The sequence below is a fragment of the Phragmites australis genome, chromosome 1 (assembly GCF_958298935.1).
Source record: "Phragmites australis chromosome 1, lpPhrAust1.1, whole genome shotgun sequence".
In the NCBI taxonomy this organism is placed as follows: Eukaryota; Viridiplantae; Streptophyta; class Magnoliopsida; order Poales; family Poaceae; genus Phragmites; species Phragmites australis.
In genome coordinates this window covers 4,150,147-4,215,359 of record NC_084921.1, presented here as the reverse complement: position 1 = coordinate 4,215,359, position 65,213 = coordinate 4,150,147, and the positions used below count along the sequence as shown (strand labels likewise).

The 65,213-nt window shown below is 43.6% G+C and overlaps 3 protein-coding genes across 3 annotated transcripts; 1 reads left to right on the top strand and 2 right to left on the bottom strand.

Annotated features, from left to right (window-relative positions):
- Positions 1 to 7,498: 7,498 nt before the first annotated feature.
- On the bottom strand, positions 7,499 to 12,105 carry LOC133924666 (mitochondrial carrier protein MTM1-like). The gene is made up of 10 exons (XM_062370348.1): positions 11,791 to 12,105; positions 11,433 to 11,474; positions 10,671 to 10,799; positions 10,526 to 10,585; positions 9,587 to 9,757; positions 9,231 to 9,330; positions 8,937 to 9,028; positions 8,676 to 8,825; positions 8,430 to 8,488; positions 7,499 to 7,921 (listed from the first exon to the last, which is right to left on the bottom strand). The coding sequence occupies exons 1-10, from the start codon at positions 12,076 to 12,078 to the stop codon at positions 7,789 to 7,791; spliced, it is 1,224 nt and encodes a 407-aa protein (XP_062226332.1). The 5' UTR covers positions 12,079 to 12,105; the 3' UTR covers positions 7,499 to 7,788.
- A 4,280-nt stretch (positions 12,106 to 16,385) lies between these two features.
- LOC133887008 (plastid division protein PDV1-like) lies at positions 16,386 to 20,831 on the top strand. Its single transcript, XM_062326920.1, has 2 exons — positions 16,386 to 16,772; positions 20,093 to 20,831. Exons 1-2 carry the CDS (start codon positions 16,482 to 16,484, stop codon positions 20,591 to 20,593), a joined length of 792 nt encoding a protein of 263 aa, XP_062182904.1. The 5' UTR covers positions 16,386 to 16,481; the 3' UTR covers positions 20,594 to 20,831.
- An 11,234-nt stretch (positions 20,832 to 32,065) lies between these two features.
- On the bottom strand, positions 32,066 to 33,588 carry LOC133924590 (ethylene-responsive transcription factor CRF1-like). Its single transcript, XM_062370232.1, has one exon. The coding sequence runs from the start codon at positions 33,321 to 33,323 to the stop codon at positions 32,292 to 32,294; it is 1,032 nt and encodes a 343-aa protein (XP_062226216.1). The 5' UTR covers positions 33,324 to 33,588; the 3' UTR covers positions 32,066 to 32,291.
- Between the last annotated feature and the right edge of the window lie 31,625 nt (positions 33,589 to 65,213).

The window sequence follows — 65,213 nt, the reverse complement described above, 5'->3', positions numbered from 1 at the left end:
CCAGAGGACGACGTCAGCACACTTGGGGAGGTCGTCCACTCCTTTATCCAGTGGCCAAAGAAGTTCATAACACTGGTTGCCCCTCCACCACCTCCGCAGCCTCTATCTCCAGGACAGTAACGACTTCTCTTTTCATCATGCTCCACTGAAGGTCAAATCTCCTTCTGCAACACATGAGCAATAAAAATTGTCTAGCAAATCTGGCCAATAATCCATCAAAATGGCACCTCTCGGAAAGCGCAGAGCCTGCAAACAGAAGGACAAGAAGGCGATAGAAGAAGAACCTCTATCAAACACCTACGTGGCAGGCCAGCTGTTACTGTGCAAGAAAGCGTTAGAGCAATTGAGCTGTGCAAGTATGATTCTGCACAACCTATACATGAAGAGGTTCCATGAGGAGAAACATCTTTCTCCTTGTTTCGGCACCAAGTACCAGCAACAACATTTCCTGCAACCAGCTGGAACCTTCCTCGTGACCTTCGAGGATTTATTCCTCCTCTACCGTCTTGACAAGCTGGATGTCGGTCTACTGAGATTTATTCCTTCCTCGTGACGTATATATTTCCTACAGGTAATCTCATGAATGGCAGTCTAATGTTGTCGGTGAATCAGGAACCGGGGGTCCCCAAGTTCCGAGGTCAGATCAGCAGATTGCCACGTGACGACCTCCTGCAGGGACGACATTCCCGAAGCGTGAGGAGACTAAGTCCCGAGAGAGGGCGCTCGGGGCCACGAGCGGTTGTCCCCGGGCGCCCAGGTTCCCCGATGATCCGCGAAGACCAAGTGTCGGGAAGGGAGTGCTCGGGGTCATGAACAGTGGCCCCCGAGCACCAAAGTCCCCCGACGACCAGAAGAGCCGAGTACCGGGAAGGGTGTGCTCGGGGCTGCGAGCAGTGGCCCCCGAGCACCGAAGTACCCCGAGGACCCAAGGAAGGTAGTTCCGGGAGAGAGTGCTCGGGGCTGCAAACAGTGGCCCATGAGCACTCGGCTCCCCGAGAATCTGAACAGCCAATTCCGGGAGAGAGTGCTCGGGGCCGTGAACAGTGGCCCCTGAGCACTCGGTCCCCCGAGGACCAAGAGAGGGCGTTTCCGGGAGAGAGTTCTCGTGGATGTGAACAGTGACCCCCGAGCACTCGGTTCCCCGACGGCCCAAGAAGTCCTTCGTCGGTGGCCCCCACAGAGGTCCAACGACGAGGTGTCAGCCAGTGAGAGGTCTGATGCCGCATTTAAGTGGGCGCGTGGCCTGTCACCTCCAACTGCTCCAGCCACGCTCGGTGTCAGTCCCTGCCACGGCTTGGCAGAGAAGGCGTGGGGACATTTAATGCATGGGTCCCATCCCGCATCATCCGACGCGCCTCGGGATAACATCGCAAGGCCCGAGGCGCTCCGCCTGCCGCCCTACCGTGTCAGACGAACAAGATCGGGCGGGCACGCCGGGCTGCTCTGCGGCTGCCCGGTGGGCCCTCTCCACAGCGCCCGTCGCCAGCGCCATCATGACGACCAAAGACCAGGCGGGGGCGCGTTTTCAACCCCCCGTCACTTCGCGCAGAGGCCATGATGACTATCTTTCCATTTATGACGTCTTGGAACTCGTGCCCTCCCTTTCGGGGCACGCTACCGCCGGCAAGTATTTAAGGGAGCCGGCGGGCACGGACAAAGACAGGTTATTCAGAGGTTCGGAGAAAGCACAGACGCCAAGACTCGAAGAACACCTTCGTACAGGCATAGAAGCTGAGACCACCGAAGAACAAGGAGCTCGGAGCTCTAGGATAGACAAACATTCTTGTAACCAGCAGCATTCCTGAGAGACATTCTCAGGGCATTTATAGCATCCATACAGGAGTAGGGTATTACGCTTAGTGCGGCCTGAACCTGTCTAAAAATCCCTCCAGCGCATTTACTCTTTTCTGCATTAGATCATTCCACCACACCTGTCATCGCATTTACATCCATTTATTTTTCCCGTAAACATATTCAGAATCATCCCCCGGCCGAATCTCAAAAAGGGGTCCCTCAGGATCCCTACGATAGGAGTTAACCCTTCGACAAATGTATATTAAAAAACGACTCATCCATTTCATACTTGCAAAGATCATAAAGGAGACTGGCGAATTTTATGATCCCGAAATGTTGTGACTTTGTAATGTTGCGAGGCTCTGTAATATTGACTTTGTGATATTGAATGAAGATGTTCGATTTACAAAATGTATAGAGTTTGAATGCAAATGATCTGTTGTGTGAATAACATACTGTTGTGTGTATTTTGTTATTGATATGTTAGTTACATTCAGTAATATATGGATTCTATATTGTATATACGACAATACAGACGATTTTAGGAATACAACCGTCTGTACAAATACTTTTTATAACAACATCTGTTATATAGTATAGACGGCTCAAAATTGGAATCGTTTGTACTGTCCCATAGTACAGACGGCTACAATAACGAGTTGTCTGTACTGTTACTATATCACAGACGGCTCAGAACTTTAAACCGTTTGTGATATTACATAGTATAGACGGCTCTTATTTGGAGCTGTTTGTATTATTACTATATCACAGGTGGCTCATGACTCCAAGCCGTCTGTGATATTCTATAGTACAGACAACTAATGATTGGGGTCGTATGTACAAAAGATTTATACTGACGGTTCAAAACCCATATATACAAATCTAATTTGTACAGACTCTTTTCCACAGATGGTTTAAAAAACTGTTTTGCATGGGGTTTCCGAACCGTCTGTAAAAATGAATTTTCCAGTAGTGATAAGAACTTCTAATTATATTGTACTTAAGAATATCATCTGCAGGTTATATTCTTTGCTTCTTTCACAAGTACCCTGAGATGCAATGAAAAGAATGCGGCGGCCACCATACGTACAATTAACCTTGTATTATCTTGTGTTAAAATAAGCTGGGAAAAAGGAACTTCAAATCCTTAATGAGTGAGTTAGGTATAGGAGCATGCATATGCATGGCCCCAACCTTCTGATACCTATCAAACAATGACGCATCTGCAATTCAGCATGGCCAAGATGAATGGAAACGTTTATATATTTATGTTCCTAATCATATCGATCGACAATGTAGATTGTGTATGATATTGCTCTGAAATTATTGCTGATATCACTACAGGGATTAGCTAGGGAGCACTTGCTAGTCCGTACAGCATAAGATACATGCAAAAGAGAAATATGGACCCTTACTGCCTTGATTCATGGCAGCAATCCGACATGATCACTATACTGCATAGTGCTGAGTGCTGACAAAAAGTAACCAAGGGCAAGCGCCCGTTCCACACTTCTCCGGCAGGCCGCTAGTGTAACTCGCCACATGCAGTTATTCAGAGTAGATGAAAAAAAAAGTGACTGAAAACAATAATTCGGATCTGCAAGGGCCTGAACATGCAGTAAATTTATATATACATGCTGAATATATGCAACCTGATCAGAGGCAACGCTACACATAACTGCAGTACCTAAAAAATTATGGTTTAGATATGTGTGTATCTTGGTACATATCAAATAATAAATTAAACCTGTATGGCTGTATCTATCAGACAGTTGACGCTTCTCCTTTGCGAATACAGATATGAAGCTTCCATCATACTGATAGCGAAGCAAATGCCGGAAAGTTTTGCTAACCATACCTTCTAAGATCACAAAAAAATGCGCAGGATATGATCCCGCGCATCATTTAGCCCACTTCCATACACATACATCACTGAACTTTACGTGTGTGTGTGTGTGATCGAGTTGAGCATGGTGAGGCCTTCATATAATATATGGTGCTCCTGCACCATTTCCGTGGTGCGGAGTTTGGCGAAAAGACTGCAGTACAATCATGGAAACAATATTCTGAAGTACTACAAGTACTTGTTTGTGTGCACTTAACATGTCAAAAGCACATTGAACTGTTCATGTACTCCTATAGATATACAAGTGCCATTATTTGTAAGTAGGCAGTCAAGTAACTGGGAGTAGAGGCATAGGCAGGATAAAAATTCCAGTTCTGAAGAATCAAATGGCACAAAGATGGTGGAAGCTGGAGTTGCATGCATGCATATATGTCATCTTTAAGTACATGTTAAACCCCACTACAGCTGAAGGATATAAAAGGTTAAGACTTTGTACTTGTTTTAGTGTGTAAGTACTTATCTAATTACACTATAAGTGGCCTAGAGGCTGGAACCCTAAATAGCTAGCTACCTAGTTAGGTCCTATATATTTTTATCTATGATGGCACTATATTTTTTTTTGACACGAGAATAACTCGGCTTCTATTGAAAGCCAATAAAAGTACGAACAAACAGCAGCATACACAACCAAAACAAAAAAGAAGAAAAAAGAAAGGAGCTGGGGACACCAGTGTACAGGATAACAGCCAAGACAGATAACAGGAAGCTAGGCCAGCAGCAAATAAAGAAACTAAGAGCAGCCAACATACAAGCCTCAGCTAAAGACAGAGTAGCTAAACTGCTAAACATAACAGAGAAGAAGAAGTCTCCAGACTTCACCATAACATCTAAACTGCTAGAGAGGAAGACGAGAGTCAGCAGCTCCACCAAAACAGCCAAACAGCATGGACGAATGAAGTTAGGGAACCACTGCAAACCAAAATCAGCTCTCCAAAGCCTTTCGGCCTTCTTCTCCCAGTCAGTGCCCCAAGGCAAAAAAAAAAAAAAGCATCCTGACCTTGTTCTGAATCTTTAGATTTGATGAGAGTTACACTGATGCTGAGTCCATATGAGATCTTTCTGTTGGGCTAGGTGAAGAACACCCCACAAGCAACAGAATAAGATTACAGAAGCAAATCAACCCAGCTAGGCACTCTACCACCACACAAAGGCACCATGCCATTACAAATTCAAGAGCCCAGCACTCTACCAACTTCTGAAGCTGCAGCGAGCTCAGAAATAAGGACACCAGAAGCATAGATCGAGCACAAAAGCTAGCACAGGCTGACATAGCACAAGCTGACCTAGCCATAAGGACCACATATACACAAAAGCAGACCAAGCCGAGACCCACACTTTACAACTCCACCACGTCCGACTGGGTGATAGAGTTTGGTTGGAAGTCATAGCACCACGCCGTGAGATGGTCCAATGCCGGCAGAAGCAGCTCCTTGTCGCTCTCCTTGAGCAAGATTCTCCAACACTGCAAGCAAGAAATACTTTTGAGAAGAGTATCAATCGGCTTGCTGGGGAAGACCCTTTTTATCGCCATCTTGTTTCTAGTGCACCACAGCGACCAACTCAGACCTGCAAAAAAGAAGAGACACACAGTTGCGGGCAAATTCAGATTCTTTATCAAATGTCCAGAAGCAAGGTCATCAAGGGTCCTAGGTTGGTCCACCCACCCAAAACACTCTCTTATCACACTCCATGTGAAGTTGGCAAGGACACACTGCAAAAAGATGTGATCCAGCGTTTCCTTTCTCCCGCATAGGTAACATAACTCACTCCCTTTCCAGCCTCTTAGTTTTAGTGCAGATGCAGTTTGGAGTCTACCATTGGACACCTGCCAAAGGAAAATCTTGATCTTCTGAGGAACTTTGCATCCCCATATCACCCCACTAATCTTGTTTCTAACCCCTCCATCAAGAATGAAGCGGTACAAGGATTTAGTGGAGAAATTCCTCGATTTCTCCAGCGCCTAGTGGACTTCATCGTCCAAACTATCCAGATGAACTGAGGACATCAGATACTTTAACTCCTCATAGCTCCATAGCTTTGAGGGTGATAAGGCTCTTCTAAAGGTGATGTCGAACGTGTCAGCCTCGAAGCAGTCAACCACCTTAGCCGAAGAGTCAGTTACCATTCTGAAAAGCTCCGGGAACTGAATATTAAGGGGGTATCCTGTATCCAAGTGTCAGTTCAAAACCTAATCTTCGTGCCGTTGTACACCTTATAAACACCCCCCAATGATGGCACTATATAACATGACATGAGAGCTATAGTTAGCTGCGTTGGCACTAGGGAAAATAATTTCTAAAAGCAGTAAATAAAGAAGCCAGTTTGCAATTGATTTAGGGCTTTGGCCCTACCAAATTGAGATAGTGCAAGAGAAAAGAAGTGTGGATTTGTAGCTAGGATAAATTAAAGCAAATCGTAATGCCATCTCACCTTTCACCCTCAGTCCTCAGAGGAATCAGAAACGAGAATGGTGGGAGTTAAGCTGGGTGCATACACAGCCAACAAAGCTGAGCTCCCTTCAACTGATTATTTGGAAACCAATGGGAAGCTTTTGGATTGAAATGGACCTTCTTTTGTTAAATATCGCGCAAAGAATTATCGCGGAAAGAAAATAATGTGCTGCTAGAAATGGCAACCGTAAACACTTGTCAATCGCCATCCATCGAGCGCGGTATAACTCAACTCTTTCTACAGAAAAAATGTATTATTGAACATTCAGTAGTTGGCTACTGAAAAGTACTCGATCTTCCATCTTCAGAATCACGAGCATGGGATGTGAATGCGAGGGCCAAGAGAGTGGCGCCGGCGGAGAGATGGAGACGAGTTGCTCTTCTGCCGGGCCGTTGGGATTGGGCCTTCGAGAACAGAGTTCTGTGCGTGACGGGCCGGCAGATGTGAGCGTCATACAAACAGGCTTCCAGCCCAACTCCCCAACCGGCCGATGTGCACAAGAGAAAAGGCCTATCTACAACCCAAGTGGCCAACCCGAAAGGAGCCCATCAGCCCGACTCGCCACCGCAGCCTAGGGATGGTAATGGGTTTGGATCCCACGGGTAGTGACAACCCGTATCCGACGTGAAGCATCTCCTGGCACCACCAAAACCATCGGGCAGGGATGCGCCGGAGCCGAAGATGAGAAAGGGCAAGAACAAGGGTAAGGGAGAACAGAAGGGAGGCAAAAGGAAGAGACGTTAAGGAAAACGCCTTGCAATTCGGTTTTGTATTGAGGTAGATGCATGAGGAAGAGACATTAAGGTGACACCTTGTAATCGGTTCTGTATTTAGATATGCTCTTGTTCTGATGGTATCTTCGAAGTAATTCTTCAGACGAGGTGATCCTCGAAGTTGCAATTCTGAAAAGGCGTATTTGTTTCAGTGTTTACCCTTTTGTGCCCCCTCAATTACACGCGCTTGTTTCTTGGGGGGCAGTTTGGCTTCTACAATATGTTTTCTTATCGCTGATGAGTACCCGGTACTGAATTTGACATTGTTTGGATATGATCCAGAAATATGAAAGCGAAAACCATGGGAAAAATCTCAAGATTTGCCGGAGCTAATGGATTCGGTATTTTCTGAGTTTGGATTACAAACGCTGGGGAAAGCTACTCCACTGGCTATGCACGTGGTTTCAGACCAGTTTGTCAAGCCTGTCAAATTTAGTTCTCTGTTATGAACAACGAACTCAGCTGACGAGCTATGAACTTTCTCCCGCAAGGTTGATCCGTACAAAGACCTGAACATATCCTTCGCATAATGATTTCCTTTTCTTTAATTACTACTCCCAAGTAACTTCTGGGAAGAAGAAAAAAAAACAACAGTTTGGTTTATTTCAATTTTCCATCTAACTAGTTGCATGGAAGAGCATTACAGAAAACACCGATGAATAACTCCTGGTCTTCTGGTAGCCAGAAATGACAACATTTTAGGCATTCTGCCCCTTTATTCCAACCTCAACTTCCCGACAAGGCAGGCAATGACAAGCTCGATTTTGACAACGTGAAATCTCATTCGTGTAGGTAACGGAGAAAAAAAAAGTGTTTGCGGAAGGCTCTGTTGGAGTCGAAAACTACGTAAGAGGAGCTTAACAGTCATAACTCTGCATGTTTTCTGTGCATGATGTGCTTGACAACTTCATAAGAGGAGACAACAATGCCAACTGAAGGACCCGCACGTCCCATTCGGGGGCCTGCGCCTCTGAACAGACCGTTGATACCTTCCTTCCTGCAACAAATGTCACATTGCAAGTGTTACAAGCATTGCATTGTACAGAAATCTTGCAAGGGACTGAAGATTCTTGATGTTGACAGTGTTAAGCGTGCTTGATATGCCTAACAAGATATGTCCATTGCTGCATGAATACGGTCTTCAGGGGTACCGATTTACACCATAACTAGGACTCCAGAATTTGCATTAACACAACTCAAGGCAGATCTTTATTCCTCCAAAAAAAAAAAATCCTTGACAACCACAAAATTAATAGTCAATGTTCCATTTTAAACAGAGCATTTTTCTTGACAAGGCAGATCTTTCTTTGGCTCTTTGCCTATGTAACACCGGCATGTAAGGTTTTCCTTTGATTAAGAAGTAGCACAGATGCATCTTTGCTTATATACCACAATCACAGCCAGCCAATATGTGGCCAAATGTCTATTGCAACTTTGCAAACAAAAGAAAAAAAGAAAAAAAAGCAACTGAATGTGTCACTGATAGAAAAAGGTTAGACAGATACCTCCAAACCTCAAGCAATATGCGCCGTGTGTTCATGCTTAATACCCTTTCAGGATCCTTCTGTCAGGAGAAGGCAAGATTGAGCGCATGTAAATGTAGAATAAACTAATAAAAAAATAAGCCATTAAGTTAGTGTCATTAGCCGATTCCAAGTTCTTTTATTGCAAGGACATACATAAGTGATACCAAAAGTTTAAGAAACTAAAGTTCAGTTCAAAAAGGTATTAGCCTAGAGTCCCACGCTTGCCTCTATTTGTCTGCGTGTTTTGGCAACATCAAGAGGGCAGGTAGCACCGGCAGAGATAACCCCAGCAATGAAGCCTGCAGTAAAGTTTGTCCCCAATAAAATTGCTGCGTTGCTTTTGTCACCAACTAATCCTGTCAAGTGTCTTCTAGTCTGTACAGGAAGCATTTGGAAGATGAAAACAAAGTTATCACAAAAAGTTTAATTGAATCCAAACTGTAAAAAGATTTAAGCCAAATAGAAAACTTCAGTAGAGTAGCTCACTGGTTCAAGAACGGTCCAGCATATAGCCGAGAACGGGACATCACGTGCGACTTGTGCTCCCAGACCAGTCCATAGGAGGTGGTATCCCCGAACTATTTTCATTTTCCAAAATATATAGCTTACATTCATAACAAATGAGAACATAATGCTGCCACTAAAGTTTTGTTTGCATGTGTTTGTGCAAACAGTGTAACTAATATGGTTCAGAAGTTGTGATGAACTGTAGATGTATTGAAATATTGTTGCAGTATAAATTTTAGAAGCTAAGAAACAGTGAAGTCGCACAGTACATACAGTTTTCAGGGCTACTGATGTTCTGTCTCGATGAAAGCACACCAAGCAAAGTCTTCCACATTCCAGGGGGTTTCCCTCCAACATTTGATTCTTTAAAGGCCTAAATAATAACACAAGCAAACATTTGTCTACAGAATGGTACATAGCAATATCTTGCACCCAGAATAAGTTTTCTGTTATTTTTTAACAAAGAAATGTTCAAAAGTCTAAGCATTGAAATCAAGTTGTCACATTATTAGAGGAGTTGCTCCTATGGCCAACTCAAGTTTTGAGTTCCTTTCTTGCTATTGAAAAGAGAATTGAAGTGTTAACTTTAAACAACTAGACAACCTTGCATAGAAATTCAAGATGCTGACCTGCATACGTGTCCTTGCTAACTCAATGGGGGAACAAATTATGCATGCCAATGATCGTGCAATAGAGCCAGCAATAAGAGGAGCATATGGTCTAAGTTTGGGAAAATTATGATCTGAATATTCTTCAATCCAATTGCGCAACAAATCATAAGAAGGCAGATATATCCCAACCTGAAGAAACACACAGAAAAGAAGAAGAAAATATTATGGTAATGTATACTGAAAGCACATATGAATACTAGCAAACATGAAATTCTACAAGTCTATGATATTTACATAAGCAGAGCATAAGTCCAATAGGACGTGGAAAATTTACATAAAATTCAAGATCAGTGAAAGTGTGGTTACATGAAATGTTTCAGCTGCAATATGTGTGCAGACGCTGTATGACTAATACGTAGCAAATATCTGTAAGCCTTTCGAGAAAAAGAACCTCACAGAGGAAAAAATGTTTCACCAGGCCTCCAATAGGCCTTATCAGGCCTTGATAACTCCTTCCCTCCCTATTAAGTATAAACATCTATATACAATAGCACATCAGGCATTATGACGGGCTATTTGATACTACAAGCATGCTCGAAAGCTTTTGGCAAGAGTGCTTCATATTTGCTCGAGTAAAGATTAAACATCAATCTCAGTGCAGATCCATATCATTTATAGTTGAAAAGGAGTTCTAACCGTTGACCTTTTTTCCTTGCTTGTAACACAGAATGGTAATTGACACGTGATTTTAGCATCGACACGATACTGTTTCTGATGTAGTGAGAAACAAAATTATTGCAAGACGGACTTAACAACACATAATAGCAGTGGGAAGAGAGAGAGAAAAAACTTATACAGCAGATAGTGAAGAAAGGAAAATTCCATGATATTAGAAGGAATACAAGAATACATTGATATATAACAGGGTACAAACAATCATCAGCTGAAAGGATTTACCGTTGGCATGGCCAATGCTAGGCTTGCACCAGTACCTCTCCAAAGTCTAAAAATTCCTTCCTGCAGAGGCTTATCAATCATTACAGCAGGTGATGAAATCCGGAAGAAAATGCACACTGAAGAGAGATGCTCAATAAGCATTTACCTGTCTAGTGACCTTAGAAAACACATCCATTGTTCCTCTGTACTGGAAGCATTCAGGACTACAGGATGGCCCTAAAGCACTGACACCACCTGGGTTGCATGATGGATAGCACCTAAAATCTGGCCATATCTGAGAAATGTATTTTAGAGAAAATAAATAAACATATAAGGAATATTTGCACGAACACAATTCACCCAACAAATGATTTCTGGAAACCACTTGACAGAAATATCTTGAACTTTTAGAATCTGGTAAAAAAATGGAGAACCAATTTATACACTTCTGGAACAAGAAACAAGAGGCTTGATCTGAGAACACTTCAAGTATTATGAATACCCTCAATAAATTGGGAGTCATATATGCTCTATCCACTCTCATAATTGTTTCCAAACATTTTTTTTTTTTTTTGAATTTGAATTGGGACCCAGAACCTGAGTCCTCACAATTTTCCTTGAAGAAGCGTAACCAGTTTTTCCTTATCATGATTTCTCCATATTGTTCCAATTTTATTGAATTGCTCCAAAGAGACTCCTTATCATGATTTCTGTTAGGCACAGTTATCATATCATAGTGTAGCTCAAAAAGTGAGAGCCTGAGAGGCAGGCACACAGGCTAGTCGAATGATCAATAAGTACAAGCTATATATTTTTCTTTTCTTTCATTTTTTATGTTTTTTAGGAAAGGCACTAGAAATATTGGCATTGCGGTTTCATCCACTGAATTGTGAGTCCACTCTACGTGGAAGAGAAGCGTCACGCTTACCGTATTATAAACTACTCCAGCAGCTTGCGCTTGCAACCTCGTCTGCAATATGAAATGAGGACCGAATCAAAACAATAATCGCACAAATATCCGTACATGTTCCAATTAAGCTCGTAAAGTAAAACAAGAGCGGCGTGAAGATCTCTCCGCAACACGTCCCAATCCAATTCACCATGCCATAAATTCAATTCAGCGATCATCTCAACACAGCTCATTAACCTGCCGCTCCAGAGTCCAGTGGTATAATTTCCACGTGAAATGCTCTGCTCACCGAATCCTCACAACCAGGGGCCAGGGCGCGCCGCGCAACGCGGGGAGAGGGGGGTTCGGCGCTCCGTGGCACCACCAGGGTGCGTACCTTGGCGACGTCGAGGGGGTTGACGAGGACGGCGGACATGAAGGCGGCGCCGGCCGCCGCTACGGCGCGCTCGGCGAAGCCCATGTCTCTCTCGGCAGCGGGCGGCGGCGGAGGGGACTCCGCGGGCGCGGCATGCTCCATGGCCACGGAGAGCAGAGGCGGTGAATGGGGCGGACGCGGAGGAGGAGGAGGAGGCAGGCGAAGGAAGGGCCGAGGAGGAAGAGGAGGTGGACGTCGCTCGCATCGACACGGCTCCTGTTCTCTCCTCGCGTGCTCTGCGGTTTCCATTCCATTCCATTCCACAGGGAAGAGGAAGGAAGCGAAGCGACTAGTGTCCTGGTGGGACACGTGGCGCGCTCGCAGCGACGTGTTTGCTTTCCTGCGTCTGCTGGCGTTGCTGCTGCGGGAAACAGCAATTTGATTATTAACAAGCTAAGCGTGCGTGCTTTGCAATAAAAATATAAGTATTGAATATTATAACGTGAAGCACACAAGTTTAAATTATAAAATGTGGATGTGCTATAAAAGCGTCACGGAACAAATACGTCAAGAGCGTAGTTTGATTTCAGATGTAATATAAAAATAAAGAATGAGATTATCCGCTAATTTCTCCTCTAATTTTTTATTTAATTTATTTTTATTTTAAAATGAATTCAATATCTATAGCTGGTAATGAAACGAGAAGATGAAGGTTAATAATAAAAGTGAATAAATTATTCAAATTTTATGAGTTTTATTATATGAGAAGAGAAAAAAAAAGAGGTGACGTCGTGAACTCATGTTTTATATAGTAGAGAAGTATATCTGTTATTTGCACTGCACGGACCAAGTCAAGAGACAAGCAATCACAAGAAGCCTGGTTTCTGAATCTCTTGGAACCAGAACTGAGGGAAATATACCTGCCAGATTGCTAGGCCAAGAACAACGAGCAATCACACACACAATGCTCATCAAGAATCGACTTACAACTCCGCTGATCACATTTGCTATGCATGTAGTTAGACCAAAAGCACAACATCAGAGGGAATGCGGATGATGCATTGGATCATCATTCATCAGACAAGCAACACAGCAGAAAAATGTCAAGACAGATCGGCCTTTTCAGCGGATGTTCCAGACACCAGTTAAAATGAATGTTCGGCAACTCGGGATGGTGCCTTCTCTTCTTATTGAAACGGCACAAGGGCCATTCAGGTGCATTACATTCATCCTAGTTTGGTCAAACCACATCGATTCAAGTACATAACATTTCCGCTCAACAGATTGGCAAATCTGTCAGAACAAGTCACCTCGAATGATCTAAAACTACATTAGCATTCGTAATCTTATCAAGCACGTCCATGCAGAACCCTCCTAAGTGCTGACAAAAGATTTGATACCATAGAAAATGGGTCCTAGACTAATATTCAGGGCTTCAAATCGCTCTTTGGAGCTTCAGCAGGGGCGGTGGAGCTTGGTTCAGCCAGTGAAAATTTCTTTACTCTCTGCATTTTCACAGAAGAGCAAAGGTTATAGACAGTCTCATCAGCACTTCTTATGCGTAATAGCAACAACAATCACCTTACGAAGTAAAGAAAAATTAAAATAACAGCAAAAAAAGCTTATAATCTAAAACCTGCTTCCTCCCTCAAAAGTCAAAACTTCTTAATGAAATAATCAGACCGTAATGGCATTACAATTTCATATGTTTCTAAGAACAAATATATCTGGAGGGTCTAGCTACAGTGTGTGTCAGTGGCCTCCTGATGATCATCAGAGAAAATAACCAGAAAGCAGACATGAAGAAGACATCAGTACATCAGCACCTCTATAGGAATAACCTTAGCAAATTTCACACAATCATCAAAGGAGTTTAGTTCTGAGAAAACTTTGGACCTTATTCTACAGTATTTAAGAAGGGAAATACATCAAGTACTAAACTCTGATACAAATTAGTGATTTCAGCTCGTGTAACTTCCCACGCTTAATATAACTTTTATCTACAATAATCTATTTCTATCTCCACTTTCCAACGAAAGGTTGTGCAGATCTAATATGATTTTTTTTTTTTTGTAAATATGGCACACGAGAATGTTAAAACCACTTTGATAGTTTGATTGGGTAAGGGATGATGATCATCCAAAGCTTGAATTGGCCTTGATGCTGTTCATTTTGCTTGGAATGGCATTGGAAGCACACACTGTCAGATTTCTATCAACAAATTTGACTTGCAATGGGCAGAAAAAAAAATAAATTCTCCTTACATTTTTTGCCAGGGAGAACTATTCAGAAAAGTCTGGAAAAGCCGAAAAGGTTAACTGATTGCTTACTGCAGCCAGGAAACAGTGTAGCACGCTTGCAGATAACACATTACGACAGCTCTGTAAAATGAAGCCCTTTCTAAACTCTAAGATGGCAGTTTCAATCGTTGAATTAGTTATTTGGGATTTCAATGTCTGAGTATGTACCCTTATTTTTTAGAACACGCAAAAGGCTTGCGTATCTTTGTATTAAAGAAGAGTATGTACCCTTTAGTCTTTAGCATTGCCTATATGCTTGTGCAGTCTCTAAACTAACATTACCATACCATGATGGTGCAAAGATATGCAGAAGAGAATGTAAGTTGTAAGCATATCATCGAATACAAGTGGTTGTCCCTCTCTCACAATTCTTGAGCACATCATCAGGTATAAGGCAGCAAATAGTCTTAAAAAAGTTAGGAAAGATGAAATAGTTTATGGATGGTTAATATAGTCAGTTGGCTTTTAGTTAGAGTTGATGAGGACAATTACTTGGGAATGGGGGAAGGAAAGGAAGAGAGGCAAGCAGCACCTTCTGGACGATGCAGTCGCGGAGGGAGTCGAGGAGGGTGAGGCACCTGTCGCGGTCGTAGGGGGCCGCGGCAGCGCAGTTGAGTAGCGCCAGCGCCTCCTGCGAGCAGACCGGCCGCGGCGTCGTCGTCTCCATGCCGATCCACCCAGCCAACCAATCACCGACGGGGCGCAGAGTAGAGTTAGTGAGGGTTCACCTTTCCTAGAGAGCGCGCCGCAGCTGCCTCTTGAGGCGGCCGCTTGGGCGAGAAGAAAGAAAACCAGCGGCGGCCGGCTTGTGCGATTGGTTGCCCGTAGGCCGGTTCATGGGCAACGTGGCCCGATAAACCCAACCTGGCCCGACCCAACAAGTGCATGGGTTGGACTCGAGCTAAAACATAGACTCGCAGTTTCAGCCTGGTTGGGCTTGAGCTTAAAAAAAAACCAAAAAATCGATGCGATGAAAAAACCCAAAATAATCGAAGCTAGATAAAAAATAAAATATCGGGTCGAGCTTGGGCTTAGCAACCCAGTCCGAGCTTGTGGTTGCCTGACCTGACCAGATGTTTGAATAGGCCTAGTTGCCCGCATGGTTCTTCTTGTATGGATAATATATGGTTCTTGTCCATCTGAAATCGGAGTTATATTTACTCAGAAGTATATTTGATTGGTTATATTTGTGCGTATAGATTCAGTTAATTTTATTTTTTTATTAAATCTAAGATTATATAAGTGAATATAAGAGTTAAAATTGTAACTGGTTGTTTGTATGAAAATAAATTTATGACAATGATAAATGAGTCTATCGTGAGACCAAGTTATATATGAACAATTTCATTCATCAAATCAGACTAAAACAATACATATAAACAACAAAACACGTTTCTTTATCAGATTATATGTACCAGTTGTATCAAAATCCTTAACCAATCAGCGCGTCCTCATTGCGGTACTTTTCCAAATTTCTCCTTGGGCCGGGCCGGGCTAGGCCAGGTTTCCAAGATAAGATTTGATGCACTGGGCCGGTGTTGGGCTGTGGGCCGAGCATTTCACGGGCTGGTCTGGATTCATCAGGCTAAGTCATCCTATTGAACCGGACCCTTTGATGTTTTTACAATGAACAGTTGCCCTACCATTTGGTTTTAATTTCAGTTTTTCACGGTAAAAATAGTCAGAGATCCTAGTACGGTGGCACGCTAGTTCTATAGGGTACTCAGCACGGGTTTGAATGCTCCTTTCAATTCAAATTTCCACAGAAATTTAAACGGCGTGACCCGCGAACTCAGAACGTGCTCTTTGCGATGGCATTTTCGCATAGCCAGTTCTTTACAACAGTATCTTCAGTTAGTATGTTATATTTTTTAATACGGATGCAAATTATATATTTTTAATAACTAACTCTTAGCTTACATGATTAAGCAGAAGTGGTGGTACCTCTATTCAATAGAAATTAAACTCTAACCTTGCTCTTTGTGTGTATCACTACGATATAATTTTATTTTAATAATAAATAATATACTTGTCGACAACGAGACACGTTTCGTTAATCTACAAACTCCGTATCTTTGGTCTTCAGTAAACGTGGTATAAACATACTTAGTGTGAGTATGTGAATACATCTATAAGTTGTACTGGTATTTTTATTTTTTAACATATGATTAATATGTATTTTGCAAAACATAAGTTGCATTGCAGGATTACTAGCATGGTTATTTTTCAGTTCTAGTAACAGTGCTTGGCGTAAGATGCCTTTATTATTCAGCTAAAAGCAAGGCGGGCCTTGATTTCGTACAAAAGCAGCAGCAGAGCCGCAAATTTTGCTCTCCCTCCAAGCCATTCCGAAACCTCGCGGCGGCCACCCCCTCCCGAATATTCTAGAACCTTCTAGACCTAGGGTTCCGGATGGAGCCCGAAGAGGTGGAGGCCGTGCTGGAGACCATCTGGGACCTCCACGACAAGGTCAGCGATGTCATCCACGCCCTCTCTCGCGCCCACTTCCTGCGCGCCGTCCGCCGGCGTGCCACCGCTGCGGGGGACAAGCCCACCGGCCTCGTGTACGTCAAGGTCGGGGGCCTCGCCGCGGGCTACGGCGACGAGGCGGCCGCCCTGGCAGCCTTTGCCGAGGAGGCAAGGAGCCTCCACGCCATCCGCGCCGCGCTGGAGGACCTCGAGGACCAGTTCGAGTGTTTTCTCGTGAGCATCCTGACCCCCCCCCCTCGCCCCCTCCTAGGCCACCGCTCTTGTTCGTGCGATTTGCCGGTGTGATCTGTGTTCGATGCAAGTCGTTCTGTGCGTCGAACTCGCGCTGCGAATTTTTTTCAAATGAATATTGTCTTGGTGGTAATTGGTTGGTACGATGTTCAAGTGCATTGGGTAGGGACTCAGTACGGCCAGAAATCCAGTGGAGACAACTGATTCTTTGTTGAAACTTGAAACCATGGAAGGATATAGGTAGGGTTACAGTGTGAATTTTTGGAAGAGGGAAATCACCTTGGATAAAATGCAAATAGACAGATCTGCAAGTAGTTCGATAATTGGTGTGTACTGTGGATTGTGATGATATACCAGCTCATTGTTTCATTAATAGTCCAATTTTAGCCAGACCTTGTTTACACCTGCGCAAATAAGTGATCTGAGTTCATGGGAATGTTCGGTGGGTAAGAACACAGGGTTGAGACCAATGGGCAGCCTTATGGTTGGGTGTATAAGCTCATCTGGTTGAGTTATCACAAAGCAGCATTACGGCCAAATATCTTTATTCTTTCAAAGTAGGGAACCATGTGTGTTTTTTAACTCATTTTAAGATGGCTTCACATTCTCAGAAGCAGAACGCATATTAATCAAAGTTAGACCTTGTGGTTTCTGCCTGCTATTAATTAAACTCAAAAGGGAAAAGGGCATCGTGCATTGAAATGTGTAGGACCGAGACGGCGATTAGAGGAGGGGTAAATATGCGTCTCATCAATTTCTTTCGAAACGGATGGTCTTCTCCTATTTTATCACCCAACGCACCTCAAAAACTAAGAGCGGAAGCAAAATCGGAGAGAATCAAGTTGCTATGAAAATCTTCGAAAAAGTTGCTATGAAAATCTTCGAAAAAACACATGGTTCTCGTTGATGTATATGAACCCTAAGTTTCATTGAAACTCATCTCATGGGTCATCGCCACAAAAAATAGCAACTTGAAGAAAGAAATCTTCGAATTAACGAAAAGATCATCGGAAGAAGAGATTCTCCAAGTTGATAATTTAGAGGTAAGTGGATTCAAGACCCACTTATATACATTAGTATGTGCATTTTACACTTCTAGCCACAAGAAGAATAACTTCTTAAGGTGGGAAATTTTCAGCTTAACAATTATAACGAAAAACGCAACCAGAAAGGGAATAACTCGAAACAAAACAAATGAGCCAATAAAAAAAACTAGAAGTAAATGAGCATAAGCACAAGGGGGAACAAATACTTCATTTCATTCAGGGGACAACCTATTTTCGACAGAATTACAAGGTAGTTTTCTCACAAAAAGCTCTCATCTATTATAAAAGCTAAGCTCTCATCTCTTATATCCTCTAAAATCTAGCACTCAAAACTCAAATGCCTGGCTCACCTCTCTCACACAGCCCTATTCCTCTATTTATAGGTCTATGAAGGTAACTTAGCTTTTAAGTTTTTTTGTTTCTAAAATACTTCTCTCTTCCAATAGTCTCTTACCTACCACCGGGGTATTTTGATCCATTTTTCGCTTCGTCTATCGAACGGCCGTGGTTTTTTCATGACTTAGTTTCGCCTTGGCACAAGTTTCGTGATGATGCCACGTGCATTCCATTCGTCTATGGTTTTGAGGCCAAACTATAAAAATATCTTACACGCTTCTCAAAACGTGACTCGTTGTGACTTACTTAAGCCTTAAGCAAGCATCCTGATGTCGACACGTGTACTCCATCTTGCAATCTTGACTGCCGGCAAGTTTCTCCCGCTCCTGACCCCTTCGGTCATCTTGTCACTTGCATTGGTATACTCTTTGCTTGATTTTGTCAACACGTTATCTTCATCCACCTTCACACACATTGCTTGACTTCCAAGTGCACAGCTAAGATCACTCTCGACTCTACGCGACCTCCTCGATCGCCTGGCACCAAGCATCCTACTTTGCCCCGATCATTCCGCCGTTGACCGTCAAGTTTTATTCATCACTTGCACAATATAGGACAAGCACACATGCATCTCCAACATAATTATAGATTAGCCAAAATCAAAATCCTTAATTGAAAGCACAACACAGAAAAATTGTGTACGTCGATGTTCATACCTCTAAGTGTTAGATCATCCGGCGTGTTCAACCCATCAGACCAGGCATTTTGCATCTTCTCTGAAAATATTAGTCTGGTGTGCATTACTTTCCATCGCCGGACCATCCGGTGAGTTTAATTTCACCAGAGTCGATTTGCAAACTCTCTACAAGAAATGCTCCAGCGTAACAGTTGGTGTGTACTCCTTGGGCGCCGTCGGACCATCCGGTGAGTGTAAGTCCACCAGAGCCGATTTGCAACATCTCTGCAAGAAAAACTCTAGCGTGTATTGCTGCTCAGCGTCAGACTATCCGATGTGCACTTCAACTTTTACTTCTGAGTTGAAAAGCTCCGACGTAAACCTCATATGAACACCGGACCATCTAACGCACTCAATTTCTAGAGCGCTCGATTTGCAACCTCTCTGCAAGAAAAACTCTAGCATGTATTGCTGTAAAACTTTGGCAACCTCATGCAGACATGTACCAAGCCGCTTTATAGATCAATTTATTTCATTAATTTTGTGGGTACGCTTACAAGGTATGACGATGATCATAGGATGTGTAGAGGTTGCGTAACTATATTAGAAAGGTAACCGGTTAGTCAACCATGAATGTTGGAAGTTACATAAGATGGTTGAACTTGAACTTCAATTCTCTAGATCTTTTCATGTTGAAGGATGCCACATACAGCCGCTCCTAAGGAGTTAGTGGGCAAAATCTATCTACTAATCTAGTTGAAACTCTTGAAAGGTTGTGATGTTTATTTAATGCATCTATCAAATAATATAACTTGCTTTACCACATAGGAATGAATGAATGATGACACTTTTTACTGGTGTTGCCATTATTTAACGTTGTCTGTCATCATGTGAAGTCGCTCCTTATTATGTATGGATGTCAATAATTTTTGCTAGAGTTGCCATTGTTTACTGTTATCTATCACTGTTTGAAATCACTCTATCATTATGTGAAGTTGTTCTTTATATTTGTTCTCATCAACATTTATGGTTCCTTAGACAATTTGAGCTGCACAGATTTCCAGTTCCGTGAACCAACTTTCCTGCATGGCATTGTAGAATACACTTGGTTGTTTGTGCAAAGGAGTTATCATCCAGCCCTAGCTGTCCTTATTAGTTCGTGAGCTATCGCAATGAATTGTCATGATTAATGCTTTAATTTCATTATGTGCGCAGTCTAAGCATGCATTTTTACTCTTTCACAGGCTGTGCAGTCACAGCACCAAGAAGAACGAGATATTGCATTAACAAGGTTGGATCAAAGTCGCATCATGCTTGCAATAAGATTGAAAGAGCATCATGGGAACAATCACGGAGTCATAGACGAGGCATCCGACTTTGTCCATAATGTCTACCAGGATGTTTGGCCTTCTATATCAGTAAACAAACCTGAGAAGTGTGCTGACAGTTCCAATAACATGGTGAAGGGTTCAAATTTCTTGGGGCGGATGGTAGCTTCTAGTCTTGCTTTAGCTGGGAACAGTTTCAGCTTCAAAAACTTTGGTGGTTTATTAGGGAATAGTGCAGTGTTAGCTATGGGCATGCTTACGCTGCTGCAGCTGCATTGGATGGGTTCTGGAGAACAAAGTCCGTCAGTTAGTAACTACAGCTACAGGAGGGTCAATCGGGATAATTCGTCACGGTTGGGGACGTTTCCACGAAGTATTACAGAGAGTCATCTTGATGTGTCATTAGCCAAAGGTTGAGGGGTCCTTTCGCATTGTCTTATTTATTGCTTGTACATGGTTTGCTAGGATGTTTTGGAATAGAAAGTTATTCTCACTTGTTCTCTGGGTAGTAAACGAATTGTCAGTCTAGGTGCAGATCAGCTTAGGTGAGTTGACCTCTCTTGTTTTTTCTATGGATTGTAATTGTGCACTGTATCCTTGTAGGCAGTAACACTTATTGATGTTGGTATGTTTGCTCTTGGTTTGCTTGACTATATGTGCAAATTTGAGGGAGCTCTTGTTTATTCCATTGCACTGTTATCTTGTTTCTTCATTCTTGCTTGTGATGGACTAATGGCTCTTTGTGTATTGCTAGCTGATTATGTCATGCCCGTGTGCGTTGTCACCGCCTGTTGTCTGATTTCTTTTCGGGAGAAAAAAAAAAGGAACACTTGTTGTCTGCTTCAGAGTGCTGCTGATCTTCAACCTATTCCCAACTTTGAAGATACTTTTGCTGAACTAAGATTCCTTGAACATAGTATCTCCCTATAAGAAGTGCATAATTTTAACCAGTAGTTTATCATGGAATGCGCCTGATCGATGCTTGGAATCGCTTGGATCAGGCCGGGATTCTTCTACTTGGGATGGTGGAAATGTCCCTGATGAAATCACACGCATGGGTTGGGCCCATCTAAATGAGACCTCAGGTAAAGAATGATGATCAAACTTTCAACCTCCAAATGTCTGTATGCATATGAAACTCTGACCTCATTTCCTGAAATTTCTAGTGAGAGCATTGAGCGTTTATTTATGGTTGTCCTTGAGGGCACTCCCACTATCAATCAAATCACTATTACCCTCTGGAACGGGCCCAAACTAGCAGCAAGTCCCAACAACAGTGGCAGGAGCAACCATGCCTGCCCGAATATGGATCTCGCGGTTGCACTGGGCGGCTCCCTTGACCATTCCAAAAAGGGCCAACTGAGCCAAAGATAGCAAGCAGCATTGCACTCACGGACATGAAGAGAAGAGATGGTAGCATAGCATTAGCGCACAAGGAGACACTGCACTTTGCTTTTCTCTTCGCCCCCAGGCCCCAGCTGTGTGTGCTCACGGTCCTCTCGCTGTGCCGACAGGGCGGTCCTCTCCTGTGCATGCTCCATGCGGTGGTGGTGGTGGTTTGTGTACTACTGTAGCACCTAGCAGGGGCTGCTCATGCCGTTGCCACCCATGGCTAGGAAGGATATATCCATCATCCTGTCTTCTCTATCGCTTCTCAGACTGAGACCACCACCACCAACGAAGATGACTCGGATACTCTGCATGAGTGCCTGGCTTCATCATTTCACCTAGGGTCTTGTAGGATCGAGAATAATGATTCGAGATGGTGAATATACGGCTTACTAATTTCTTTCAAAATGGATGACCTCCTTTTATCACCTCACGTATCTCAAAAACCAACAACGAAAGTAAAATCGAAGATAATCAAGTTGCTAAGAAAATATCCAGAAAAACACATGGCTCTCGTGGATGTATATGAACACTAGTTTCTATTGAAACCCATCTTATAGGTCATCACCATAAAAGATAGCAATTTGAGAAAAAAAAAACCTTCAAAACAAAGAAAAGATCACCGGTAGAAGAATTCTCCAAATTGATAATCTAAAGGGAATAGAATTCAATACCCACTTGTACACATATGTATGTGAATTTTATGCCTCTAGCAACAAGAAGAACAACTTTACAAGGTGAAAAAAAAAATTAGCTCAACAATCAGAACGAAAACACAACGGAAAAAAGAAAAACTTGCAAAGGAACCAATAGAGAGAAACTAGGAGGTGAATACAAGCACAAGAGTAAATATAAATTTTATTGCTTGCAGAGGTCAGTCCTATTTTAGATGGATTACAAAGATTTTTTTTCTCACACAGCTCTCACCAAATAAATAGTCTAAGCACTCTTCTTTCTCTCCTCTAAAATCCTAACACAAGCTCTCATATGAATGACTCAAGGTGCTCAAGTGACTGGTTCCTCCCTCATAACAGTCATATCCCTCTATTTATAGGTCTTATGAGCTTTCTTAGATGTTCAGTTTCCTTCTTTCCAAAATACTTCTCGCTTACAATGGCCTCTTAACTACTACCGTGACATTTTGATCTATTTTTCGCTCCGTTCATCGAATGGCTATGACGCCTTCACGACTTAGCTTCGCGATGATGCCACGTGAACCACATCTTACGATCTTGACAGCTGGCAAGTCTCTTTCGCTCCTGATTCCTCGGACCGCCTTATCACTTGCACCGATATCCCTTTCGTTTAACTTCTTCAACACGTCAACTTCATCCGTCTCTTATAATTTGCTTGACCTTCACGTGTACTGCTAGGATCACCCTTGACTTCGTCCAGCCTCCTTGATCGTCCGACACCAAGCATCTCGCTTAGCCTCGATCTCGTCGTTGACTGTCAAGCCAACTTAAGAATCTTTAGTTGTCAATACAACCCGAAAAAATCGTGAACACCAGATGTTTCTGTCTGCACACCGGAACGTGCAGTGTATGTAACATCCTCTTCTATCTGGGCTCTTCACCAGAACATCCGGTGTAACTTTCAAAGTACTTACCAGAACTTTCAGTGTCAACACCAGAACTTCCGATGTTCAGTACAACACATAACCCTCCGAAAAAATCTTCTCTACAAGAAATTATCTGGCGTCATCATCAGAACGTCCGATATCAACTCCGGAACTTTCGATGTTCAGTACAACACGTAACCCTCCAAAAAATTCTTCTCTGCAAGAAATGATCCGGTGTCATCATCGGAACTTCCGGTATCAACACCGGAACTTCCGATGTTTAGTACAACACATAACCCTCCGAAAAATTCTTCTCTATAAGAAATGACCCGGCGTCATCATCGAAACTTCCGGTATCAACATCGGAACTTCCAATGTTCAATACAGCACAGAACCATTCCAAAAAAAATTCTCTGCAAGAAATGATCCGATGTGCACAAAATCCCAGCACCGGACCTTCTGGTTAGGACCAAAAACTTTCGATATGTACAATTTTTCTAAAATCAGAGATAAAAATTTTCAACATAATTTTCTCTCTAATTTTGGTTAGATATGATCACAATTTCAATATATAGATATTTTTATACAAACACAAAATTATCAAACCAAAATAATAACTTTATCGATCACTCATAGTAAATAAATTAATTCACATTTTAACTTAGTTTGTCAGCCTCTTCCAATAGCACTAGGCGAAATGATCATTTGAAAGCATAGCGAATTTCAAAGGCCTGGCTTTGCTTGAGCGAATTTCAAACAGTCGCAACATGAATTTTCTACTAGTTTCGAGCGAATATCGGCCGTTGCAAAAGTACCACGAGTAGCCTAGAGTAGCCTAGGTAGTCAGGTATGCAAGGCTGAGGCCGAAACCTAGGTACCGAAATCCGAAGGGATCCTCCTTGCCCCTCATTGCGCCTGTGCCGTCGCTATCGCTGCCTGGAAGGCGACAGCATACGGCGTCATACCCACATCGATCCCCGCGAGATACGGTGGGCTCCAGCGCCGGCGTCCGGCCAACGGACATCATCCCCTGTCGCCGTCGAGAGCCACCGCGCCGCCCGTCCCGTGGCCCCCTTCCTCCTGCCGATCTGCCGGGCGCCAGCGACGGTGACGTGTTGCTCTGTTGCTACTCGTCCCTTTTTCAGCTAAACGAACATGCAAATATGTCTGGCAGGAGATAATCCACGGCTCAGCAACTCTCTTACACGCTAATCAAGAAGAACACTTCGCAAATTCCGAGATGATGCAGCCACAATGACATCTGCACCTGCCACAACTCTCTCCAAGGTCCCTCGCCAGCTCTCCAATAGGAGGATTGGAGTACATCTGGTTCAGCTGCAAGTACCTGTGCGACTCACCACGCGCAGAGAGCCAAAGCTGCTAGTGCTAGCTCTACATGGGCATGTGCAGTGCATTTGGGGTTCATTGCACGCCTGCTTCGCGCAGAACGAAAGCCGCGAAATCCTCTTTCCAGCTGAAGCTGCTCGCATGCACAGCTCTCTGCGCGCTGCTGCTCACAGGCCCAGGCTCAGAGCTAGTGGGCTGAAGGACAGAGCTCAAAGGCTCAAAGCGAAGGAAAAGTAGGACGAAGCACTGTAAAATTCGGAAATTTCTCCACGAATCTCCTGCTCATCTTGAGTTGACACTATTGTAGGGTTGGGTTCAGTCAAACAGCACCTATGGAGATGGAGTGCTGCCATCTCATTCTCCACTCGACTAGGTTTAGGTTGTCACTCACACCAGGGATATAATCCAATGAAGACTACTGTACAGTGCAGCGCTCTTGAGTCCTAGTAGCTGCCAAAGGGTGCAAGCCTGCTGTACCCCAGCTGCTAGAGAGAGAGAGAGAGACAGTATCTCTCAGTATGGTATAATGAATCCATGTAACCAGAAAGGACGAGCCCTGTTTGCTCACATGGTGAAAAGGTACCAAAAAAAAAAGAAATCCTGCTGAGCTAATAACTTGTTTCTGCAATTGCCAATTGCATTGAATTGCCTGGCCAGAGTGGTAGAAAACTGCACCATCCCTCACATGAGAGAAGTCAGACACGCATGACAGTCTGCATATGCAATGCAAGCGGCCAATTGAAGCAGACACGCCTTCCCAGCCAACCCCCCACAGCAAGAGCATAGCAAGGAAACGTGAAGAAAATTGGAACAAGAAAGCCAAGAATGCATCACCAATGCATGCTCATCTCCCTGCTTCGTGTGCTGTTGCTCCTTTGGGGATGGGGATGCCAAATAGAAGAGCCATTCATTCATGTGAAAGAAGCCTAGGTGAGAGTGCCTACTCCCCTCAAAAGGGCCTTGCTGCTTGCACTGTGAAAGAGACCGACACCCAAGAAACCTTTACAAGAGGAGAGGAGGGTAGAGGAGAGAATTCAAAAGATTGAAGTGAGCTTCATATGCTTGGCTTCTTCTGTTCTCGCTTGCTTGTCTGGTTTTGGAGCTCTTCTCATCTCACAAAAAATCTTACCTGATTTCTTCTTAACAATTACTTACAGGATTTGCACGCCATCTCTAGGATTTTACTCTTGAATATGACTTCAAAATGTATCAGTGAAAGTAGCATGGCATTATATGCAATTTTTGTCAAAAAAAGTCAGAAAGTAACATAGAGTAAAGTGCAGTTTTCTCCAAGAAAAAATGTGCCATAAAGGTCCCAGTTTGAATCACAGAGGACCACAACCCGGCGAGCTATAAGGCTGGTACCAAACCTATTTTTAACCTGAAAAAACGGTGTTTGTAACATTCCAATTCCAAAGCTTTCAACTTTGAAGATGCCGTAGGGCTGGTCAAACAGACTCTTATGTCTTGGTGAGCTAAGCCGTGTGAGGAAGCTGGATAAAGGTAGCATGGCCTTCTTAGTCCGTTCTTGTTTGGACCCTTGTGGTTTGTTTTGCAAGAGATTAGCATCAGGCTGTGTACTTGCATTCTCTAAAGTACCATGGTCCATGATACACATTCCCTGGACAAGCTGAAAAAAGTTTTTGTTCAGAGTTCAGTATTTAGCTTCAGTTACTTTTTTGAACTATAATTATTTAGCTTCAGTTACAGGTTACAGAGAGGTAATAGCATCAGTTCAATTATTTCTTGCTGACAGAACAAAATCAAGAAAAGAGAACATTTATTTGTCAAAGATCTAGTTCTGAGTATTGACCGAAAACTGAAAATCTATCTACCAGATTTTATTTTAGGGAAATTATTGACCCATATATAGCTGGTGAAGATGTCTATGCACACTTGATTATACTTTATCCAACAATAACTGTAGTCTAGCCTTTATGTACATAGCATGTATAGCTCCTTTGCTGAAGTTAGTTAGATGCGATGAAGGTACTGAGATTTTTCCTGAAAAGCCACAAAGATAAGCCTCTTTGGGCATCTCCTAGCAGCAGCTGGTAATTTTCAGGCTGATACAAGGCAGATTTGCTAATATCATATCTCATGATATGTTCATCTCTTTTGGGGGCAAGAACTTTAGCTGACCTTTTTCTAGCAACTTACATGTGGAAAAAAGCTCAACTGTTTTTTCTCCTCCCATCACCATCACCAGATACTAGCTTGTTTCTAGCTATTCTGAAAAAAATAATCAGCACCATAGCCTAAGGAGTGTCACTTTGAGTGTTTTTAGGAGGGTTACAAGGACCACCACCAAATTGCCGCAATTACGTGGTCCATGTCCTACATACCAACCAACGCATGGATGCTGTAGTTGTTGTTCCTCTTTTCAAGATATTTCGGCACCTGATTTATTTCGGCACCTGATTAGTACATTGTCCCCAGGCTTTTCACTTTTCAGACTATTGAAACGATGTTACTGCTTCATTATATCGGCAGCTCACAATTGATCACGCGTTCTGTAAAAGAAGATATGTGTGCTTTACTCAACGCACACAGGACCAACAACTCTTATTGTACGTAGCGGTACGATGGAATTTTGTCTAGTCATGAAAATCTCTTAAAAACCGTTATATAGTAACTTGTAGATTATGTGCTAATTGTAACTAACGAGTGATGATAAACTGAGCACAAATACAAGTATCAGTTGAGAACTTGAGATTGGAAAGAAGGAAAAGGTGAGACCAGAGGGCCACACATAGGTCAAATAAGATAGATAGCTCCTGGAGATTATGATTCGGAATTATGGAGTCTCTTGGTATTTGATGTTATCTCTGCAAAGGTTCGAAAGAAAAGTGAGAGATATTAGATATATAAAAGAAGTTTCCTTTCAAGTGCATGCTAGATCTGAGCGACTCGCCTTTGCAGGAATTCAGAGCTAGTAGCTTTTCTTTTGGCAGACATGATTGATTTTCAAGTGCTGTAACAAAAATTCTAGAGGACTTTTACAGTACACCTAAATGAGTGCATGCCGTCTATTTTTTTCATCCGGTGGTTTAGATTAGCCCAATGATACTCTATCACCCATCAGTATCATGAGGATCATTAAAGAATATCATGGGTATCATAATGGTAGGATTGGAAAAAAAACTATGATAACTTGTAAATTATATGTTTAATTAGGGAAGGTCAAAATGTTAGTTTATTTTTCAGATAAGTTTTCACTTATTCTGTTCATTTTATTTATTAGGGTTTCCACCCTCCGTCAATCGGTCGATGATGGGTGGCGAAGGTCCAAAATCCGGTCAGTCAATGACGTAATTACCCTTAAGGGTATCAAGATAATTACAATAATACTTACTAAAATGAACGGTTGGATCACAACAATAATACTTTTCACCATTTAGTATCATGGTGTACTGTAAAGGTTCTCAAATTCTATTATGCCATTGACAGATGCTTACATGTTTCGAAAATAAATTGCTGAATTAATCCGGTAATTGCTGGACAAGCAACCATCTGGTCATCTATAGAGAACAAAAACAGTGATAAATCTTAAAAATACAGGACCAAGAATCCAAGATAGCTTAAATTCAAATTCAAACGCGATCTGGAATCTGCAGATATGGCACTTTTTTTTTGAAGTACCGCACGGTCTGCAGCGGTACGAATCACCGATCCCAGACAGGCCAGACCGTTAACGAAATGCACAGCATCGTCGACACATGGGGAAGGGACGTCGCAGGCAGAGAGAGCTCGGAACCTGCTCCATCAATTGCCTTGAGTTCTGGTTCACGAAATCAGGGGCAGCGCGATCCGAGTGTCGTCTGTTGTGTGACCGGCGTCGGTCGGCGTGGCTCCACTCCACGGCACGCCGGCATGGCCGAAAAAGCCAAGCACGGCCACACGTGCACCGTGCACGACCGCGGGCAGCTCGGTTCCGTGAAGTAGACGCCGCGGCTGGTTCGAATAAAAACGCACGTTCGGCTGAGCACGGCGTCTCGTATTTTAATCTCATCGACGGCCGGCCCGCCGGCGGTGTGGCTTTGTGTGCAGAGGCATCACCGGCTCATCATCGAAGGAAAAGAAGAAGAAAAACCCCCAACAAACCGACTCTGCTGCAGTGACCCACTTTGAAACATATCATGCATGCTGAGGCTGTGATCTGATGCAACACCCATCCTCGTTCTGAAACCTTTGAAAGTTTGAGTGTTGGATTGGGTCGTGGTCACATTGGTTCAGTTTGACATTTAGACTTTGACAAGTGCGTCGGGGATACAGTCTAGTTAGGCGACAGGCGCGGGAGAGCAGAGCAACGTGCCGAGGGGCGCGACAAAACTACTGCCCCGAGCCAAGGCAGCGCTGTCCCTTTCCCGTCCCTCTTGTTTAACCGCGGCCGGCCGGCCGGGCGGCTGCCTGCGTCGTCTTTGCTTGTTCGTGCCGCATCCGGCAACCACATCACCGGCCGGGCACAGGCACATCTGATGCGCCGTACCACGCACATGCATGCTGCTGACCATTTGCAATCTTCAAAGGTCTGCACTGCAGAGCTCGCTCGCATGACAGGCCAAGGAGTGCATGTATTCCTACAGCCCAGCTGCCGGCACAAACTCTGTGCCTGTTTTCTCCTCCTTTTTCAGTTTGGAGTACTAGTAAATCGAGGTAGGGTTGCGGTAGTGATGGGGCAGTAGGCTGAATCATAGCCGCGACCTTTCGAGGCCTTTCTTTGTTTCTTTGGAGGGGTTATCATCCAATGGGGATAGCTTCTGACTAGGACTAGCATGCTTAGGTTAGATGCCTGCCTCTCTCATCACACCCAAATGCGGCGTTGTCTGTCTGACCAGCGGCGTTGAGGCGAGACACATTGGCAGGTTATCTGGTAGCTTAGCGTGCGTTGGATTACCTAAAGCGAGACATGGAAACCAAGATGAATGGGCGCAACAGTATGGGTAAGGGAATCCTCATCATAGCTTAACTACTCTACACGATCCCCTTCCGCTCACTGATGGAACATGTCCTATATCTGCTCTAGTAGCTTGGACGAGAAATATCTTGAGATGTTCATGAGCACTTCATCGCTCGTGCACTAAAAAGCTTGTGGATCACCCACGACGCGGCGACTACTCACAGAAACATTCCAGAGGCAAAAGCCAGCCTTTTTGGCAACATCCGCGTCACGCTTCTCTCCAGCAGATATAAATTCGTACTGAAACCTTTTATTTCCTGGTAACATCAAGTTTCACCAACAAATCTGAACCGCAAGCACAAAAAAGGAGAGAGTAGCTTTTCCAGAGCGTGCAAGTAAGAATCTGATTGGCAGGGCACTAGCTCCCAGTTTTATTTTAAATTTAGTGTTTATAAAGTTAATATAAAATTATTTAAACATTTATTTTTAGTAAAAAAATGTAAATAAGATGACTTACTTATAAACCTCCGATATATCGTCATCTTCAGCTTTATAAATTTTTAGAGCCAGCAGTAACCTATTCCCTCCGATATATCGTCATCTTCAGCTTTATAAATTTTTAGAGCCAGCAGTAACCTATTCTAAAAAAATTCTTGCAATTAAAACTCTACCGAAGAAACCCTAAAATGCTGGAAATACGTGGGGCAGGGAGGCGCTTTGTTTTTCTCGCCGGATCCAGGCAGAGATCAATAACACTAACACACATGGCTCGTGGCCGGTGCTGGACCCCGAAATTTTGACTCGGCAAAGAAATGAAGCCGCCGCTGCTGCAGTGGTAGGAATCAACCAACACGAGGCCATGTAATAGTTGGACCGTGCGCAGCAGACGAAGCTAACTTGATCCGCACTCAAACACAGACAGCCTCGGAGCGTACGTGTGTGCGCCCGCCTAAGCAACAGTGCCGACCGAAACACCTGGCCGACGCGACGGCGACACGGATTGACCTCGCTCCGGCCGCCGTCGCCGCCACGATGTCTCGGTCGAGTTCCAAGGCTGGCAGGCGGCAGGCGGTCGCTCGGCTCGAACATTCCGCGTCGCCCGTTTAATCGTGCCGCCTTCACTTGCCTGGCACGCAACCTCCCTGCGTCTGCGTCTGCGACTGCTCCTCTCGTTGAACTTTGGACAAGATCACAAGACAAACTGAGGCGGCCTGTGCTGTTGCTGGGGAGAAGAGAGAAATTCCGGCCGTTGGGTGGCACACCTTAGCTTGCTTGCAAAGGACAGGGGCACAGACAGCCAGACAGGCAGGCCAATAGGCCATAGAGAGGGTCAGAGACTCACACGAGACTGACGACGACCAAGGAGAGAGAGAGAGGACGTGACAGACAGGTCCTCCAGGAACCAAATCTAAACGCTGCTGGATGGAGGACCGAGGACACTAGTAGCCATCGTACACTGGCATACGATACGGCTCCAAACAGTGAGGTAAGTAGTACACTGTTCTGCTGTATTTTCTGCTGCTATCCGAAACTGAAGTCAAAAGTTAGAATAAACCGAGTTTCGAAGAAATAATTTCTGAGAAGACGAAAGACTGATTTAAAAAAAATAACTAAAATTGAAAAACTCGCTAAGAGACGTTTTTAAAAAACTATATGCTGAGAAATCAAAATTTATTATAAAAACTAATAACCTATTTTAAAAACAGCTTTTCAAACAAATAAAAAACACAGATTTTCTAATAAACCTAAAATCAGAAGCCTAAACCAACTAGCCTCATCCCAATTTGATGAAAATTCTCTGGGGCCAACCCGTCAGCGGCGGAGCAGAGGGGTTCTGGTATTTAGAGGCACCACGGGCACGCATCGGCACGTCCAAGCCGCTAAAAACATCTTTGGACGCGCGGCCTTGTCGGCCCTGACGTCCCGATCAATTCGAGCTCCTCCCTCGCCAGACAAACAAGCAGATTGTCAGCTGCAGGTGAGCAAGATGCTCGCCGGTGCAGCCCTCCGGCCAAAAGAGGCGGTGTTGGAAAGAGAAAGAAAAGACAAAGGAAAGGAGCCCCTCAGTCTCTTCCCCTCCAAAAGAATAGACACGAAGAAAGGGAACACGCCTGTTTTCATGTATCCTTCCTGCTTCGTGCGCAACACTGGTATTATACCTTTGCTCGCTCATTTTCCTTGCCCCTTTTTCTCGCCTATTTTTCTAGGTTTGTCTCGTTACATATGCTTCACCGGAACGCTCCGCTCCATATACTAGGTAGCGATCGATCGATCAAGGTTCGAATTCAAAAGCTAGATTTTTTTTCCCCTTCAAGATTGAAATGAAATGGAAGGTGTTTGTTTGTGTAGTCAAAAGAGTCTAAGAGAAAGGCGAGGGATTTGCAGGCGAGGCCGCCCACGCACGCTGACGCTGAGCTCTTGCTCTCCCCACGAGAAAAGAGGGCAGCTTTTCCTTATCCCAAACCCCTTTTGTCAGGCGCTCCTCTTGACTGACCACCAGGGCCTTCCCTCCCCATCTGCTTGCACTGCAAAACGCAACCAAAATACTAGTATAATCTTGCCGGCGCATCGGAACGGAGGTGAGCAAATCGGGGACCGCATCGGGAACCGACGCCGCCGGCCGGACGCGTCGCGACGTTACGTTACGTTACAACCCAACAGCAAGCAGAGAATTTTAAGGAAACGAATCGCTAATTACTCATAGCTTGATTGCGGTAACAGGACCATAACCGAACAAAGAGCCCAGCATCAAAGGTTTCTTCTTCCTTGACGGGGGGTGGCACCTACACCGGTGCACGGCTTCTTCTTCCTTGACAGGGGTGGCACCTACTCTAAAAGATAGTAGAAGAGAAGGAGACGAAATGCAAACAAAATTGGCCGAATTAGACGACGCTAGTTCGGTGATTACAGTTGGTGCGCTAGACGACGGGCAGCGGGTCGATTTGGAACAGGTCGGTGATGTCTTGGAAGAAGTCGTCCACCTGCTGCCACTTCACCGGCGACGGCTGCCGGTCCGATGAGCACTCGCCGCCGGCGGAGAAGGCGGGCAGGGAGAAGGGCTCCTCGGGGAGGTCGGAGAGGAAGTCCAGCGGGGGCTCCGGGAAGTCGGCCAGCAGGTCGAAGTCGGTGTAGAGTGGTGGGAACTCGCCGGCGAAGCCGTCGCCGGAGAAGGGGCAGCCGAAGACGCCACTGGACTCGTCGGTCTCCGGGACCGAGGCGCGGGAAGGCGGTGACGGCTTCTTGCAGGTGTCCTCGGTGGCGGCAGCGACGGACGGAGGGAATGAGCGGAGGACGGAGGTGGGGGACGCCGCCGCCACGTGGGACTCCTCGCCGGAGTCGTAGGAGGTGGCGGAGGAAGAAGCGTTCTTGGACGCCGCCGGAGGTTGGGGGAGGCGATCGGCGGGGACGGCGACGTCGTCGTCGCCGACCTGCTCGAAGTTGGTGGTGGCGTCAGGGCCGCGCAGCTGGATGGCCGCCGAGTCGTACACCTTGGCGGCCTCCTCGGCCGTGTCGAAGGTGCCGAGCCAGACCCGCACCCGCCGCCACGGGTCGCGGATCTCCGCCGCGTACTTGCCCCACGGCCGCCGCCGCACGCCGCGGAACCGCGGCTCGCCGTCGGCCTTCCTCTTCCTGCCAGGGACCACCACCCTCGGCTTCGCCGAGATTGTCGCCGCCGCCGCGACGACTCTCACGGCAGCCACCTCCTTCACCGCCGGCTCCAGACGGATCTCCTGCACGTAGCGCTTCACCCTCCGGCGCGCGGCGGCCTCCTCCTCCTCATCACCGGACGAGTCAGTCGCGTCGTAGTCGTCACAAAACACCCTGACCGTCCTCGGCCCGGCACCGCCATCCGTCTCCTTCCCCTTGGCCACCTCCACCGCCCGGGAGGTGACCTGGACGTGCTCCGTCCGCCTCACCGCCATGAACACCCCATCCTCCATGGCCCGCATCACTCCACTCGCATTTGACTGGGCTCCAAACTCCGCCTAAAACCCCTCAAGAAACCTGCTAAACCTCAAAGGGCACCAAGAAAACACTCCTCCCCCAAAACCCAGAGGCGAACGGCAGCAAGGGGAAAAGCGAGCAACTTTTGGGCCGGGAGCGGTGGTGGAGGCGAAGCGGTGAGGTGGTGCGGGAGGAGGAAGGCTGGGGTGGGGTGGGGGGGGGGTGATCCGTGTGTCCTGCCGTGGCTGCGTGCTCGCTGTGCTTGCTGTTTGTTGCTGCAGGCTGGCTGAGAACACACCGAGGCCGCCCCACTTTTATAGGATCTCCAAGCCCATTTCAGGAAACCAGAATTTTTGTTTATTCCCTCCCAATTTCCCCCCTTGCCGATTTTCCTCCAGCCTTTTTCTGCCCGTTCCCTATTTCTTTCTAAAAAAGAAATGCGTTTCGAATTTTGTAAAGGGATTCTGGTAAATCTGGAGGGTAAATGCTCCTCCTGGTTTACAGCAGCGAACAGCTCTAACTACCTGGACCCGTACGTACATTTTTCCAAGGCAGTAATTCTCTTGGACCCACTTGTAAACGACAGCTAGCGAACGGGCAGAGGTTTCCAACGGCACCGGTCGGGCCCACCTGTAAGCGACGTAGAGGGATCGGAGATTCCCGCGGGCGGCGCCACAGGCCGCCGCATCCGCTGGACGGCCACTGGCTGCGCGGCGTGTGTACTGGGCCCGCCTGTCAGAGGAGGTCACGTGAGAGCCGGAGTGGTGGGGGTGGTTTAACTATGGTAAAATCTTTGGGGGTGGGGAAAGGCAAAGGCGGCGGCGTGCAGGACTCGTGGTTTCACCGCGGTCACTCCAGTCCAGTCAGGGCCGTAATTTCGGGATTAACGACGGTGTGATGTCACACGTAATTTTGATTGGAGATATTTCTGCCTCGTTTTTTTTTTCTTTTTCAGTTAGCTGATCGTATCATTGAGCTCTGTCCCTCGTTTTGAACGATCAACTGGCTGCTTTCGTGCCAAGGCAAATGGACCTCCGGTCCGGCCTGTGTTTTTTCAACCCCTTCATTTTGAATTCAAATAGTGATTTTTTTAACGTTTTAGATCGATCGTATTGATACATCGTGGCTAGGGATGCAAGCAAGCCGGGTTTGTGGGCTTTGAGGCTCATTTAGCTGTAATTGTAGTTATATTTTTACGTCTATTTTTTATTAGTAGATAGAAAATAAAGTAGCATGCAGACTCTTATGTGAGCTAATGGACGGTTTACTTGTAAAGTGTGACAAATATGGATATGAAAACAAACAGGAATAATTGCAAGTTTTGAGCGTTTTTCTTTCTTGTATTGCTCTGTAGATCTTGGGTTTGGACGAATGTTGCTGTAATACAGGTGGTTGGCAGGTAACACGTAGCGTCTTTGTATTGATGCACCATGGAAACAAGTCGTGGCTAGTAATTACGATTAACAGCTTTTCAATATTGTGCAACCTGGAAACTGCAAAAGAAACTGGTTGTTAAATATTTATCTGTAGCCTAGCTCATTGATGAACTAGAGGGGACAAACTCACGTTTATATGACCCAAGGTTTTGAGATTTATTTTATCTAGATTTTGCAATGCGAAGTGACTACCAGCGTGCCAAGGCAAAACGTGTGTACCCTTTACTGACTTGTGTTTCTCTTCTACATTTTGGAAATTCAAATTGGAGATGTTGATGATAAAGGTTCCAAGGCGTGTAGTACATCGCAAATAAGAAAACAACCAGGTATAATAATCAGTATTATATGGTTTTTCTCTGTTACATGGACAGGAAAACCGTGTCTTCATAAAAAACAACTGCGTATTTACATAAGGTGACCAATTGACAACAGAGACACCTTGGCAATAACCACGTACAGTAATAAGTTGTATAATCATTTTGCCAGTGTGAAAATGTTCTATGTTTAACTCTTAGATGAGCATTTATGTGTGAAATGCCAAAGAATCATGGTTAGAAATTACTACAACAGCTGTGACTAGTGTGGAAGTTGGAAAGGACTAAAACAACTCATTGTTCAAAATTTGCTTGCAGCTTACCTCATAGATGAACTAGATGGAAGAAATGCTGCCACATATGGTTAGAATCTAAGAGTTTTATGAGTGGGGTGAGTTTGTGCTAGCCAGAAAATACTCAAGGAGTAATGAATTACATAAGGAAAGTTGCCAAATTCTTTCTAGCAGCTTGAGTTTCCATATTTCTTTGTACGTAGAAAACGACTGGAGAAACTGAGGACATGGTAAAAATTATAGCTTTTGCACGGGATCCTCATGAGTTTTCACACAATATTGCACCAATTTTATAGCTAAGTCCTTCCTCATTCTTGAGAAAGGCAGCTTAGTCCGTTCATGCATGAATAAACACGAATTACAAAAGCAACTCATTTAATTTCAATATCATCATCTAGTAATTCACAAGCAAAGCAAGAGTACCGTTGCAAATCAATTTTGATCCATCGGACTTTACGGCACCGAATTGACACGCTCGAGGACATATAGTTAGTTAGAATCAACCACGTAGTCACACGTGAAATTGTTCACTGGTTGGTTTTTGTCACCATCTAGTAGACTCAAGTATTGACTCCATCCAAGTGATACAACAAACTGATCATCACCTCTTGGATTGTTGCCATCCCAACTACTGCACCCTCTATCACTGTTGGAAGAATTGCTATTAAGGATCTTCGATGTCTCTTGACCCTGGAAGTCCGAGCTTGAAGGCCACTAGGCTCTAGCCCCTTTCGAGGCCTAAGGCTTCCAGGCGGTCTTGGAGGTCATGCCTTCGGAAACCCAGAGCCTTCTGAGCCTTCGAAAAAATCAATTAGGAGGAGTCCACAGGCCGCCCCCATGTGCAGTGAGGTGACCAGTATTTAATGCTGGTACAGTGGTGGTCGTCTGACACCATAGCACAAGTGGTGGCCGTCTAACACGTTAGTACAATGCAGCGCCAAAATAGATGATTCGTTGCTAGAACAACCGCCTTAACAGTTGTATGGATAATTACTGAGTTATCTCGCTCTCTAGTTGTATAGTATAAGACATATACCCCTGCTTACCTCTTAGAGGCACGTTTGTATATTCACAGTCTATATATCAGTATAAATATAGACATTTGGCCATCAATCCAAAGGGGGAAAACAAGATTGTCCAGACAACTTTGATGTCTCCTTATTTTTCGCCTCTCCTTCAAGCTTGAGCCATTCATGTGACTTGGCTCTCGCCGCACTTTGTTTGTGGAAAATAGTTCCTTTCACCAACAACGACACTGTCTGTGGGAAGAGAATAAGTGTAGAAATAGTAGGAGAGGCAGGATGTCACCAAAGAAGAAGACTGCCAGCATGACAGCCAGACAGCCGATTCCCTGGCCACGTCATGCGGAGGTCCACACGACCGTTGCACCCAAACTCATGCTTCGTCGATACCAACCCCTCCACAGGCCAAAATGAGAACCCTAGGGCCAGCGGCGGTTCGGACGTGACCCTAGCCATGATTGACATGAGGGACCCCGCTGGTCCAAGGGCCCCATGGCGACAACAAGGTGCGGACCTTAGGGTATCCAGGGGGCTGCAGGTGAGGCAACAACCGCACAAGCCGCCACAACCGACCAGCAGGCACCCATAGTGACTCTCATGGCCTAACTGGATGAGCTGTGGAGGCCCTGAGGGTGGCCCAACCACCTATCCGCATGGTCGTTGTGGCATCCATAGCAGCCAACGCTACACCGGTCTGGGCTCTGGGGGACAACAAAGGCTTTGTAATCACGACGCATCATCACCACGTGATGTCCACGGTCGAATAGCAGGCAGCGAGGCTTTCGGCCCGTCAGCACAAGGCTCAGCTCATCTACTCTGACTCTCCCCTTAAGACGGACCTACAGGCCACACCCTTCCCAGACGTGTTCCGAACCCCCAAGCTACATAAAACCAAGGATGATTCGTACCCGGAGGAGTTCACTCACTGATACACCCTCGCCATCGAGGCAAACGGAGCCGGGCACACCACTATGGTCAAGTGTTTTCCTGTCGCTTTGGAGGGGGTAGCCCTTCGATGGTTCTGGGTGCTTGAGCCTGTGTCCATCTATACCTAGTCCCAATTCAAAGACCCTACTACAACAATTTATAGGGTACCTTCATCGAGCCAGTGACCTCAGGGAGCCTATATGCGATCATGCAACAACCCGACAAGACCCTCTGGCAATACTTCTGAAGGTTCGCCCAAACCAAGACCCAGGTAAAGGGTATTTCAGAATCGTTAGTCATTGATGCTGCAACCCAAGGCCTGGCCTCCTAACCTCTCTTCAATTGGCTACATCGACGCCCGGTGCACTCGGTGAGCACCTTCATATGCAAATTCGAGAAATATGCAAGAGCAGAGGAAGAGCGACTTCGTCGAGAGGCTACACTTCTCGCCATAACCCCCAGTGTTGAGCATAAAAAGTCATCCTTGCAAGTAGGCTCCTTGTATGCCCCGCCACCTTCGTTGGTAAAAAGGGGGTCCGAGGAGGCCGAAGGCTCCAGGGTGTGAGTACTCCGGATACGGCAACGCCGTGGCGTTCACAACGTCACTCAAACCCAAGGGGCTCTGAACCCATCCCATCCCGGGGGTGCAGTCGTGGATGCCCTAGAGCCTTTTGAGAACGGCAGCGTGCACCAGGCCGATAGCCAAACGAGGGACATTGGTGCATTCTACATGGGGCGGGATGTTCCCGCAACACCGAAGAGTGTCAAGCCCTCATCACCTTCTGTGATTTTTTTTTCACAGAAGGTCATAGAATTTTCTCTAGTTTCAGCAGCAGGCTAAAGTGGGTATTTCCTACTGGCACGACGTAGCTCTACCTTCGGCAACAGGCTAGGCATCGGTGGAAGGTTTTTCACCGCCCAGGATTCAACTGACCCATGAGCATCAGAGGTTCGCCTATAGCACCATCGTTAGTGGCCGCTGCTGATGTGATGGCCCGGTCTGTCGACGACGCATGACCCCTCGGTGGTGAGCCCACTCCATTATATGTGCCGAAGCGAGCCATGGCCTCTTGAAGAAGCGGTGCGAAGAGCTTATCTACCAGGAATCTGCAAAGGTTGGGGCCGGTGGATGTGTGCGCAAGAACTCGAGCTGCAAAAATAGAGGCGTCGGATGAGAATGATGCTCATCCACAACCCCAACCTTATAAATTGGGGAATGAGCTGTTACCTCCTTGCGGCGAGTGTACACGTCCTGTCTCCTCTCCCCGTGATCATGAGGAAGCGGAACCGCTCGCCACGACGCTATAATACCAAGGCATTACTCATCTCCAATACCGACCGGACAGGCGATTACATCACCCACCGCATGCTGCAGTTAATGATCTCCCTCGTAGGTGATGTTAGGTATCCAGCTTGCACCCCTGATCAGCATTCCAACGTTCAACATCATTGGAGGACTAAGGGCCCGTAACCGCGAGGCCAAGGATCGCCGGAGGCCCCGCTCCGGATACCGCAGGAATAGTTGCGCCGCTGGCCATCCTCACGAGAGGCTGTTGTTGGGTGGAAACGCTATTAAGAAACCCAAAGTCCTTTGGCCCAAAAAGTCCAGACTTGAAGACCGCTAGGCTTCGGCTCCGAAAACCCGGAGCCTTCCGAGTCTTTGAAAAGATCAACCAGGAGGGGGGCCCACATGCCGCCTCCTCGTGCAGTGAGGTGACCAGTATTTAATGTTGCTGCAGTGGTGGCCGCTTGACACCATAGCACAAGTGATGGCCGTCTGACACGCTGGTTCAATGCGACGCCAAAATAGACAACCGCCTAACAGTGGATAATTACTGGGCTAGCCCGCTCTCTAGTTGTGTAGTATAAGATTTATACCTCTACCTATCTTCTATAGTCACGTTTGTATATCCATACTCTGTATATCAGTATAAATGCTGACCTTTGGCCATCAAGCCAAAATGAAAAAAAGATTGTCCAGGCAACTTTAGTGTTTTCTTATTCTCCGTCTCTCCTTCAAACTTGAGCCATTTGTATGACTTGGCTCTCACCACACTTTATTTGTGAAAGACAAATTCTTTCACTAACAGTCACCAAGGTCTTATTTGGCAATGTTGCCACTCCAAGCTCTCCTTCTACCTTTCTAAACCGAATCGCGCCATCCTCCTTCTGTGGGATCTTGATATCATCAGCACTAGCTACGCATTGTGACTCTCGGAGTCTTTGACCAAAAGAATGAGGGTTTCTAGAATTTGAGGGTTTTTTTCCTTTTGTAGTTAGAAAGTCATCCTTCTTTATGATTTTTTTTTCAATTTTTACAACGATATGCAACGAAGATGGCATAGAGGTGTGATGATACATGTGGCTTTCAGGCTATGAAAGGCTAGGCTCTTGGGTATTGTTTGCTTGGAGGAGGGAAGGGGGCCTCTGTTAGGTCAGTTGAATGACGGGTTTTGAAAAATAAAAGTTGAGGTGACACACTTTTCATATAAACTCATCCGATTTTACCGCTATGGTAGTAATATTTTGGGCATTAGACGATTTGGTCCCAAACATGATAGACCAGAGTGGATAGTCTAGTCTACCACCCCTATATGGCCACGTCAGAGCTCACGTGTACACCTCTTCATGGCATGGCACCGAGATATTTGAAAGGTCGTCTCTACTCGACTCGACGGGCTGCCACCGTGGAGCCGGAGGCCGACACGGCGCGGCGAGCAGCTTTGCGAAGCGTGCCGGTCAGATTCGGGCTTGTACGAGCCGACGGCAAAGCATGTGGATCGGCAACATTTCTCACCGTTCCCCATGTAATTAACCGCGGGAACGGCCTCGTGCCGCGCGGTAACATCTCCTTGCTCCTCTTCCTGTCGCCAGGCGCCAGTCAGTCAAGTTGGCAGCGCACAGGCCTACAAGGGCAAAGAAGGAAAAAACACGGCCTGATCTCATCACTGGCTGTGCATGGTGGCTGTAAAAAACTGAGCAAGTGCTGCCGCAGCAATGCATCACTGCCATCTTTTCTTTCGACCTCTTCACACATATTTTTGTGGTTCCTTGCAACTTTTTTTACTTCGCCGCCCATGTTACCTCCTGCTGTAACAAAACAGCGCAGGCCACTGGTGTACGGCAGCGAGAGCAGAGTAGAGCAGCTTGCTTTCTCATCTTTCAAACCTTGTTACGAAACAAATTTTATAGAATTCTGTCTTGCAGATATATAAACATCTGCCACAGATTACGACCGTACGGCCATGGTGCTCTCACGTCGCTTCGCGGCCTGTTTCGGACGGCCTCGATGGTGTACGTACAAGCCATGCCACTCCGATGGCTTGCATGATTAGGTAGCTAGCTTGGCGCCGGTGATCGGCTCGGCTGGCCTCATCGGCCGGTACGTAGCTAGCTAATAAACGTAGCTGGCGTATACCGTTGGTCGTACGCGGACAGAGAGATGGATAGGCGGAAACGAACAAGAGCGTCGGCCGGGGCAGCGCACCTCATGGAGCCGCTCCAACGGAAAAGAGTACAAGAGACCCGCCGCATTACAACACACAAGACTCCTTGCCGATCCATCGTTTCGCCGGTCCGACGCCGGCGAGCGATATGGCCAGCCAGCGGGCAATAAGAGGACAGAGCATCTGCCGAATTGAGCCCCGCGGAACACGGCCCCCTGCTCTCCCCTTCTCTTCTTCTATCTGTATGCCCCCCGCGCGCGCTAGAGCTCATCACAGCGCGGCATTACCGACAGGGTCAATGGATCACCGCCCCCCCAAATGTTCCTCCAGCTGCCCCTGCCTCTAGCCTCTTCCCCCTAAATGTTCCTTTCGATCGCCACGGTGCTTTCTTGCTGCGGCTTAGCATCGTTTTCTTTTCACCCTTGGGCTCCAGCCTCCAGGCATGCATGCATGCATGGTTGCACCACCTGACCCAAAATTATATGTGATCCGTCTCCGTGCGTATCTCCAATCTTTGTCCTGGCCCTGTTCCATTCACGGAGTTCTCATGTGCATGTCTACGTAGCTACCTGCTGCCCGTGAACCAAGGTTAAGTGAATCTTAATCATGTGTTACGTCACATACCCCACTAGCTAACTACTTGGGTCATTATTTGACCAGCACTAAGTATAAGGAGTATTAGGGTTTGTTTGTTTCATGTTGTTTTGATTTTTTGTTTCTGTCATAAGCTCTGAAGCCAGAAATCTAAATAAATAGGTTTGCTGAAAAGTAATTTTTGGATAAGCTAGAAGCATGTTTCTGAGAAAATAAATTAAAAGCTGATTGAGAATAACTTTTCTAAGAAGTAGTGCGCTGAGAGACCAAAAAATTATTGTAAGATTCAAAAGCACGCGAGGTCAACTAAAATCCAATAGCTAAATTATTGTAAAATCTAACAGATAAAATCTAAAAAAAGTTTTTTTAAAAAAACATAGTTTTTTTTAAAGAAGTTAGAAATAGAAACACAAATAAACCAGCTTAATTTTCTTGTAGACGAGCGGGCGTGCCAAACCGGGGAACTAATTAAAAAAAGGTAAAGTCTAATTCTCGAGCGTGCGCGCCCGTCTGCACGCGAGGTCAGCCGTTGGATGCACATCCATTTCTCCGTACGACCGTGGAACTTTGAGCGCTCGTTGCAACACGTTTCAGCCAAACACGATCGCTTCGGCGACCAAATCTCTTCCACGGTGACCTCCAATGGCGAGGTGTAAACTGGATGTAACGCATAGGCCCTTAGTCCTGTACTACCATGTTATAATAACATACACTAGCACATAAATATGTTTGAGTAAAAAAAATTCACTTTTAGGAGGTTAGCCCTTTGGACGAAGCGGTGATGAATGCCCTAACTGAGCTGCTATGCCTACGTCGACCCAAGTTAGAAGCGTGTATTAGGTCCATCCGTCCAAGACTCTGCTTTCGAGTGTTGCCAAGATTGTCCACGTATTTCGGAAAAACACTCTTATCCTTCTTGTTCTTCTTTTTGCTTTTCTTTTTTTTTTTAAAAAAAAAAGAGTTGCCAGCTCTCCAGCCAATGTTAATCAGTCCGATAGAAAGGTCCATATTTAAGTGCACAAAAACCATGCGTGTTTAATTTATAATCTCAATAAACGTTCTCTTGGTTTCTCCAGGCCTCTTTCACCTTAATCGATAATTTGGATCAATGTCAGGCACCTAGAGACTTGTAAAGTCTGAATGTCAGATTTTGTGCTAGTGAGCAAGCAGAGCCTTCACCACTGGAGACTGGAGTAGTACTAGCAAGCTTCTTGGGATGTACCAAATGAAATCTTTTTTAGCCTTAGCATGGGAATGCACAAATCAATTCAGGCGCAAATGAGGACTACCACTACAGTGGTTAGACGGAACTTGGCCTCCTCTTCCCGCCAATTAAACAAGTGTCACGGAAACGAAGCACGATCTCCATTAATTTGACTGTACAGCGTCGTCGAAACATGAGCTTTCTACTCCTACTACTAAACAATTCGTATGTACGTTTTACTAGTTACATGTTGTTCAGAAGGACAAAATAAAAACAAGCAAAATCGTCGATGTGGATCATCACTGCCGAAAGAAAATGGTACAGTAGAACTTTCTCTTTTTTGTGTTTGTGTTACTGCCGGGTGGGTTGATACTTCGAAAAAAAAAATCAGAAGAAAAAAGAAGAGAGAAGCAAATGTACTAAAGCAATTATGCAGCTTTTGAAGGTAGCATGCAACAACTGGCAGGGCAAGATTATTATAGCATATCCTAGCTAAAGAAGTGAGCTCGCGGTTGTACGGCCGACGACCAGATTCGTGCACTTCCTCCCGACAGAACAATTAGGCGTCGAGAGGGCCGTACTGTTAGCTTTGTTCTAAACAATCATGCATCACGTACAGGGGCGGAGCTTCTCTATAACCAACAGGGGCCATGGTCCCCCTTCGTCAGAGAAGTTCTCTAGTAATTGATTATTATATAACCTAAATACTAAGCTATTTATCTTATTTTAAGCTTATCTAAGGCTGCAAGTATATATTTGCCCCTCCTACAATTCACTCCAAGCTCCGCCACTGATCACATACATGTGTCTGTCTTACGATTTTGCCGGTTGATCTTGCAAATTTTGCGTAGCTTACACGGTTGAAATGGAGCATGTATGCTTCACTGAAATGCTGCTGACACGAACCCTATTGTAAAATCAATCATATATGTTGATCTATTACTGTCAATTCATAATAAGCCGATAGTGATGGGGTATCACTACTGGTTCATAAGCTGTACGGAAAAATCAGTCATCACAGCTTATGAACCGACAGTGATAAGTAACATCGATGTTGGCCCGTATTAAAAACCAGCAGTGATACTTGTTATCACTGCAGATTCGTATTAAAAACCTGTAGTGATAGTATTATTACCGGTTGTTAATACCAATCGACATTGAAGATTGTTTTAGGCCCGAATTTGATTGTATCCATTTAATACGTGTCATGTCCGCTCCTCCGGCCGGCCACAACATAAAAAATTCTAAGTCCGTAGCGCCACCTTCTCTGATCCGGCCCTATCTCCTCGATCCACTCGAGAGAGGGGAGAAGGTGAGAAAGGAGATCGGGACAATGTGGTTCGGCCGACTCATCTCCAGCCGAGTGTCACCTTCATGGCGACATGTTTTACTCCCTCACCATCCCCTATTCCGACCTCTTCCCGCATCCATGACATTCGCTCTCATACAAAGATCCAGACCACTTTGGCTACTCAAGGGGAGGAAGAGGAAGCGGTGCTGGGTCGGTTCTTCTTCGAGCTCGTGTTGGGGGTTGAGGAGGTGAAAGTGAGGAGGAAGAGGAGCAGAGGATGGGGCGTGGCAAGATCGAGATCAAGAGGATCGAGAACTCCACCAACTGACAGGTGACCTTTTCCAAGTGGTGGGCCGAGATCATCAAGAAGGCCTGTGAGATCGGCGTGCTCTGCGACGTCGAGATTGGCGTCGTCATCTTCTCCAGCAGTGACAAGCTCTACGACTACTGCTCACCCAAGACCAGGTACATTTCTTTGGGCTGGCTTGTTTTTCGATCTTTTTTTCTCTCTTTTTACCGTGCGCTTGGAATTGATCTAAAGACGTAATCTTTTGTTTAGTGGTAGACTGTCTAGGATCTTGGAGAAGTATCACTGTCTAGGATCTTGGAGAAGTATCAGACCAACTCTGAGAAGATCCTATGGAATGAGAAGCACAAAGAGCATGCTCTTTAGTTTTCCCCTTTCTTTTCTTTGACTATTTATTTTAGTAACACGAGCAGAATGGTTTAACAATCACAGCTTAGGAATGGTTTAATAGCGATGACAACGGCACGTCGGTGTTTCTGTGTTGTGGCGGTGGTCTTCGTACCACCGTGTTTCTGTGTTGTGGTGACGGCGGTGGGATCCACGATGGTGAGCACGCCAGGGTCCTGGGTGCCACTTTTTTCTGAATTTTTTTTTCACTGTCGGTAGATAAGAGCTAGTAGCGATAGCAATTCGACTACCACTGCCTATTACATACTATCAGTTCTAAAATTAATAGTAAAACCTAATATAGAAACCATAGTAAACTCTATTCTATAGTAGTGGAAGCTTAACTGGAGCACATCTCCGGTACGTGCTTATTCCATCTCGAGCGGTAAATTAAGGAGGAGTAAGCTACAGTAATAAGCTCCGCAAACATGCATGACGTACTCGCTGTTGTACTTGATTATTTTATCGGCCCTGGGCAAGGTATTTAGACTCAGAGATCGATTAACTCCACATGGATCCTTGATTCTTTTCAGTGAATTCCTCTGGTAATAACATTTCCGTACCCAGCTAGCCTCACTCCGAGTTGCTTGACAAGCTTCAGGGCTGCTGTTGTAGTCATTCGCATCGTCATGCACCAGTACGTGCTTCTGGAAAACGAAAGCTGTTGTTATACTGTATTATCCACCGTTAATATATTTATTAATCTGGTTAATTAATTTGTACGTGCTCCATCAATATAATTAATCTTTCAGATCAACACGGCTCATTATCCAAGAGCAGGAAAAGACGAGTACTACTGCATGTAGACTGGTACTACTATGATACTTCTGGAGCAGAACCAAACTGGTGCAAACAATTAGATCGCGACATGCGGGGGCTGTCCGTGGATCACGCGCCAGCCGCCAGAGCCGGTTGACTCTCCGGTGGCTGGCCGGCGGGGGCCGCGCCAGTGACCAACCACACAGTATCTCCCCGGCATCACTACCACTACGACTTGCCCTACAAAAACCCGAAGCGCACTGCCACATCAGGACTCCGTGGGAGTTCCTCTCGCGCACGCGGCGGACACCGGAAGGCTCGCCGGAATCGTCGCCGGCGCATGCATGCATGCATGCATGCATGCGGCGGCGGCGCACGTGGACGTGCGTGACGCGGCGCCCGGTTTTTCCTTTACCCAGCTGGATCGGCATCTCGCGACGCAGCATGCATGGCATTCCGCCGTCCGGTCGTCGCGCGCATCTAATTTCTCGGTTAGCTAGCTAGCTGCTTGCTCCAATCCGCAAGATGCTCGACGAAACAAGTTTCTTCCACGATAATTAATCGCTTTTCTGATTCATGTGACAAAAAATGCGAGGGCATCTTCCACGATACATGCAAACAAGCCATCTTTTCATCAGTCAGCTTCTTAACAAAAAACATTGTTATCTCGCGGCATTTTTATTTTCATTTCGGTCGATGGCCGTACCAAGCAGTACACAGAAAGCAGTGCAAAACCGAACTGAGAGACACCCCATGCCAAAGGAGGGATGCACATGTTTACGGCACAATCAAGTGGGATCCTAGCTTAGTGGGGGCGATGAGGCTGTTTGGCTCCTCTTCTTGTCCTCATCACCTTCCAAATCCTCAAATAAAAGCTGACCTTTTGCTGCCGGTGCATAATAAACTATTTAACTCCCTGTTTCGAGTACTGCCTGTACAGTATTAGGATTAGGAATCTCACAGGAAATTCTCTTAAAAAAGTAATTTCACAGGAAAGGGAAAATCGAGTGAGTAACATATACTCATAGTGCCTTGGACCTTGGTTGATCTAAAGAAAAGGTGCACCATCAGTCTGTGATTAGCACAGTAGTTTGGCCCAAAAGCCTGTCTAGCTACGGTTATCTTGTTCCAGAGATCCTCTTTTAGTACAAGATTGGCCGATTGCAGAGCAGGTATATTTTGGGGTTTATGGTACTAGAAAGCTGGCCAGTCAGCCTTCGTTCATTGATTTTTAGTAGTACAAGATTGCAGGGAAAGTGTAGGAAGCTCGTTTTGGAGTTTCAAGGTAACCCAATTCTTGCTCTATTTGTGTGGACAAACGGAGAGAAATTGCATTGCTCCAATGCAAACAAAGATTTCCAAAACAATTCCAGCTACTTGTGTGGAGTATTGAGTTTGTAGTAAATTTTAGTTGGACAATCGCCACCCTGATGCCTCGTCGTATATAGCCGAAAGCCTTTTGGAATTTTCAATTCCCCAGGGGACACCTGGTTTCCTGGGTCCGGCCGGTTGGGTTGCCCACTCGTGCGCACGAACACCTCCCCTAAGAAACAGCCTTTTCCCTCACCTAAACGCTTTGATCTCACTCACTTAGAACATGGAATCAGGGAGCTGATTAGACAGATCAAGGCGATTGTTCGTGTAGGCATATGGGCAAGTCGGGCTCATAACCATTTCTTTAATCCTGGGCACTCAACTATCATTGTCAACTGAGATATTTAATCTTGGCATCCACTTTATGCTTTTCAGTGGAGTATGTAATTAGGACTGGAGAATGCAACCATTTCTTTGTTTCCGAGTAGTGTTCTTCGGTATGGCATAATTTTTCACTGTCATTATGCTGGATTATATTTTTTTTCACCTCGTAACTTGCACTTTGCTTAAAACTTTGTGTTCAAAATGAGCCTCACTAGCACTTTGCAGCGCCACGATTTTCAGTGAGAGTCTCAAAAAGGAAAAGAAAAACGCCACAGTTTTCAGAACCACCGGTGGTGTTGCAAGGATGGTTTAAAGTTTAAACGTGTGCTTCTTGGTGTTGCCACAATGCGAAATAATTTCTTCTCCTTTTCTGTTTTGTCGAATCACATAATTTCTTCTCCTATATGAACTTTTGAGACGTTGAGAACCTACAGAGCACAGAGCTGCTGCTCGTACTGTAGCAGTAGCTAGATACACTGGCTGGTGGCCAGCAAGAAACCCGCCATTAAACGGGACTCGCATCCCCGTGCGCGAGGTTCTGAAGGCGGCCGAAATCGTGACCTCCAATTCAATTTGATTTCAGTCTGAAAAGACAGAAAGTGCTTGACCTCTAGTTTAGATTGTAGCGTGTTGTTGAACGTTGGCAACGCCACGATGACAAAAAACTATTGCGGCATCAAGGTAGTGGCGAGGTACTCTCCTCCCACTCCTCGGCATCGACCACAGGAGAAATTCACAATGCAGTGCAGGCAAGCTGATAACATCGTACAGCTCCTGCAGTATCAACAGAAGTTTCTCTGGCTTGTGAGCTGTGAGTGTGCTACCAAGTGTGACTGATACAGAATTCTACCCGAATACCTCGTTGATTTACACCTGGAATTCAGAAGCAGCCTCGATTGTGTGGTGGCGTTTGGAAGCTGTTATCAACGACAGTCTTGCCTTGTGCAGTTGCGCACAGGGTCCTTTTATTTCAGCTCCATGCCATGATGCCGGCCATGTCTCGGCCTTAACTGGGATTGTTAACACCGATGACCCCCTATTGAATCTTTTTCAAGGGAAGTCTTCTGTTCTTCTGCTAGAACTATGAACTATGTATGGTACTTCTTTCGTCTCAAAATAAATGATGTCGTCTCAAAATAGATACTATTTTCATTTCGTAATGTTTGTTTGTACCCATCATTGCGTACAAAGCAAGAAATACTGAAATCGAGTAAAAAAATACAGTGAGATGACCATCCTACCCTTAATAAATTTAAGTATGAGAGCAAGTAACTCATCAGTGTTGGAGCAAATACATGTATGTATTTAAAGGTATAATAGAAAAATAGACCATAAAGCATCATTGGTTACCGCAATAAACAAATAATTTGAGACAGATACTCCCGATGTTATGAACAAATATTGCGAAACGGAGGGAGTAACGTTTTAAAGTTGTGCATAAGTATTAAGGTAAATGATAAAACAACTATCTTACATTTTTTAACATCATTTATTGCGTGGTAAATGAGACTTGTATCGGAAAGTAAGTTACTTAATAGAGAATAAGATTGAAAAATTTGGACTAAAGTTAAACATTGTAGAAAAGACTAAATCGTCATTTATTTTGAGATGAAGGAAGTACTTACTATTGCAGGCTATGCTGAACATGGTTATAGTAGCATTCACATTGTCAAATGAGCATACTATATGTACATGCTAAAAAGAAAGAAATGCCATGCTTGCATTAATTGAGATGAATCGATCCAAGGTCCAAATTATCTGTGAAAAATGCTTATTGTGGTCCATCAGTCCACTGCGATAATCAATGCTATTTGGAAGAAGAAATGGGGTGATTGAATTATTATACTTATAGATTAGCTCCTCTTGGTCAAACTTATAGATTAGCTTGGCTTTTAGAGTGTGCTTAGAGCCAAGCTTATAAAACGCTTATTATTTCAATCAAAGCAGCACCACCGTGTAATAATGACTGAAGAACATCTCCCAGTTTCCAAAGGCACAACATGTATTATTAAGGTCAACTAATTGACCTGCATTGTTAATCTGAAGCTGCTGCATCACTTGTTAGATGCTTTGAGCTGTTGCATAGTGTCAGTTCGCAACACTGTTATACTAAGTGGTTTGTGTGCATGTTCTCAAGGTATCTGAGTAGTCATCTGCATATCTGTATTCTTTTGACAATCGTTTCAGGTACCATTTCAAGTAAATTATGTTAAGTGGAAAAGAACGTGCACCATTTTCCCTATAATTTGTCGACGAATCAGTGATCAGAAACTCGTGTGACGGGTGACTCAAATTTCGGTGTCATGAACAAATTTTTGGATCACCCACCTTGGAGATCTGAACAAATATCTCCTCGGCCCTCACCTCCATGATTGTCTGCAACCAGCGTTGCCTGGAAGTTCTTGATAGGAGCCAAAACATGTTTTCTGCAAAGACAAATTTTGCAGAACTCGCTTGCCTTTACAGTACATGCTGCCTGCAATCTATCAACTTGATTACTTGAATGAGCTGGAAACTGGCCTAGGCAGTGAGGCACAATTATGCAACCGGTAAAAAGAGCACATAATGAAAGGAACAAAAGGAAATGACAATGAAAAAGCAGCACAATAATTGGGTATTTTCAGAAAAAAGGGGGCAAATTTCTGTTCTGGCGAACACATCCACAAGTCCACAACTCGGTAACCTGAACGTCTTTCCCTCGGTGCCACATTTGCGTCCCAACAAAACATGTTTTAGCCGCTGGAGAGAGACACGGGGACACGCAGTTTACACGGCAAATGGGCCAAGATATGAAGTGAGCTGAAGGGTTTCTTGTGCTGACGCGAAAAATTGTCACGCCAAATAGTGAGTATTTCGTGTGCAATATCCGAAGAGTGACACTTAGGGCACTCTGATCGTGACGCTGCGTTGTCGGACTTTCATCGTTATCTACACTTGGGAGGGACCCGTCGGAGTGTGGGTGGCCGACGACTTGTCCTTGGTTGTCGAGATCAAGAATATGAAGCAATATAGATGTGAAAAGAGAATGAGACTATAGGAGCTAGGCAAAAGATGAAAGGTAATGTAAATTATGTTTGATCGATTGGTTGATATCTTCAATCGATCATGACCCTCTCATATTTAAAGGGCAACAGAGCAACAGGTCTTAACCGTAAGAGATCAAAGACTTCTAATTCAAATCAAACAAGACCTACAGATATGATTCGGCTATACCTATCTGATCTCTAAACTTTCTATAACTAACAGATATTTCCTATTTAATCACGTAAAACTCCCATATATCTACCCAAATACGCTTTAATGTAGTTCGACCTTCTTAGTTTCGACCAACTCTTTCATCTATCTGGAGACCAACCGCAGGAACAAACCGTGGCCGATGATCATCTAGCCATTGATTGCGGCCACTGATCGTGGTCACGTAGATACTGTTCACTAGTCGGAATTTACTATTCACTGGTCAGATGTACTGTTAATCTGGTTAGAACACTATTCATCTGATCGGAGGTATTGTTCACTTGGTTAGAGGTATTGTTCATCTGGTCGCGATACTGTTTATCTGTTCATGGTACTGTTCATCTAGTTGTGATATTGTTTATCTGGTTGCCCATTAAACCAATCTTCGCTTCAATGGCCACTATAAATACCAAATCTTGTCATCAACATATGCCCCCTTATTTTTTTGGTGAAGTTTGCTCACGGAAAAACATATCATCTCCCTTCTACATTTATTAAGACGATGATCAAGACATCAGCCATGAATACCCCTTAGGATGATGGTAACCAATACATCGGCCATATTTCTCCTAAATATTTTGGCATACACTAGGATAAAATTTCTTCAAGTATCGTTCATTAATAGCTTTAGGCAATTTCTCTTCTTGCAAATTTTCTAGCAAATAAGAATTTCATGGGACAATACTTACAATTCTGTATGATCCCAACTCGAAGACCATTTGCCAAACTTGTTGTCCTTCGATCAAGCAAACTAGTCTTTCACACAAGATCACTAATCTGAAATGACTTTGCTTTTACCTTCTTGTTGTAGGCTTTGGCTATCCTCAACTTTTCTTTCTTGATCTCTCTCAAAGACTTTAACCTTTCATTCGTCACTTCATTAATCTTATCCATCATTAGATCATAATAATTCACAGCCAATAGATTATTCTGCTCAGCCAATCTCAAAGCATTAAGATTCACCTCAACAGGTAAAACAACTTCTTGTCCATAAATAATTTCATAAGGCGTTCCTTTGGTGACACCATGTCTAGATATACGATGTGCCCATAAAGCCTCTGATAGAACCTCATGCCATCTTCTAGGGTGTTCCTCTACCTTCTTCTTAATAAGCTTAATCAAAATTTTATTACTAGACTCGATCTGGTCATTGTCTTGAGCATAATATGAAGATGAATTAAGAAGCTTAATTTTCAATGACTCGGCAAATTCACGTACCTAATGTGACATGAATAAAATATCTTGATCTGTAGTTAAAGTTTGTGGAATGCCGAATCTATGAACAATATGGTATAAAATAAAGTCAATTACCTCCTTATGCTTCAACCCATTTAGTAAAGTAATCCGTAGCATCCAAGATGAAGCGATGATCTTTTGATGATGGAGGATGTATTTGGTTGATAAAATCCAAACCCCAACCTTGGAACAGCCATGGTTTGATAATAGGATGCATCATAGCAGCAAAAACTAATTGAATATTACCAAATTTTTGACATACCTCACATCCTTTATAAGACCTAAAACAATCATTAATCAAAGTAGGCCAATAAAAGTCAGCCCTTTTCAATAACTATTTCATCTTACGCGCTAACTGATGTGTGCCGTATATACCTTCATGTACTTCACCCATAGCAACTTTTGCTTGATCCGAATCCAAACACTTGAGAAGCACACCATCCACGGTCCGACGATATAGATCATCATCCAATAATATATATTTGAAGGCTTATCGCCGAATCTTTCTATCAACACTTCTACTAGGACCCTTGAAGTAATCAATGAGAGGTCTTCTCCAATCTTTGAATTCAGCAACTTTAATATTTTCTCCCACTAGAGAAGACGTAACCGAACCTAAAAACTCATGTTCGACTATACAATATTCGACACTTTCAAGCATCAGTCTTCCAATAACAAAGAATTTATCTCTATTAACTTGATAATCTTATATTTGATGTGCTAAATCATTAGCTCTGAAATTATCATCTCTAAACACATGCTTAATAACAAAATCATCTAAAGCAACAATGATGTCTAGACATTTATTAAGATAGATATTTAGCGATCCATTGAAATATTAATAATTACCAGAAACTTGTTGCACAGCCAGCAATGAATCACCAAAAGCCTCTATATTCCTTATACTTATGGAACTTAAAATTTCTAATACTAGCAAGAGAGCTTCATATTCGGCTTGATTGTTGGTACAAAAATAATTTAGACAACAAGATGTCTCAAAAATAGCACCCCTAGGTGAAATAAAAATAAGACCAACACCTTGCCTAACCCCGCAAGTCAAACCATCAAAATAAAGTTTCCATGGTTTAATAGACACATAACAAATGTCTAAATCATGCTTATCATCAATCCAATGGTCGAAAATAAAATTAGCGATGATTTGACCTTTCATAGATTTCAAAAATTTATAAGCCAAATCATATTCTATAGGCAAAATTAGGTGGATATCATCGCAAAAGTGCTCATATTGAAAAATACCATCGGCTATAAGGATGACATATGGGCCCAGGACCCACATGTCATCCTCACTTCGATGGTATTTTCCAACTGTGATGGTACCCAGCAAATTGCCCCTATTTTATAAGTGCATAAGCCTATTTACAAATCCTATCATTTAAAATTGACTTTTGCAACATGTACATAACCACATCGGCTTGACATGATACTACACAAGTACTATATAGCAAATAATGCATCAACTTTGAGCATAATATAGTGATAAATATAATTTCTTAATAAAGACATACCTTATCTTCACCTCCAAAAGACATCAGCTCAAGTAAGCAATTGAGTGCTCTTTACCATCAAGTTCTTATACCAAAACAACACCAATCACATTATCTCCCGCAGAAATATATAGCTGAAAAGTTAATCCGACTTTAGGTACCTGAAGCACCGGAGGAGTAATCAAATACTTCTTGATTTCATCAAATGCACGCTGCTGTTGTGCCTCCCAAGCGAATTCGTTCTTATATTTCAACCGAAGTATAAGTGTAAAAGCACTAATTTTTTCGGATAAGTTTGGTATAAATATTCTCAAGTAATTTACCTTACCCAAAATTCCTGCATATCTCTTTTACATATGGGTGCTTGAACCTTTTATATAGTTTCTACTTTACTAGGATCTATCTCTATCCCTTTTTCATGTATAACAAAATCTAAAAACCTCCCAACCGATACACCAAAAGCATATTTAAGTGGATTTATTTTCAGACCATACTGACGCATCCTTTCAAAGGCTAACCATAAATCGGCTAAATGAGAATAATTACCATCCAATTTAACAATTATGCTATCAATATATACTTCTAATATGACACCAAGCAAATCATGAAAAATTAAATTCATAGCCATTTGATAAGTAGCACTGGCATTTTTCAACCCAAATATCATAACCACTCACTCAAATAAATCAACAAAACTAGGACAACGAAAAGCCATTTTAGACGTATCTTCCTCGGTCTTGAAAATTTGATTATAACCAGCATTACCATCAAGAAAACTAATTATTTTATGTCCTGAAGCATCCTTAGTTAACATGTCGACTATAAGCATATGATATTCATCTTTAGAAGTAGCTTTATTTAAATCTCTAAAACCAATGCAAACTCGTAACTTACTGCTACTCTTATTCTCAATCGGGACAATGTTAGAAATCCAATCGGCATACCTGCATGGTCTAATAAATCCCGCTTTTATCAATCAATCTATTTCTACTTTGATCCGATCATACATATTAGGATTAAACCTTCTAGGTAGCTATTTATAGGGTCTAAACCCCATTTTAATACGAAGCCGATGTTCTACTAACTCTCGGTCAAATCCCGACATCTCATGATATTCCCAAGAAAACAATCACCATACTCTCTAAGCAACTATTACTCTAACCTTGTAATCGGCTTTCATATTCTTGTTTATAAACGTCGACGTTGGAATACTACCATCACCTATATCAACTTCTTCTAATAGATCGACCAATGAAAAACCTTGAACTAGCTTATCTAAGTCATCTAAATCTCCAATGGCATCATAAATATCGTTCTTATCTGACCGGTATTGCTCCATACACTTATGCAGTCATTGTAAATTTCTATCTATACACATTGATGCATCATGCCATTGAGACGATTATCACATCGGATTTACAACCACGGGTACAAATCCGTCTTTGGAGACACTAAGAAAATCATAAACTGAAAAATCAAGACCCGACAAGCTCTTAGCATTGTTGTATCTCCAATCGGTTGAAGCATCGGCCAAAGGAATATAGGTCAAAGTATTTGCATGAATTATCTCTACCTCATCATGCATTTATTGAATTAAAAATTGATGCAAGGGAAGGTACACAACTATTTGCATGAATTCAATCACGCCCAAGAATAACACTATAGTTACCTTGTACCTCGACGATGAAGAAGGCGATGGATAATATCTTGCTTCCAATAGTGAGCTCCATAGAGATAACCCAGTTGGACTCATTAGAATAACCCGCAAATCCATTGAGCACCAAATTAGTTTTCATTAATTCCCTGTCATCTCTACCAAGTTTCTTGAAAAATGAATATGGCATCAAATTTACAGTAGCTCCACCATCAACAAGCATCCTAGAAATCGGCTTCCCATTAATATTACCCTTCACATATAATGGCTTCAAATACCGATCTGTCTCCTTTGGCTTAAAAAAAATTGCCTCCTTTGACCCCAAGTCCAATTGAGCCACTTCACCTTCATTCATAGCACAAAATTTCAAAGGAAACATAAAAACCATATTTATATCCATACATTCAATCGGTGAAGCAACATTAGTATGCACCGGTGAATCATCATAATCAATCAAATCCTCATCTTCCTTGTCTTCTTGCATAAGCACCAGTCGGGGCAGTAGCGTGCCCAGTTTTGATGGCACGAGTTCCAATGCGCCATAAATAAAAAGCAACCATCATGGACTACTGCGCGAGGTGACGGAGAGGGTTGAAAACGCGCCCCCGTCCGGTCTTATTCGTCATCATTCCACTTTTCAACGGGCGCTGCGGGGAGGGCCCACTGGGCAGCCACCGAGCAGCCCGATGTGCCTGCCCGGTTAGAGCAAGCCTGACACAGTAGGGCGGCAGGCGGGGTGCCTCGAGTTCTGCAACGTTATCCCGAGGAGCGCCGGATGACGCATGATGAGACCCGTGTATTAAATGTCCCCACGCCTCCCTGCCAGGCCGTGGCAGGGACTGACAACAGGCGTGGGGGGAGTGGTTGGAAGTGACAGGCCACGTGCCCTCTTAAATGCAGCATCGGGCCTCTCACCAGTTGTCACCTCACTGCTGAGTCCTTGTGGGGACCACCGACAAGGATTTCTCAGGCCCTCGGGGAACTGTGAGTGCTCAGGGATTACTGTTCACAGCCCCGAGCACTCTCTCCCGGATATACCCCCTCTTAGTTCTCGGGGAACCGGGTGCTCAGGGACCACTGTTCATGGCCCCGAGCACTCTCTCCTGGAACTTGACTGCTCGGGTCCTCGGGGAACCGAGTGCTCGGGGATCATTGTTCACAGCCCTGAGCACTCTCTCCCGGAACTGGCTTTTCTTGTCATCAGGGAACTCAGGTGCTCGGGGGCCACTGTTCATGACCCCAAGCACCCTCTCCCGAAACTCGGCTTTCTTAGGTCATCGGGGAACTCGGGTACTCGGGGACCACTGTTCATGGCCTTGAGCACCCTTTTCCCCGTACTTAGTCTTCTCGGGTCATCGGAGAACTCGGGTTCTCGGGGACCACTGTTCATGGCCCCGGGCACCCTCTCCCCGGATTCGGTCTTCTTTGGTCATCGGGGAACTCGGGTACTCGGGGACCACTGCTTATGGCCCCGAGCACCCTCTCCCAGGACTTGGTCTTCTCGGACATCTGGGAGATAACCCCCGAGGGAGGGCGCCACGTGGCACTTTGCTGTTTTTGCCTCGGGACTCAGGGACCCCTGATTCCCATGTCACCGACACCAACCCGGATGAAAATAATTTAATTGCACAAGAGGAGGAGGCATCCACATACCGTTGTAACTCTATGTTAGGCAAGGAGGAAAAGACATCGGAGGGTGAGTAGTAGCAACACAAGAGGAGGAGGCATCCATGGCCATGGCACCGACCCAAGTGGTGGGTGAGTAGTAGCAACACAATCCACCTTTGGTTGATGATGATTATGCACTTCTTACTTCAAAAGTGATCTTGGTCGCTTGAGATTATTTGGCTGATTCATATGAGTTTGGACGGCCTTATCATTTTCATATTTGAACAAAAGTTGCATAAAAGTGGGTTTGAATTTCACAACCTTATTATGTCCCTTTGCTTTATTAATCTTTCACTACCAACCTTCGAATTTTTTGGTTTGATCATCCTAGCATTGCCATGCCCCCGGGGGTCGAAGTGTTCAACACAACTTTGATCAATTCCCTGCCTTCGGGAGTCTTCTTAAGTAGTACTTCTCTTAGTAATTTCTTGTTCTCTCCCAAAGGTTTTGGCCTATCTTCATCAACGATTACATTTTTTCTTTAGTTGTTTCGGCTTGAGCTGATCGAATTAGAACACTCTTATTTTGGAGATCAATAACATTAACCAGGAACGGTTGCTTGTTAACTTACATCTCCAAGAATTTCAATCGTCCTTCATTAATGACCGATTGAATCTATCAACGAAAAAGATTGTAATCGTTAGTTGTATGAGAATAAGAGTTATGCCATTTACAATAAGCTCGCTTCCTAGATTCTTCTAATGGTAGAATTACATGATCATGAGGAAGCTTAATTTGTTTTTCTTGTAGCAAATAAGCAAAAATCCTATCACACTTGGCTACATCAAAAGTAAATTTAATTTCTTCTTACCGACTTTTGGGATGAATCAGCTCAAGAGCGGAGCAAACAAATGGTTTAGCTTTAGAAGACCAAGCACATTCGACTACACACACATCAGCATCATCATCGTCCGAAATCTCAGGCTCATACTCAAGCATATGAATATTAGGACAATCAACTTTAAATTATCATTTAATTTCTAGAAATTCCTAGACTCTTTAGCCCGGTTTTGTAATGCCAGAGCTCTTTGTAAAACTTGGCTAACATCCTGATATTCATAACCTTCTAGCTTTTTTTTAAGATGAGACTACAAACCCAAATAAACTAATTCGGCTAAGTCTTTTTCAGAAAATATCAAGTTTGTCAAGATCAACAACATGAAGCAATATAAATGGGAAAAGAGAACGGGACTACATGAGGTAAACAAAAGACGAAAGATAATGTAAATTGCGGTTTGATCAATTAGTTGATATCTTCAATTGGCCATGACCCTCTCATATTTAAAGGACAGTAGCTCTTAGCCGTAAGAGATCACGACTCCTTATTCAAACCGAACAAAACTTACAGATATGATTCGGCTATACCTACCTAATCTCCAAACTTTCTATAACTAACATATATTTTCTATTTGACCACGTAAAACTCTCATATATCTATTTGAATACACTTTAATGTAGTTCGATCTTCTTGGATTCGATCAACTCTTCCATCTATCCGAAGATCAACCATACGAATAAACTGTGGTCGCTGATCGCCTGGTCATTGATTGCGGCCACTGATCGTGGTCACATAGATATTGTTCACCGGCTGAAAGTTACTATTTACTAGTCACAGTACTATTTATCTAGTCATGATATTGTTTATCTGGTTGTGGTACTATTTATCTAGTCGCCCATTAAACCAATCGTCACTGTAATAGCCACTATAAATATTAAATCTTGTCATCAACATCTTGCATAGGATATTAAATGCTGGCAAAGTGGCCATGCACTCAGCAGCACCGTCATGCACTTAACTTTCAGCTTCACCTCCACTATGAGATCGGATTGCAGCAACCCTGGAGCTATATGGACAGAAAAACCGCCCTGAGGAAAGATGGTGCACGCACTTGCACACGGCTTGCCGCCGTTGACCATTCCAAGGAGTTGCTTCGCTGACGGGAATTTTTTTTGAAGGAATTTTTTTTTGTTTTTTTTAGCGTTTTAATGATTTTTCTTTACGGTTTTTGTCACGAAAGAATTCCTAAAGTTATTCCATTTAGCATGAGATTCTCTCTTTTACTTTCACAAATCCGTTTGAAGAGAAGCTGTTAGAAATGAGAGAAAATAAAGAGAATAAAAATGAAAAGAGAAATCAGAAAGAAAATGAAATAAAAAATATATGATTGAAGATGGCCTTAGCTCAGTTGCATGCTTGAACTCGGCTGAATCATCATCCATCAGTTCAATTTTGCGTACTGATATGCAGAACAAAGAACGGAACTGAAGAAAAGTACAGGAACAGCAGCGACAAGTTTGCAAGATATCTTCCATGTGTAACTCCTGGTCAACGAGTAATCTATTAAAGGGCCGAGAATTAGAGCAATGGTAGAAGTTAAATACTGTAGCTACTGTTTATGTGGCCTGATGTATGTGTTTATATACGGATACATATATCTATTCATATATATATGTATGTATATGTATGCATATGTGTATTTATATATATATACATGCATATATATATATATATATCTGTATATATACATAAACGTAATTTTTTTAAGTTCTAGAAAAATAGCGAAAGAAATAATAATTATATTGATAAATCAACTGAAATAATCTAAAATGCATAAGAAAATATCTAGAACTCAAAAAATATGAAACAAATTTAGTTAGGTTCATATTATTATTATCTACATGTTAAAATTATACGCATATATGAAAGTAACACTATTTTCTCCATAATTAAATGAATGTGTTAAATATTGATAAATTCATAAATAAATATTGAGATGTCCAAAAATAGTGAATTCAATTTTTTTAGTCTTCTTTTATCATACTCTGTGCAAAAAAAACAGACGCGGTGTAGGCGCACCAATCCGCCTAGTAGATATTGGTCCGGTAAAGGAGAACAGATCGATAATAAGACTGCACCTGTTGATAATGACTGATATTTTGAAAAGAAAATATCTCCCTTTGCCAAAAGAAAGTACATTCAGGAACTCAGTGATCCCATACAAAGCTCTGAATCAGGCTTCGCAACAAAGTCCATACAGAAAAAGCACACTGCCGTGGAAAGACGGGCAAAACCACAGACCATAAGCACTGGATTGGCATGTCCAGATTCCATTGCCCTGAGTCTATTAAACAAGTGCATGATTTCCCTGTCGGCGTTTTGCATGCGGGTCCGGGGAAGGGAGGGAAGGAAAACAGCAGCCTGCTGACACCAGCAGTAGCAGAGCTTAATCCATACTGCAAAATTTCTTTGCAGTTTACAGATGCATGAGCACAACATACTACGATGCAAACAGCGATCGTGGTTCGTCAAGTGATCTAGCAGCATGATATATCGTATCGGAAGGCTCAAAGAGACATGCTTAAATTTGTTTCAAATGGCTATCTATCGTGTTTCGACTGAAGAATAGCCATCTATCCATAGCGTATAACAGCGATGGCACTAAGAATTATACATACGCTGTTAATGTTCGTTTCTGTATTTGTCAACATTTTTTACGTTGTAAGGAGAAAGGAGACTAGGAATCAAAGAACCTGGGGGGAATCGATAGCCTTGGAAATTGTAGTGCTGGGTTCCTTGGTTCTTCAGTACACTACGATCATAAAAAGTGCTGGGCTCCATTGCTTCCACCGCCACAGCCACCGCCGGCGCCGCCGATATTCAGATGAAAACATGCACCTTTGTCTTGTAATTTTCAGAACCTGTCAGGCACCTCTCACTTATGCATCCCAGCTCAAGTGGTGATTATGCTACAAAGTTACAATGCACCTTAGCATGCATCAATCACATCACTGAGGAAATGTCTTTGTAAATATATTATCCATCCATGACTGGTTCAGATCTTCAGGTGCTCAGCCCATGATGTCTCCCTAGCTCCAAGAAATGGCCATGATTCCTGAAAGGCCATGTCATACATGATGACCAAGCTTGAGTCGATCAAAATATGAAAATGGAGGGGGGGAGAGGGAGCAGCGAGGAGTGGAACAGAGCTAGCATGCTCTGCTGTTACCTCTGCTAATTGAAGCTCGGACAGGACAACTCCAAGCTAACAACTGTTGAGCTCAGGAGTATGGAGAACATCAAATCAACCTGGAGAAGGTGTTGCCTGCCACGTTCAGGTTGACTGCTGTGTTTATGGCGGCCTTCAATTCAGCTTATTTTAATGCAAGATAATCACTTGCAGAAAAAGGCTAATACAGAATATTAGAAGAAAATAAGTAGTGGAAATAAGAAAACAAGATTAACATGGCTAAAATCCAGATTCATATTAGTAGGCCTGGCCCAGATTCTTTTTCTTGTTTCCCTTGTTACCTAGGATATAGAGAGCAGGTACTTATTTTCGGTAAAGTAAGTTTTATTATTTCTTATTGTTATAACAAGTAGATATAACTATATAAGAGTTGGCTACTGGTTTGTGTACCACCGAGATACACATGGCCTAAAAGACAAGTACGAACACCACGAACAAACAAAACTTAACGAAAGACAGGCACTTGTTGCAGAGGTGAATACAACTGGGATGCATGGCATCCTCGAGTTGGAACTGAGACTTTTTTCCGTTTTTGAAGCAAGAACTTTCTTTCGTGAGATGTATTTGGAGCAAGAACTGAAACTACTAACCCTGAATTCTGTGATACCCTTAACTGGCTTGAAAAGAACAATGAGGACACGCTGGCTGAATGAAGGCCTGCTAGAAAGTCCATAGCAGTCTGTTACCTTTGGAGCCGATGGCTATTTTAAAAAATTACAAATCTAGATTTATGTCGTCCTTACAACATATATATATTTATATATATATATATATATATATATATATATATATATATATATATATATATATATATATATATATATATATATATAGGACACCTATTCTATACTCCTAGGAGTATGTACTCCCACATGCAATATACCACCTAAACAAACACTTTATACTCTTTTATCATTTTTAGTATACTCTAATACTAATTCTAAGATACTTCAATATAAGTTGTATGAAAACAAATTCAATGTTAGCCTTTCATTTTTGCTATATACTCTTTTTTATACATAAAAGAAGTATATACGCAAATTATGATAAAAATCATGGAATTTCATAAAAATTTTCGTGGGATTTGTATTGTAGTATCTTATAATTACTAATGAAGTATATTTAAAGTGATAAAGAAGTATAACACACGTGTAAAAGTGGTATATGAGAGGTGGGAGTACATACACCCAGGAGTACATACTAGTTTTCCTATATATATATATATATATATATATATATATATTCTCTATTCTACTCCCTGCGCTAAAAATAGCTATTCAACGCACCGGTCGCACCGCCCCCCCCGACTCAGACCAGCCCCGAATCACCCCGCGCCCCACCCCCACCCCCCCCCCCCGACCCAGACCAAACTCGTGAAACCCCATCAACCAACCCGCAATCGTAATCCAGCAATTATTACGACCATAAAATTTTATGTTATTACGACCGTTTATGTATTATATCCTTACCGTAATTATTTAATCTTTATAACCGTAACCATATAGCAACCAGATCAAAACAACCGCAACCGTGTTCCATTCATATTTCAACCGTATATTTCTTTCTTATTTAACGATTCGACGTGACAATTAACTGTATCGATTCCCAACCGTAATTTTATATTATATATGGTCGTATACGTCTAACATACCTTTGACAGTCATGTTGACGCCGAACCCGCACATAACCGTACTGAACTAGATAATATAACCATATATATTTTATTCTTTCACGGTCCCCCTTGCGGCACATAACCTTACCCATTCGTATTTACTCATTTGTTTTAACTGTATATACGTTATTTATTCACGACAGGACAATTTAAAAAAAAATGTTGCCCTGTCGGTTTTGTCATTCATGTTTTAACATTAAAACTTTTACTCAATCATGTTTAGAGCGTTAAAACACGATTGTTCCGAAAAATAAAAGCACGAATGATTTAATCATAATTGATTTATGGTTACATGGATACTTTGAATATGTTTATGTGTACGAAAGATCACTCGTTACCATAAAATTAAATTTTACGCTTCATAACAATATGATTTACGGCTCTCTGTATGATTCATATATGGTTCATAAATGTATATTTTACTACTGGCCAATCTAAGTTATACGGTTCCCTGATTGTTTTGTGTACGATTAAAAATCTGAAAATCAACTCGTTCTCAACAAAAATTATTTTATGGTTATACGGTTCCCTGACCAAAGGACATCTTCATACGGTTGCGGAAGCAAATTTACGGCTGCGATCGAAAGTTTTACGGCTAAAAAATGTTTTCCCGATCGAAACGGACCAAATATGCTCTTCATACGGTTACGGAAGCAAAATATACGGCTGCGGTCGAAAGTTTTACGGCTTCGAGCGGATTTCCCTAGCGAATCTACGATTGGGGCGCGGGGTATCCTGGGGCGCTAAATAGCTATTCAACGCGCAGCGCTAAGAATAGCAGCGCCCTATATATATATATATATATATATATATATATATGTGTGTGTGTGTGTGTGTGTGTTCCAATGCTCTCAAAGTTTATAACACTATCAAAATAGTTATGAAAAATTTTGAAAATTTTATGTGGTGCAAATAATGCTATCATCTAGCTCTCCAAAAATTTTTGACAAAAATATGATTTGTATAATGAGAAACAAAAAAGACAAATTCCTGAAATTTGACTTTTTTGTTTCTCATTCTAGTATGTAGGGATTGTTTGTCTATACCAGGAAATGCAATGGAAAGTTGAAAATTTGGTGCCGTTGTCACCTTGCTATGGCATTATGTAGAAAGTGCAGATTTACATAAACCATACCATCCAAATTTAAATGCGAGCTATGTTCCGCAGTTAGTTCAGCGTTACAGAAACCTGAATATGGCAAACCTAGTCTAGGATTGCATGTTTGCCTTATTTCAGGAGGGCAGGACTCGTGTATATATTCCTCAAAATGCTCTATTACATCCACTGTTCATCTTGTAAATAATGTTTATTTTTAGTCTCAGAATACTCCCAGCGATTATGCCTCTTGTAACAAATTGGTTCGATCGCAGTGCAATGCAAACCGCATTGATCACAAAGTAATGGTTTGGCAGAAATCATAGCATGTTTATGTAGGATTGGTTACATGCAAAATATGCAATCAGAGAGGGATGAATAATTGTGGAAGACAAATTTTAATTTTAATTTACCCTAATCAAAAACTTAATTTAATCTTCTAATCAATTCGGGATAGACTGCTATCATGTCACTAATACGATGTATATTAAGATCTGTCCGTCCGATTGCCCTTAATTTGAACTATAGAAATAAGACAGCGATATAAAACTATTCTAATAAGAATCATGTTAATTGGATATTTGGATTAAGAGTTATGAATTTTTCAAGCTGACTTTGATAGATGGTAACAAAAATAGATAAACCCTAATTTCACGACTATGTAAGAATGACAAAAAAATTAGCCAACCAATTTTTGAGAACCTCTCCTAGATGCTCAATGATTATTTTGGATGAATCAAACAAAAACAAAACACATTGATCAAAAGATCCATAAAAAATCAACAACGAAAGACGAAACAAAAAAACATGGAGGAAGAACAAAAATACCAACTCATCAACTTATAAAATTTAATCTTTATTGCATGGATGAGTTCATAAGATGCATCTCCAAAACATCCATAAAAGAATTCCTCAAAATCCCAAACCCTAGATGAGTTTCTCATTTTCCTTAAAAAGAAAACTCTTTCTCTATCTCTCGGTACATCTCTGTTCGCAACAGAACCAATTTATTGTCGCCACAGTAACTCGGCCTGCAACTCGCGCTCGGGCCGCAGCTCCCGCGTGTGGGCCACCAGCACCAGGCCGTGCCTCACCCGCCTGGGCCTTCGTTCCTTCCTGGCTGCCTGGGCCACCGCCTAGCCTAACCGTGCCTGGCCGCTCTTCTGTGCGCGCCTGGCTGGGCCGCTCGCCCACGCTGAGCCGCGCCGCCACCTCGGGCCGGCCTCACGCGCCTGCACACTCGCGAGCTAGGCCGCCCCAGTGTGGGCCTCCTCGCGCTGACGGGGCCACGCCACCGTTGCACTTTGCACCCGGCTGGCACAGCCGTGCACACAGTAACTTTTTTCCTTTTCCTTTTTTTTATTCCAATACACACGCATTCATGAATCATGCAAAAAGGAAATCCTTTCGCAATCCTCCTCACCATAGATCATGCAACTCACATGTATATCCTATGGTGAGATTCATCTTCACGTACACTGTTTTTTAATCTGAACATCATGCGTAAACTCCTAACTATATTGACTTCATTTACACCTAAATCTAGTCTATGTCATCGATCACATCTATATATTAATAAAATCAACAAAAAATTCTGAGTACAAATTCTCATAAACTTAATACAACGATATACCACAAATATCATTATACTAACAAAAAATATCTAAATAATAATTAGCAACACATGCACGTTACCTATGCCATAATGCTAAAATGTTAAATCACTTTGCTTTTGTTGAAGTGATCTCACACTTTATACATGTCGCATGAGTTGATAAAAAAGGGTTAAAGAGGGTATCAGGATTTATCAAACATGATTGGATGAGTCCTACTGCTACCTGACCGGTTGAGACGACTCTTGTCCAGATTTGACAACTCCAAATGGCGTCAGAATTCAGAAGCTGACTGGCGTCGCCCTCACGGGCGAGTCCGGACCCCCTTGTCTTGTCTCGCATTTTGGCCCTAGACATGTCATGATGCACCGTGTTGATCGCTGAGGCCTGCCTGACAGGTCCACTTGTCCTATCTCAAGGATAAGTCCGAAAAGGAATTGACGACACTGAAGATTACAGCGACGAGACGTAAGGGTCTGATTGGTTGTTCTTACGGGAGCAATTTGGTTTG

Coding starts and splice junctions, on each gene's coding strand:
- LOC133924666 (XM_062370348.1), bottom strand. CDS start 12,078: ATGGAAACCGCAGAGCACGCGAGGAGAGAACAGGAGCCGTGTCGATGC. Junction 10,800..11,432: donor CTGGAGTAGTTTATAATACG/GTAAGCGTGACG, acceptor TACATTTCTCAG/ATATGGCCAGATTTTAGGTG. Junction 9,331..9,586: donor TAGCAAGGACACGTATGCAG/GTCAGCATCTTG, acceptor GTTATTATTTAG/GCCTTTAAAGAATCAAATGT.
- LOC133887008 (XM_062326920.1), top strand. CDS start 16,482: ATGGAGCCCGAAGAGGTGGAGGCCGTGCTGGAGACCATCTGGGACCTC. Junction 16,773..20,092: donor ACCAGTTCGAGTGTTTTCTC/GTGAGCATCCTG, acceptor ACTCTTTCACAG/GCTGTGCAGTCACAGCACCA.
- LOC133924590 (XM_062370232.1), bottom strand. CDS start 33,323: ATGCGGGCCATGGAGGATGGGGTGTTCATGGCGGTGAGGCGGACGGAG.